Genomic DNA, 72089 nt, shown 5'->3' with positions numbered 1-72089 from the left:
CATTAGTGATTACAACATAACAATAAAGTGTTAAATGCATAATAACAAGCTGACCTATTCACCAAAAAAATGACATATATAAAATGATACATTAACATGCTAACTTTATAAAGGGCATTGTTATATCTAAAAGGACTCAGAATAAATGTGAGATTAAAAAAACTCTAACTTTATTATAAAAAAACAACTTGGAGATATCTTTTTTTTTTGTTTATTTAAAGTGATTAAGAGAACTTCAATTTGAACTTTTTTTTTCCTCGTACGAAGGAATATTCTTCTGTAAATTAAACTGGACTACCTTGATGTATACATCTGCTGAGAAAATATAAAACACTTAATAATAAAAACAAAAATATGATTAAATATTTAATATTTATGACACTTGCATGATATTGTACCTAACATGAGATCTAGCAGAGACACTGCATCCAGGCACTCTTCTCTCCTGAAGGTTAGCTTAAAAGGAGGAAACTATTGTAAATAACAAGGTAAATCAAATTCACCATTCATGCCTAGTGGTTCCAAGGTATTCGATTTGTCTAGTTTTTTTTAACACTGTTACACACCAAGCACCCCAGAAATGGGAAAGTCCCTTTTTGGATATGTCTCTTTAAGAATTGGCCTATATTTCTAAATAGATTGGAATATTCCCGAATCATGTGTACCAAACTGTGTACTGTAGATTAATCTCTGGGTATTATGTTTCTGTCATGCAGTAAACGTCTGCCTATGTTCGTCTCACAGTATTTAACTCCTCTTTCAGGATGTCCGTAGGATATCCTCTATTTAGAAACCTAACCATCATTTTCTGTAATTCTTTGTCCAATAGAGTGCCACCTGAATTGATGCGTTCTCAAGAATTGACTCTTTGGTATAGATTGAAAGGGATATCACTGAAACCATAAGGAGTGATGGACATTCTCTTCTCTTGTGAATCTGTATCAGAATTGACAGAACTGAAGTCCTTGTGCCCTTGTTAGCATACTATTACTGGCCACTGCTCTTCCTAAACACATTATTTAACCCCTTAAGGACACATGACATGTGTGACATGTCATGATTCCCTTTTATTCCAGAAGTTTGGTCATTAAGGGGTTAAAACACTGAATTAGTCCTGCTGAGAACAGAACCTGCACCCCTGAGGTTTGAACAGATATTAAAGTTGATGTATGAACCAACTGAGCTGTCTCATCTTCCCGTAATGAGTGACACATTATACCTTTAAACACGAGACATTTGACTCTGTGAAAAAAAATTGCGTATTTTTCCCTGTTGTATATATCTGAAAAGTATTTTAAGAAATAAAAAGGATGGAAACAAATTTTTCGTCTGACTTTTTTCTAATGGGTTTCTCGGACTACGTAGGTCATCCAGCATTTATTTTCCTGATATTTTTGACTGTGTATATTATTTCTTTGATGGGGAACACTTTTCTAGTAGCGCTTGTGATATTGTCTCCACAGCTACACTCTCCTATGTATATATTTCTAAGCAACCTCTCACTGGTAGACATGAGTCTGACCACCGTGGTGGTACCTCAGATGCTCCTAAACATGTTAATTAGAAACAAAAGTATTTCATTTATAGACTGCATCGCACAAGTGTATTTTTTCATTGCTTTTGCGGGAGTAGAATGTTTCCTTCTTACCACAATGGCTTATGACCGATATGTAGCTATCTGCAAACCCTTGTATTACACAACAATAATGAATAAGAAACTTTGTATCCAAATGGCTTCAGTATGCTGGGTGATTAATTTTGTCAACTCGGTCCTACACACTCTTCTCATTGCGAGGTTATCCTTTTGTGGATCACGAGTAGTCCAGCATTTCTTCTGTGATATAATACCACTTTTTAAACTATCCTGCTCAGACACGTCAGTCAATGAACTGGTAATCTTTACAGAAGGGTCATTAATAGTTGCTTTACCATTTGTGGTAACCTTGATCTCATATATTCATGTAATAAGAACCATTATAAATATACAATCTGCAATGGGAAGGAAGGCGACATTTTCAACATGTTCAGCTCATTTGACGGTGGTTGCAATGTTTTACGGAACAATGATTTTTATTTATTTTAGACCATCGTCCGCTTACTCACCTGCTCATGATAAAATTGCCTCAGTTCTATATACTGTGCTTACCCCTATGCTCAACCCATTTATATACAGCTTAAGAAACAAAGACGTAAAGAGTGCCTTCAGGAAACTCATACATTTTAACATATTGGAGTAAGTTGTGATTTTTTTCTCTCCTGCTCTCTCTTTTAGAGGATACCTGTCAAGCCTAAACCCAACTTACGCTCATTTAAAGACTAAATATTTCTGGGGGCGGAGCCTGACCATCAACTAGACCAGACATGTGGGGAATGAGCTCCTGCATCTGGTACCTATAAATCAGAGCTTTTCCTGGCCCAATCGCGGACCAGAACACTGCCTTTAGCTGGCCCTACTGAAGGAGTTCCCAGGAGTCTGATGACACCCTGTTTGTATCCCTCCGGCAACAGATCACTGACACGGAGACCCTGCAGCCTACTCAACTCCGGAGCTAAGGGGAGACAGCCGCTCTCCTTGCTCTTTAACCAGATGGGTGAGCTCTTAACTACGCAATCTCTCTCTCCCCCCGGACCGGTGGGGGTCATCCCGGTCCCCGCTGCCGCGAGCTGGGCAACCTGTACAATCGGGCGCCCCCTGATCTGAATGACATGGTGACATCCGACTTGCACAAGATGGCGGACATCTCTGCTACAAAAGGCCTGATGCTGCACTGCACCAACGCAACTAGCTCACTCGAACATACGCTGTCCCACATAGAGGCAGCCATTAAGCAGTTCTATGACAAGCTGGTAGAGCGTTGGGGGCTGACGGCACTGGGCTCTTCAATGATTAAGGAAGAGCAGAAATCCCGGAAGCTGAATAGATGGAAACCTCACCTAAACCAGCTACCTGTTCAGGGTGCTGTTGCTTGTTCTCAGGGCCTACATTGGCTGAAAGGCAGACGTCCAGCCCCACAACACTACCCACGTAAGAGGAATACTGCAAGACCCAAGCGACATGGTAAATCCAGAACTCGATGCAGTTTCCCATCTGGGAAGCACTTAGACACCCCATGCCGCCGAGTCCCTGGTGAAGAGGTGCAGGCTTTCCTTTCGGTCGGGGGCAGAAGAGGTACCTCACCTTGGTATAGAAGTGCGGACCTTCCTATCAACTACAGTGCACTCACGCTCCTGTCAGCCCTGCAGGACTGCTTTACAAATCCTCTGCGTTTCCCGATATCGGGAGTTGGCTGACTGCGGACTTACCTCCCATGTGCCCAAATCACCAGGCCCACAAAATACCTGTTGAAGCCATCTTACCCGTACATGCCTAGTAGTTTGCGTTATCATTCAGTTACATATGTTTTCATTTAATCTCTCTAACGCACTTACCTTACATACCTCAGCCTTACAGGGGCGATGGCAGCTACAGATGTATATTAACCTCTTCTTGTCTAGCTTATGTGTTATAGTCAGTCTGCTACTTCTGTAATCTTTGTGCAAGTATTATGACACATATCTTATTACTCATGTCCTTCTTACAAAATCTACATTGTCAATTCAGCTTTTTCAGTTACTACTCTCGATCCCTATCTTCTGACATATCTATGATGAGCCAAGTTACAGTCTTACCAATACTACCCTATTTGTTTATCCCACTACATGCTTGTCTTACTCGAACAATAACTAATCTTAAAAATGTGCCGAGTTTCAGAATACGACACTAATGTCTTTTCAATACAATGTAATTTGATTAAGTTTGTCGTTGCTGTTGTGGCAAGGCAAGATTGAGTTAAATGTTAAATGTGCACAACAAAAATAAAGAATACAAAAATAAAGACTATATATTTCTATCTGAACATTGTAATAGCAGAGATGCTAGCAAATGTATTCCCATCTGTCAATCAATTTCTCCGCATAGAGTGTATGCCGAATAAGAGAGCAGAAAAGCTGTTCCACAGGTCACCTTCTGGTCACCACACTATGTTAACTGCTTTGATGTGGCTTACATAACTCCATTCAGATGTTAGCATGCTGAAAGGGGACGTCAAGCCACAGAGGAAGTATCCCTAAGCAGTGCAAATTAAAGAAGAGACCAGGCAGATTTCGGAAGGAGGTTGGTGTTACAGATGAGTAACACCAACGAAGCTGAGGAAAAGCAGGATTGGACTGGTGGGCATTTCTCAAAAGTTTACATTGAACACATCTTGTATCTTTGTGATATATGAAAGCAGGGGTCAAGTCCTGGAGAAAAAAGTGTGGGAACTCATGATTCCCACTCCCCCCCCCCTTAAAAAAAAAAAAAAAAAATTACACTCCTATGCATATAGTGCAGTGCAGGGTGTGTATAATGAATGTAGTGTGTTTGTAGTGAGTGCAGAGTGTGTATAATAAATGTAGTATGTTTGTAGTGAGTGCAGTCTGTATAATAAATGTAGTGTTTTTTGTAGTGATTGCAGAATGTGTATAATGAATTTAGTGTTTGTAGTGATTGCAGAGTGTGTATAATGAATTTAGCGTTTGTAGTGAGTGCAGAGTGTGTATAATGAATGTAGTGTGTTTGTAGTGAGTGCGGAGTGTGTATAATGAATGTAGTGTGTTTGTAGTGAGTGCAGAGTGTGTATAATGAATGTAGTGTGTTTGTAGTGAGTGCAGAGTGTGTATAATGAATGCAGTGTGAATGTAGTGAGTGCAGTGTGTATAATGAATGCAGTGTATGTAGTGTGTTTGTAGTGAATGTAGTGTGTAGTAAATGTAGTGTATATAATGAATGTAGTTTGTAGTGAGTGCAGAGTGTGTATAATGAATGCAGTGTGAATGTAGTGAGTGCAGTGTGTATAATGAATGCAGTGAATGTAGTGTGTTTGTAGTGAGTGCAGAGTGTGTATAATAAATGCAGTGTGTGTAGTGAATGTACTGTGTTTGTAGTGAGTGCAGAGTATGTATAATGAATGCAGATGTGTATAGTAAATGTAGTGTGTTTGTAATGAGTGCATAGTGTGTATAATGAATGTAGTGTGTTTGTAGTAAGTGCAGATTGTGTATAATGAATGCAGTGTGTGTGCTGGATGAAGTGTGTGTGTGTGTGCTGGAAGATGTGCGTGCTGGAAGATGTGCGTGCTGGATGATGTGCGTGCTGGATGATGTATGTGTGTTGGATGATGTGTGTGCATGTTGGATGATGTGTGTGTGTGTGTTGGATGATGTGTGTGTGCTGGATGATGTGTGTGCGTGTGTGCACGTTGGATGATGTGTGTGTGTGTGTGTGTGTGTGTGTGTGTTGGAAAGACAAATTAACTAATAGAATTTAAAATGAATGAAAGGAAGACCAAATTGCTTGTTGGACGAAATTGTACAAGCCATTCTTTGTTAATTAATTTTCTTCTACTACAAAAAGGGAGCAGCTGGCTTGTTGCTCCCTCCTTTTAATATTTAAAAACAGAAGCCTTGGGGAGATGTGCACCTCACTGCTTCCTAAATCCCCCCAAAGGGGGTCAATATGAACAGGGTACCCTCCACCCCCCACCCATAGCTGCAGGTTGTGTGCTCTTAAATAAATTGAAGAGGTGGACATAGTGTCCCCAAGCCCCCACCCTTTGACGGCAGGGTGGGGCCCTAAATTATAAATTGTCCCTCTTATTTTTTTAAGGAATTATTTTGAAGACCACAGATTTCTTTTAAAAAAACATGTTAATGTTTAAAATTTTGATTTTCTATTTAAAGAAAAAAAAACTGCTGAAAGTATGTGATATTTATTTAAAAGAATAATGCCATTACAATTTTCTGTTTTTGACAATTTATTTCCTAATTACATGTGTTCATTTTACCTGTTACTACAATATACTGATAAATGGCACTTTGAGGAATATTTGTGTGATGTGGATTTATTGGAGTGTTTTTTTTTTTTAAGGACAATATAGGAGAAAATCTCCTGTGGCTCCTATATTTGGTGGAACTTTGATAAACTATACATAAAAATAATAAATACATTGAAAATAATTCACTATTTACTAAGTGCATGCATTAAAGCGGCACTGTCATGGCCGCTCATGGGTGGGAGCCAGGGGGGACAATAGGTCCCCCCCATTTTCATTTGGGCCCCCACCCACCGCTCATGGGTTGGGGCCAGGGGGGAGGTCAAAAGGTCCCGCCTCCCCATTTTTATTTAATGCCGCCACCCGCCGCTCATGGGAGAGGGGGAGGACAATAGGTCCTCACCCCATCATTTTTATTTAGGGCCCTCACCCGCAGCTCATGGGTGAAGGCCGGGGGGGAAGGACAATAGGTGTCATCCCCCCGCCCCATTTTTTATTTAGGGCCCCCACTTCAGTTTAATAGTCCCCACTCGCGTAGCACGGGTGGGGGCTCGGAAGGGAAGGGTTTTTCTTTTTTTTTTTTATACAACTGTGAGCAGCGATATAGCGAGTAGGGGCAGAATTTACAAATACTAAGTCATCTTTTGGTAAATAACTCCCTGATACCGTGGGAATTAGGGAGTTATCTACTAAGCGGCTGCAAGATGCTTGAAGCACAAATTGAATCAGAATTTTAAATTTCCGATCCGAACAAAGTCCTGAATAGCACCCTAACATGAATGAACAAACTAGTCTCATTCTGTAAGAAAGAAATTCTGTCGTTTCTCTGGCGTCCTGTCTAAATTACAGGACGTTCGGGAATACTTACGGGAAGAATTGCGAGATCACGGAGGAAAGGTAAGAATTGTGGGAAAATTTCTCTGACTACAGGAAATGGAGCACACTTTGCTCCTCCGCCGGTCATAGATGGTTTGGCCAAGGAAACCTCCATAAGACAAAATAGTCCCTACTTTGTCTTATGTTTTAAAGAAAACTAGAGCAGACAGGAAGAAATAAAGAACAGATCCTGACAGAGGGAGAGAAGTGGAATCGATTGGGGAAAGGTAAGTTCGGCATGACAGTGTCGCTTTAATAACAATACAGGTACATTAACAATTAAAAAACTTGTAACATGTGGATCTCAAAATACTGTCGCACACTTACATTACACATAGATGCACTGCATTTCTTTGTGTGTGAAGACGGACTACGACCATCTCTATGCCTATAGCTATGTTTGTATATACTTAGAAGCCTACCTACATTCTAGCATGCATAGATGGATGGACACTCGGAGCACGAATACAACTTTAATGCATTTGATTTAGACCTTAGGAATATGCTATATTTTTCTTTCTTTTTTTTTGTGCTCAAATCTTGTAGCTATGCTGCATGCTGCAGCATAAACCTGCCTACTTAGTCACTCCTTCTTACTCCAGAGAAATACTTTGTAGCGGACCACGGTTATCCCGACTGGTTACCTCCACTAATTTTTTTCTTCAGCCACTCTGGAACCATTAAAGCATACAGACATCCATTCCCCCAGTAACCAGACGAAACATAGTTCTGGGAGTCAACTGAGGTTTATTGGAACACACATGGCTTTTATGCACAGACCCCTACATGGTGTCTCCCACACAATAATACAGGGATTTTCCTCCCAGGATCCTCTACAGAAAAATATACAATATTCTAAAACACTCCAGAAATACATTTTCAAAAGGGGCTAATCTGATTGCATGGGAGGTCAAAAGCTGGGATCCCAACTGAGTCACTCTGGAAGGTGTGAGAAGTCACACACAAGTGGCCTGGAAGTCAGGCTTCAGTATAAACTAACTCTCTCACTTGCCATATGTCCTGATTTCCTCTTAGATAAGGTGTCCTTTGATAGGAATAATCTTCAGCTCTCAAGTAAACCCCCTGTGCTCCAGTATCATATTAAAGACACTAACACTTACCCACAGATTAATAACGAAGCCTCATTTCTATTACATTCAGAATTGGACAAGCACAATCTTCTAATCGAGCTCAAACATGATTTGCCAACAAGGGGAAAAAACATACGAATGAGTAGTAGTTCTGCCACATACTTCCTTATGAAATTTATGTACAGAGCCATTGGCAGCACTGAGCTAAACTATAAAGCAACCTGCACTAGAGTAGAAGAGGATACCCAGGGACACATATCACTACCTGTTTGTAGTTTCTCTGTCAGCAGTAAAGTTGTGAATTAAAAGCAGCAAGAAGACAGGTTACCGGTACAGCATTCTGCTTTTTTGTGTGTGTGTGGCAAAAACTAGACATCTCATCATGTAAAACAAAATACAGAATATCAGTGAGGCCAAACTATCAAATACATTAAAATTGTATTGCGTCTCTTTAAGAAACTGCTTTAGATATGTGGTGTAAGGCCATACATGCTGCGTAATATGTTGAAGCCAAGTACATTTTCTTTCCACCAACCTTTCTATCAGTTAATTGACGATCATGTCTAACTTCAATGCTTTTTATACCTTTACCTTACTCACAGATCAGCCTACCAAGCTTGTATTTAAATCCAGTCTCGATTGTGATTACACTGTTACTCCAAGGCATAATCCAGTCTGTGTACCTGTCCATCCTTGTATTGCTGACTCCCTATAAATATTGGTGTTGACCAGCTTTACGTTACTGTTGACTTTTACAATTTCCTGGTTTGTTCTGCTTGTCTTAAAAAAGCACTTTATGATCCATACCCACAACAGTGTTAATATACTAAATACATTAAATACACACACCAAGCACCATAGCTAATACATTGTGTTTGGTGTGCAGGAGTTCCAAGGGTGCCCTGGTGCCCCTCCACCATTTTGAGTAGCAAGACAATTTTAAAACCGTTCTTCAAAGGGTAAATCACCTCACCTCCACAACATCAGACAGAGCACTTCTGGCTTTCTGTCTGAGCTTAGCCTAGTGGTGACACTCTCAAACAATACGCTGGACCTACACTGCAGATCTTAGTCAAGGAGAGCGAATAGAAGATCCTGCGTAGGAGCTTAAGGCTGTCTGACAAGTAGTGGAGGCAAGGAGCAGCACCCAGCAGACTCCATGGTAAAATGTTGAGCCAATCTGCAACAGACTGACTGCTTACAATGTGGGGGGGGGGGGAGGAGAAATCATGGCACCAAAACTACTGCTACATGTTGCGATGGTTATGGTGCTTGAAGTACTCATTTAATAAAGTGATAAGTCTACTTTAAATAAACTTTGTCCAGTTCTAAAAGCATATGGAGTGGATTAGTTCAAACCTACAGTTTTATTAAAGCCTTAGAGATTTAATAGTGTAAATTGCGACAACTTAAAAAAAAAAAAAAAATGTAACACAAAAACACATCAAGTTTTTTTTCTTTTCTTAATTGAAAACATATAAACTTTAATAAGTTAAATTACAATATTCGGAGAAATTAGCTTGACCACATGAGGGTGCACAGTAAAGGTGAGCCTTTAATAACATATATGTACTTAAAGTATATATATATTTCAAGGTAGTATAGAAATATTTAGTATTTTCTTTTGCCTCTGTATTCATGCGTACAAGTCCATGTACGCAATTAAACCTGGTAAATATATGTATTTGTGATTCTTTTTCTTCTGTGGATGACACATCTGATTTTTTTTTTTGAGGGGGGAGAGGAAGTGAAAAATTTACAAGAACTGAGCAGTTTTTATTCAAAAACAAACTTCTCAAGCTTCTCAACAATAAAAATCTAATCTTTGGATTAAACGTATCTATGAACAATAAGTGGTATATTAGTAGCATCAATTTCTGGTAAGATGCAGACAGCACAGACTTTAGAATGGCCTGAGCACAAAGTTTGGTTTTATTAATTTACTTTACATATTAAACTAAGATTAGTTTCTTCTAAGGAGAGAGAAAAAAAAAAAAAACCCCAAAACCTCAAAGAGCCAGAAATGATTTTAATCATATTCCTAAAGTAAAAACACATTTTCCCCTGTCCCTCAAATTAATTCATACAAGTGTGATGTATGATTCGGATTAGTATATATATATAAAAAAAAAATAATTAAATATCCACATTCCATCTCACTGTGACTGCTAGATTATCAATTTCAAATATAGTTAACTATAATAGTAGATCTGGACTCAAAGTTATAGAAAATGATTTTGCTCAATGTCTTCCACAGGAAGATGCTATATGAATCTTAGATATATGAACACAAGACATTAATTCAATGTTACATTTGTCAGTGTTTAGAATATACTAATGTTGCTAATTTAACTACATTTATCTATATCTTTGCTTGAGATTTCTTCTTTAACGTTAAAAAATAGATGCTTTTATGGATAGTAGACAGCCCGGAAACATATCTTACTGAGGTTTCCAAAAAAACAAAACAGTGGGAACTTTTTTTTTCCCCGGCAGTATCTCACACACAGAATGAACACTGCTATCAAAGCACAACAATAAACAGGCACAGGGTATACCAAACGGGGTGGACTACGCCCTCCTTTTAATTTATATTCTAAAGATAATGTATCTACAAGGACCACTCTTTCTGGTCCATTCATTTTTTTCTATGAGTTAAATAAGGATATGTGTATGTCATCACATGCACACGTTCAATAACGTTATAGATTTGAGTAAGACAAGTACAGTGTGAAAAAGCAGTTAAAAAAGCCAATTTACTTAAAGGGAAACTATAGTGCTTGGAAAACAAAGGTGTTTTCCAATCACGATAGCTACCTATACTGTTCCAGTGGTGCAGAAGGGGTTAAAAACCCCTTCTGTCACCTGATTCCAGTGCCGATGTTCCTCCTTTTCCATCAGCCAGCGGGACAGACACATACACACACGACACCTGATGTGCCTGCGCAGAACTCGCATAAGGACTTCACCCAGAACCCCATAGGAAAGCATTACACAATATTTTCCAACAGAGTTTTGGGTGACGCCAGATGTCCTCATGCACAGCGTGAGGACGTCCAGCGTCAGTTATGTCTTGTAGAGACTACCAGAGACTAGATGTTGAAAGTAAATTAGAATACATGAACAGCTGCACATTTGTCAAACAGGAATACCATGGTTTAAATCACTGAATTTGTCTCAGCAAGGAATGAAAGCTATGGTATATAACTAAAAAAAAATATCAAGACATTTCATCAATAGATACATTTTATACTTAAAGGGGAGCTGTAACTTGTCTGGAGTCTGCTCAATTGAATAAAACACTGAAAATCACCTGTTAAGAGTGTTAACTTTTTTTCTTTTTATGAAATGCTTTTTTTTTTTTTCATTTACACTAAAGATTTAGCAAATGACACCATAATCCCGTTCCCACAAGGTAAATATAAAATAAATCGAAACGTTTCTTTTCCACTCTCTCTCTATGCTGACTAAAGAGAGAGCTTGTAAGTACGATAAACAGGCAGCTATGATGGAGGCACCCTATTGCAGGACAAAGTGTTGCGGATTCCTTCGTCTAATTTTATTTTCCCAAATACATATAGGTATGAGTAAACCTAACTTTAAAAAATAAAACAAGAAAAATAAAACTGACAAGTGACAGTCCCCCTTTAAGATAAACAGATTTGACCTTTAAAAATATAATAGAAAGTCACGGCATTATGCACGGAGGCAGAATATGTATGGCAGCAAGAAAGAGTTAAAATGGGGGTCACGTTATCTCTATGTAGTTTTCTAGATGAATTACATTTAGGAAGTTGCTAAGTAGGATAGAATTTTTTTCTATGGGGTGGCTAGTCTGTGGGCACATTCCAGTGACCAGCCTGTTGCAAGGTGACTATCCAGAGATTGGTTGGCGGTATCAAAAGTGCTAAATAGTGGGAATGTATTATTATAAAGGGACCTGACACAAGAGCAATCCTGTTACCACCGCTGGACTTTTAATAAGATATGAACAGCAATGGCGGACTCGGCTTTTCTTTCTTGTGGTTTCATTAGTGTTGGGGGTATTGAAGGGACAAATGCTTAATAGTATAGGATATACGTTAAAGGCAGTCAGGTTAGCTATGACTGTCTGGCATTGGTTTTTATTAAAGTTAACTAAAAATGTTAATAATCTGTTATTAATATTTGGATGGTGGTATGCCCCTTTTATTCAAGGTGATAAGCACCGCGGCCTGGCCCATAAAATAAAATATAAAATAAGTTTTCTTGTGTGGGTTGTGTTTAGTGCTTAAGTATCTGAGAAGTGGAAAATGTATATTTTCATACTTGAATTTTAGAGACCTTTGAGTTTGTTTGTAGGATTTACATTTTGGTTTTAAACAGACCACATACTCTTGTGATGCTGTAAACGCTGCTAGGGACTTTTTTTTTTAGGTGTAGACACGTTTCCAGAAATCCTTTTTCTTTGAGGAGCTTTGAATTTTAAATTTGAGTCGGGCATCCACTAACCAAGCATATATGGTACACTCAACAGGAAACGGACAGCCTGAGTTGAAGGCATGCTGCTAGGATTAATCAGATCACATATGCTTTCAAACCATTCTGCATTGTTCTCATCACAATCTATGGTTAAGAGGGACCTTAGGAAACACTTTTAACATTACTAGATGATTATTCTTAGCTCAGGCAAACTTGTTTACTTAGCTTATAATGGAAAAGGTGTCAACATAATAGCACTACTCAGCAGAGAACATACAGGTCATTTACCAAAATAGACATCCTTAAATACTGCACCGTTGTCAGCTGTAGAACAAGAATAAAAATAGATAGAAATATTTTGGTTCTAAAGTACTATACAGAAATTTGCAAATGATTGATGTATAAGACTTATTGAGAGTGGAGGAAGTTAACAAGACACAAAAACCTTAACTTGAAGAACTCAGAATTCAAAAATAGCACATTATGCAAATGTTCACCAATGTTACACAAAAAGCTGCACTACATTTTTAAGGCCGTTTTCAAAAGGCATGTAAGACCGTAAAAATAATGACAATTTCCCTTTAAGAAGAAGATTGCAGGGGAGAAGTGGAAGAAAAAAAGCCCCCCCCCCCCCCCCAAAAAAAAAAAAAAAACAGACCACACTAGGAAGAAAATATAGTGTCAAAAATAAAACTGATATTGCAAGTGGTATAAAAGCTGTCCTAATTTACAACCAGCAAAAAAATCCAAAGTTGGGAAAATTCATATCGGTGTCCTGTATACAATTCAACTTTGAGTTCTTTGTGTTACACCAGTAACAGAGTCTCCACAAATAAGAGTAACTGTGCCATCCAGTAAATCTTCCATGCTTACTGCCACCAGTTCAGTAGCATTTTGGCTATTTTGAGAATCTGGTAATGCCACAATCACCTGGGAGCCTGCTAGATGAGACTCGTCCAAAGTAATCACTTGTTCTGTTGATGATACTTGATCTTCTCCTTGAATGACCTAATGACATAATGAAGAAGGAATATTCAGGAGTTAGTAACCATCATGCTTAAATTTTGAATAGACAGGACCATAAACGATCTTTAAGACTATGACTGAATCTTATTAAAGTGCACATTTCATTAAAAAAACCAATGTAATCTGAGAGATAAACAGATTTCCTATATGTATTGTACTAACAGAATTGCTAGTAAATTGTCAGGGTATTTATATCGGCAGACATTTTGTGCTATGATAGAAATACAAAGTGTATATTCTGACGTCATTGCTAAACAGACCAGACTCCATTTTGTATCTTCAAGCTAACAAAGAGACACAAAATTTCTATCCTTTATCTAGAACTGACTGCTTTGCCCGAGCTGAATGGAATGTGTAAGATAAACAACCAAATAGATAAAAGACATGGTTAATCAACAAAGTGGCGCACACGGTACTCGTGTTCTCTTTACAAGGCAAACATTCTATCCACTTTGTGTACATACATGTAACGGTTAACATGTATTTGTTACCTCTTGAAGATCTTGTTACAGGACCTATAAAGTCAATTTGGATATCAGACCAGGGTAATGACACCCCCCTCTTCTGAAGTGGTGCACGATGGGTTGGACCATGGGGTTGATATTGCGGACAAATCAAGCATCCCTGACAGTATGTCTTAACATCTCTTAACATGTGTGGCCAATATGCATAATCACGCAATATCTCATATGTGATCTTATCACCACGATGCCCAGATGTAGGTGCATCATGTGCGTGTTGGAGCATTAACCCTCGGTATACAGTTGGGACTACCCATTGTTGAATACCATGTTTAGAAGTTCTGGCCAGTAACCCATCCATGATACTAAATTGGACTTTATATCTCATCAAGATTCGTAAATCTTCATTATTTTTGCAATCCTCATCTGTGATGGGATTGACAGTAGGGTCTTCTATATGTTTATAGAATGTACCTATGACAGGATCATTCTTCTGACTGGTAATCAGGTCCTCACTAGGAGCTTCTTGACTCCATTGCACAGCATTTAAGTCGGCATTATCTCTTGCCTGTCATCTAGTTATGGCTTCAACATGAATTGAACCCATAAGATCATCAATGTTTAGGGTATCACCATTGATGGCTGCTTGTTTTGCCAGTGAATCGGCTAAGTCATTACCATCCTTGTCAATACCTTCTATTTTAGAATGGCCTTTGGTTTTCTTCCAATATATGGTTAAACCATGTTCCTTAACCAGTTCATCTATTTTACAAAACAATTTCCCATGTTTAACAGGTTTGTTATTGCTTTTCAGCATTTGGTTACGTTTCCAGCTAGGCAGATATTCGACGAAACTGTTGCGAACATAGTTGGAATCAGTTATGATAACAAATTCTGTGATACTATATTCTATTGCCATTTGAATGGTCTTATATACTGCACAGAGTTCGGCTATCTGACTGCTTTTGGGACCAATATTGTATCCTATAGATACATTGGGATAATCACCTATCCAGGCGATTCCGATACCTGCAACTAACTTCCGTTCAGCACCAGCGACGTGGTGATATGAACAACCATCAATGTATACCCACGGTAGTGGTCGACAGTATTCCTCGTCATAAACTTTATAAGGGGATAGCAATTGCTCTTCTAGGAAGTCATCTCCGGTGTCATTATCATCCAGAGATGGAGCAGTACAGTCATGTAATTCTGCTAAACCTTGGGCAACTGGGCTTCTCTTATTATGTTTGTAACGGACTTCTAACGGCCATCCTTGTAAGGATAGAGTCCATGCAGTAATCCGACTGTTAGAGAGATTACCGTCTCTAATTCTTTCACTCTGCAGATACTGTAGAGGTTGGTGAGCTGTTTCTACAATTATTTTCTCACCTTGGATATAGCTACGAAAATTTTGTAGTGCCCAAACAGTCGACAATAACGCCTTCTCACACGTGTTGAATTTAACTTCAACAGGTGACAAAGTCCTGCTAGCATATGCAATAACTTTGTTTAAACTGTCCTGCTTCTGATACAGAACAGCACTGATGCTTAAATCGGTATATCCTGTCTCCAGATAGAAGGGTTTAACCCCCTCTGGGTATGCTAAACAGGGTGTCTGAGTGAGCTTCCTCCTCAGTTCACTTACCGCTAGGTCCTGAGGCTCCCCCAGTTCCAGGTAGTTTCCTTTTTAAGCAGGTGTAAGAGTGGTTTCGTTATTTCTGCATAGTTATCTATAAACTTACGAGAGTAGTTAGTCATACCAAGGAACGATCTTAATTCCCTGATATTTGAAGGTGTTTTAGCCTTCAGTACGGCTTCAACCTTCTTCCTCTGGGGATTTAATCCTTCAGAGGTTACCTCATGTCCGAGGAAATTGACATGAGTGCGACACCATTGTGCCTTTTGTAAAGACAGTTTAATCCCTGCCTCTCTTAACTGAGCGAGAACATGTCTAATCTCTATGATATGTTTATCAAAGGAAGTGCTTTTCAGCAAGACATCGTCGACATATGATAACGTTCCTCTCTCGAGTGCGTCAGGCATAGCTTTATGCATGAACACAGCGAATTCATGACCAGAGTTTATGTAACCGAAGGGCATACGGGTCCAGGTAAACTGCTGCTTTCCAAATGTGAAGGCCAATTTGTATTGGTCTTCATCATGGACTGGTACAGTCCAATATCCCTGCGCACAGTCAATGGCAGTGAATATTTTGGATCCCTGCATTTGTACCAAACATTGGTCTATGTACGGCACTGGCCAACCAGACATATAGACGCGTTTATTTAGCTGTCGTAAGTCAGCGCATAAACGCCATTGTCCATTAGGTTTCAGAATTCCCAAGATCGGATTATACGAACTGTGCACTGGACGTATAATGCCCCTTTCCTTTAAATTCTGAATGATGTCTTGTAGACCATCGTATGACGCTAATGGGAGTCTATATTGTGTGATAAATACAGGTGGTAAATTTGGATCAGTTTGTATTCTGGCTACGTGGAGGTTAGTTAACCCACAGTCGTAGGAATCTTTGGCAAAAATATCTTGGAATTGCAAAAGGATTTCCTTTAGCTGCTGCCGCTCAGCATCGTTGGAGCAACCATCAGCTAAAGATATTTGCTCTTCTAGCCTTTCCTGAAATCCTGGAAAGATTTCGGGCTGGCCTATCTCATAAGCTTCTTCAAGCCTAGAAGTTAGGTCAGTTCGGTGTTGACTTACCTTTTCTCTTTGGTCGTGATACTCTTGTGATTCCTGCTCATTGAGCGGATGATCGAAGGTGATTGATGCTTCTTCGATTTTACACGAGCCGTCCTCGACATTGAAGGGATACACAGATAGGATAGTGAATAATCCTTCTGGGGAGGAATGGAATATTTGATCGACAATTTCATCCTCAGTTAAGTATTCTTCAGGGATGAGGCCTATAATTTGGTTTTGGAAACCAAATGTATAGTACTCAGCATCCAATGCTAGACCTAATAATGTTCCTTTTGGTAAAGTAACACTATTGGGTGTAACATTGTTGACCATTATACAGGTGGGATTCTTACCAATACTTACCATTGGTGTATGTGTTACCACCATCCCTAATTGTTGTATCCTGTTGGATAAACAGATTAGGGCGTCAGAGTTTTCTAATCTCTGACCCTCCTTGACCTGTAGGGGTAAAAGAAAATTACTCGTCCCTTGTGGAATGGTTATGTCATCAGGCACTTGGATACTTACCGCATATGGGAGTATTTGTCCTGATTTTAGGGCGTTTTCCTCGTGTAGGTATCCACAAGGATTACCTTTTAACCTTGTCCACAAGTTGGAATTAATCAGGTCAAGGTGTATGGCAAAGCGATGTATGACATCATTGCCAATGTAAACCTGATAGCGAGGTTCGTCTATCACTAGGAATAAATGTTTAACTGTCTTATTTGCGATGGAAATAGATAGTAAACATTTTGCTATCACATGATGACTCTCTGATTCGCCATCCAGGTTCTGGATCCACCTGTCATGTGGGGAAGCGTACCTGATCATTTTAGGATTAGCGATCTGCTTTAACAGACTTCTGCTAATATAGCTGTTCTCACTCTGTAAGACCAGCTTTGCATTCCTATTTCTTCCTAAGTCATTTATCTGAATAGGAAAGAATAAGTTGTTATTAACCCTTTCAATTCTGGCAAGGAATTGAGCATGACCTGCCAGATCTACAGATTCAACATAGTCCCTGTGGAGAGAAATGGTTAAAACATCACCTTCCAGAGAGACATTCTGGATCCTCTCTGGAGCAATTCTTACGGAATGCTCATATACAGGTGCGATTGCGTCATTCACCTGCAGGATAGTCACGTCAGGTGACTGACTATTCCTAAAATGCACCTCTATCGAGTCAGGTCTTTCTTCTATTACATGGCAGTTACGATCAGATTGTACATGTGATTTCTCATAGGTTATAGGAACCTTAGCTTGTGACCATACAATTCCATTCACACAGTCAATAATTGTGTTAAGTCTTCTGAGTATGTCTATACCCAGAATCAGTCGGTTATAGGGGAGATCTACCACTATCACCGGGTGTCTAAAGGTTTTGTTACCTATTTTAAACTTTAACCAAGTATTGCCAATAACATGAAGTGCATTTCCTCCAACACTCAACAAAGCATTGGGGAAATTTCTTAGCTTCGGCTTATCCGTTGCTAAGTCCATTACCTGCTGGAAGTAGGTATTGGATAAGATCGTGGCTTGTGAACCAGTATCTATTAACCCTTTGAAAGGTTGGGGTAGCGAATCCTGTATTTCTACAGACATGTAGTACCTTCCTTCATGTTCTTCTAATTCACATAAGAATTTAGAATGTGTCAACATATTACTTGTTTTCCATACATTACCGGTCACAGCAGTAGTTTCTACCTGTACTGAGGAATGCTCAGTCTTACCCACAGGCCCATCCCTTGTAGGAATATCTTGAACTGTCAAGCGGGAACTAGTGGTCGGCATCTCATCAGTTAACCCTTTCAGGGCTGGATCCTGGAAACTAGTGGTTGCTGGGGCTATTTTAGCCTTTGGCTGAAATGAAAAAACAGAGGAACACGTTGCGCCCCCTTCACCCGGAAGTGAAGTGACGGGACAGGCAATAGGTTTCCCAACACAACTATCATCTATTTGACTGTTAGTACCTGGAAAGGAAACAGGGTTAGGCATTACATCTACTGATAACCTATCCTGTTTAGTCACTGTAGCTATATTTGCTGCGGCACTTGTTGCTGTTGCTGCAGTTGCACAGGTGTCTCTGCAATTTGAGCTGTCCCTAAAAAAGGATTGATAGCAAAGGCTTTGTTAATCTTTGTTATTTGCTCCATTAATTTGCCCATCTGGTCTGTCAATTGACCAACCTGATGACGCAAAATTATTTCCCCCATTGCCGTTTTGTCTTTGCCCATTAGAATTTGGCTGGGATGGCTGAGACTGTTGGGAGTTATTGGAAGCAGATTTGTTGTTTCTGTTTCCATATCTCCTATTTCCCTGAGGATTCCTTCTCCATTGGGAATTGCCTCGGTTCTTATTGACCCAGGGGCGTTTATTCCCATTGGTATTGGATTTTTCAGAGTTATTGTCAGAGGAGTTTGCAGAATTGCTTCTGAGGTTTTGGTGTTTTCACCACCTCAGAATAGGTCCTCTTTTTCTGTTGGGTTTCTAAACCTAACTGAATTTTAGTCTCTGACACCATTTTATCACCAGGTTTCTTAACCTTTGGCTGATTTTCGTCATGTGCATGGTGTATAGTATACAATTTCATGCACTGACTGACTAGCCATTCTAACGGTAGCTTGCAATCATAATCTCTTGCTAGATTCATTTGTATGTTTACAGGCATGGCATGAAAATACAGATCTTTGAAGTCCGTGCTTTCATACCTGGGTTTTCTTTGGGCCACGGAGTATGCATTCTTAAGAATTACTAAAAATTCTCTGGGGCTTTGATCTGGACGGCACTTTAAGTTATAAAGCGCCTTCTTTGCAGAAGCAACGGTTTTATACTTACCATATTCCATGATTATTTCATATTTCATTTTGGACCAGGACATTAACTGCATAGCTTGAAGACTCTCTAGATAAACACGGCACATTGAATCAAAGGTCCATGTAATGAACCATTTCTTTTGAATGTCATCATACATGCCCAATGAATTCATTGCTCTATCATAATTTTCCAGATGTTCAGATATGTTTCCTGAACCTCTAGAAAATTGTGGGACAGTCTCTTTAAGGAACTTAACAACCTTTGGCGATTCATAAACAGGCGTCGTTGATTTGCGACTTCTGTTTCTTTTTAAACGTCTATGCGATCTGTCTGCTGAAGAGGAATTAGACCCGTACAACAGTGCAGATGGCATATCAGTCACATGGCCTTCAGAGTGGACAGTGCAGCACTTTCACTCCCATCACTCTTCTTGTTCACTGTCACAATTCTGATCAGCATCAGAATCCTGCCAGTGTACAGAACCATGTCTGTTTTCATTCCTATCACCTTGAACTGGACTCTCCCTCTCGAGTTTGGCCAAGACAGCTTTTTCAAACTGTTCTGCCCAAGATTGCCAAGGTTGTTTGGCAATGCCAGGAGATGGAGAATTCTGTTTCACAGGTGATATTCCTGAATTACTCACATCTTTACTTAGAGACTGTTTTATGAAAACCTGGTTTGGTGTGGGAACATCATAACAAGGAGGGGATTTACAGATAGTCTTTTCTTTCATTTTTGTGCAACTTTTTGGCACAGAATGATGGCTATCAACCTCACTGCCTGATTCCTGGCTTTCCTTTTCATATTTATCCAATTGCATTTTGAGCTGATTTATTTCCTGTGCATATTTATCCATCAAAGCTGTCATTTCTTTTTCATGATCAGCCTGACGAGTTTTATGCTCAGCAAGTAAATCTTGGAGTTTCCCATCTTGAATGCCAAATTGTTCACTGTACGTGTCCAGTTTGGTATTCAATACCTTGTTTTCATCTAACGCCTTAAGAAGTGCTGTCATAAAGAAAGGCCAAGAGTGTATTATGTACCCCATCTTTTTCTCTATGTTCTTTTGTTCAGCAATTACTTTAAGGTTTCTTAGTATGTGTTCATCAGTTATCATCGTGCATTTAGCATCCCATTCAATGCTTTTTAACCAAACATCATAGCTTAAATCATTTTTCATATGTTTATGAATATTGATTAGAGCATTTTTTCTTAGGTCTTCAATTATTTCACAATTATCTGTTACAGATGTATCGCTGCCGCTGGCCATATTTTATACAATGATTTAATCTCAATACAAAACTCTTTTCTATATTAAGATTAATTGCATGAATTACACAAATATTATTATTGTATATGGAATATAATTTCAACTTAAACGATCTCAGCAGTGCCTCCAATTTGTGGGGATATTTATGGGATAATAATATAAACAGATGAGAAATTGCCCACTATTTCAATTCTCAGATCCCTAATCGTTATCGTTATAAGTGAAAGGTAAACCATATACCGGTAATTAAAATCACAAATTGTTATAAAAATAGATATTTATTTCTTAACAATTTAAATAATAATGATGAGTAACATGCATGATAATAATCAATGGAATTCGAGTATAACAATATGCAATACAATATGGCAATAATCAATGAATATTCAGTATAAAACAATATGCAATACAATAGGTCATTTACTTCCTGGTTAATACAGCATTGAATCTACAAGCTGTCAAGACTGATTTACGACTTTCTTTACAGAGAAGGAAACAAAGTTTCATGGAGAGATGGAGCATTCCTTAGAGCTGCAGTAAAACTTTCAGCTGGCAGAAGTAACCCTTTCAATGCTGGCTAGACCTCTTCTAGGGATTTAAGATCTACTCCTATGTAATTTTAAATAAAATTTTAATATTTAAAAAGTCAGTAACCACTTCCTTGATTTTATCCAATGAGAGAAATCTACTATGTTATATTAGCTGATATTTTATTAATTTGTTATTTATAGCAAATCAACACAGCTGGATAATATCGCGATATTCTAATATGTGATTAATCACATAAATACATTATTATTGTTTTTATCTGCAGAATAAAAAGCTTAATTATGTATTTCTTATTTAGCTAAGATTTCTAAATTGAAATCTGATCGTGAATTATTCAGTCATATATCATGCTATTACTTTTAATTAATTTTAATTAAATGCTAGTATATTTACCAGTTTAAGTAGATATTTTCTCATCAGATGTTCTCAGGTAGCTAAGTGTCATGGGTCTCTTTCTCTGCATGGAGTGTAAGAGTTTCTTGGTTACTCTGATCGCCCGATTCTGCCTGGATCTCTCTGAATCCCCAGAGTGTCGTAATGTGTCTCTCTTCAATCTTTGAATCTCCCGAGAGTGTTGTAATGTCTCTCTCTTCAATCTTTGAATTTCTCTGACTCTCCCTTGTCTTAACTTTTTAAAGGGGAAATTCCTCTAAGTGATAGCCAATCACAAATGTGGGGTGTGGTTCCCTTCTAGGTAACCAATTTAATATTTGGACTCTAGATGGCAGCATTGTTCCACTACACATACCTATCCAGGAAAGAGTTAACTTTTCCTGGTGGCTATTTTTGACGTCATTTACGTTATCTTTATGGTGGCTATAACTTTATATTTTCTGTCAGATCACAGGGTCTTTCTCAGTTTTGTCCAGACTATGCGTCTGCAAATTCTGCTATAATTCCTAAAATTGATAGTTTGTGAACTAAGTTTCACCTTAAACTATAATGGGACGTTGTACAATACCGAAAGTAAAATTTAATTATTTAATCTCCTCTGTCACCTAAGTCTGGGGATAGAATTTATTATAGTTGCATTCGCAATTAGACAGTCTGTCCACTCCCATTCTCAATGTCTTATCTATTTGGTTTGTTTATATACACATTCCATTCAGCTTGGGCAAAGCAGTCAGTTCTAGAGAAAGGATAGAAATTTTGTGTCTCTTTGTTAGCTTGAAGATACAAAATGGAGTCTGGTCTGTTTAGCAATGACTTCAGAATATACACTTTGTATTTCTATCATAGCACAAAATGTCTGCTGATATAAATACCCTGACAAAATGTAAAGCTCTCTCTAAAATCAGCACAATTAAATATGAAGAAATAGCTGAATAGTGAATAGACCATGTTTTAGCACACTTATAAGCAGGAGAACCCTCCTTTGGGAGAACATGCTTGGAATTTTGTGAGAAAGTTGCAAAGAGTGTCATTTGGTGTGTTTTTTTTTGTGCAGGTCTGTCCATCATTAATGTCTTATGTTAAAAGGTGCTGGATTGAGAACTTAAAAAGTGAATCCTCCATAGTATCCGATTGGTTGCAAACGGGACAGATTTTGGCTGCGAGGACAAGACCAACCCAGTCCTTTTTTCCCCTCCCAAATTATCCAAAAAAAAAAAAAAAAAAACTGGGGGCATAGCACTCACACTTCTTGTATCATAACAAGAACAAGCTGTAGAGGTTACGTGCATTGAGTGTCCATTTAATAGAGAAATAGGGACAAGAAAAAAAATACAATTAAAAAAAGTGACAAGCAATACCTGCACTACTTGACCATCTGTAGACTCTGTTTCTGTTAGATGTTCAGTTTCATAGTGTCTCTCCAGCTGAGTCTGATTAGTGAAAAGCTCCCCACAAAGTTCACAGCCAAATGTGCTTTCTGTCTCACTGAAATGTTGAGTAGCAACATGATGCTGGAGTGCACCAGGGAACTGGAAAGAGTCGGTACAATAAAGACACTGGAATGGTTGGGATCCTAGAAGACAAAAGAACAACTCAAATTACGCGTGGTAGACAAAGGAGGAGGAAAAAAGAAAAATTAATTGAAAACATTAGCATAACATAACAATTAATATGCAACAGCAAAGTGAGTGTGATGGTAGTGGATACAGCACAGAAAGGTGAGGGAAGTTTTCAATAATGTGATTATACAAGATAGCACACCATTTCTTTACCTGAATGTTTACATTTGATATGCACTTGTAATGCAGCAGGTGATGGGTATGTTTGCTTGCACTTGTCACATTCATAAAGCTTGCCATCTAAAAAACAAAAAAAACAAATAATCAAAACTCACAACACACCATAAGGACAAAGGTTTTTTTTTGTGATGCAACATGTTTGTGAACAAAGCCTTTTGGTGCTCTTGCCATGCACTCATTCTACCATAATTGACCACGTTCTGTTTAAGTGCACCATACATATTATATATACATTTTTATTTAAAAAACTTTTTTTACATTTTTTTTAAATTCTTTATTTTATTAGTGCATAGCGTGACAACAGGCAGCTGCAAGCATTTTCATGGCATTACATAGTGTGGCAGTTTAAACAGCACATTATTTTTGTTTTGTACAACATGAAAATAACAGGCTATGTGAAAACAGTAGTTTGCGCTAGACACGCTTGGCTAAATGCGCATTTGACAAAGACAGTTACGCTTAAGGTGATGGTAGGGTCTGCAGCATTGCCCTTTTTTCTTTTCATTCTCTTCCCCACAGGAGGGAGGCGTTTGAACTTAAGTCAGTATTACTATAGTTTTGGTTCTCGCTTAGTTGATTATCAGGATGGACATGTCAGAGAGTAGAAAGCAGAGGAGTGACAAAGAGTAGTACATGTACATTTGTCCTAGCATTGGATATTTGACGTTGTGAGTTGTGTTGCTGTGTAGTTATGTTATGCTAGTTACTGTAAATGCTATGCTTGAGATGCTATCCTAGCACTGTGCCCTGGACAGCAGAGTGGTGAAGGTGTTGAGAGTGAGCTCCCAGTGTGTTGTTTGTCCTTGTGTGCCTTAGTGTGCTCTGAGACTATCTAGGAGTCGCTTTTGGGACCTTAAATCTAAGGTTCTCTCTGTCAGGCTAGGCATTCATATAGAGCGTTTAGGTATTAAGCTACTCTGGCAAGCTAGGCGGACATTTCATGTTAAAAACATTTATATAGTAAGCTACTCTAACGAGCCAGGCATACATATCATGTTAAAAACATTTATATAGTAAGCTACTCTGGCGAGCTAAGCATACATGTTCTGCTGAGATTCAACTATATGCCAAGTTACTCTGGCAAGCTATGCATCCTCTATGTTCATGTCCTGCTAGTCGCCTCTACAGTCTGGGGATGGTATAAAGTCCAGGTCTTGATGCTGCAGCATGTGACAAGCATGTGTGGCAACACCACCGAGAAAGAAAAAGAATAACCACTGGAGTCTCGTTGTGCAAGCCCCACATTCCTCCGGGCTCAATGCGTTCGGGCAGCCGACAAATGTCCGCTTACCAGCCCCTCCAGATTATGACCTTCGGCTCATTTTTGCTGCTGGGTCACGTGTGGGAGGTGATAGCAGGGTTTCGTCGAGGTGGAGAGTCCAGTAGGTATCTTTCTGCTGTAACTCAGTCGGTTTCATCTGGGGCCAGCAAGGGAGATCCCTGTCGGGGTAGTCTGTTCTGGTGTGGTGTGGTAGTGTGAGCAGCCTCCCCACCGTGCTCCATGTCGGAGGGCCCTTGGGGAACGGTCCCGCTTGCTGAGTGCCAAGGCCTGGTCTGCCATTCACTTAGCAGGTTTATGATGTGGTAGGACGGTCCAGGGATGCACGCTTCTGGCAGCCCCGAGCAGTGATGTTCCCTCTCTTTGCCCATTGTGTGTCGAAGAGCCCAGTATGAAATGTGGGGTGGCCATTTTGGCTGTGAGGCTCTGAGATCCGAGAGCAAGGTAGGTGCCGCAGGATCGGTTCTCGAGTCTCGGATCCCTCCAGTGGGGGCCTATGAGGAGTGATGCCGGGCTGCTGTGTGGCTGCTAGATTTGGAGTCAGGGCGGCGGCCGTCCTCCCCGCAAATCTCCCAAGTAGGCCACAGTCTCCAAAGTCTCATGTAGCCCCCGGGGGCCTCGAAACTTGTGTCTTAGTTCTCAGGCTTAAGGGCCGGTCAACATGGCGGTCGGCCCCGCCCCCTTAAAATCTTTATTTATATTCAAGAATGTGGCCCATAGCTTCAGGTGGTGGCTTCGTCTGTCTGTCTGTGGATGGTCGTCTGTCTCTTCGAGATCGGCTGGGTGATCGACCGCCTCACCCGCGCCCTTGCCTCTTCCCAGGCCGCAAATCGGGTCGGTTAGCGCTGCAGTAGGCCCCAGTGATGTAGCCCGCGTTTCCCGTGTCTCAGCAGTTCTTAAAACGTCTCGTTATGATCTCCTTTGCTTCCCTGACATGGGTGATGCAATTACAGGGGATTAAATAGCTTGGAAGTCGGGTTAATTTCATGTAAAGGGAGTATTCAGACGGGAGCTCATGCTGCACGCGTCTGTTCAGTTCCCCAGCCCGGCCCCGCTGCCCCCTTTTTTTTTTAACATTGGAGGCTGGGGACAATAAAGAAATACCACAGCTGAGCAAGATTGCTCCGCTGAAGTATTTAGAGACTTATGAACTTACAGCTCAACTGTCACTAAAGGTCTATGATATCCTTAGGCATTAAAGCCCTGCATGACAGCATAGACCGTATGTCTAAGTGGTTAAGTAATATTTTTGTTTAACCAAAAACATTAACAAAAGCAGCTTCATTGCCCAATCAAATTACAGAGTGTGTTATTGGGTCAGTTTAATTTGAAAAATCTTTTAGTGCTGAACAATTTATACTTGAAGTAAAGATCGAACCATGCCACAGGCAACTGACCTTCAAAACTCTAATTTATTTGATTACACCATTTTGTCAAATAGAATTTTAGTGGAAACTGGAATTTAAACACATCAATATTGCATGTATCATACAGCAAAAATAACACTTACCAGCATGCTCTAGTAATGCATGTTTTTGGAGGATGGATGGGTTTGAGAAAAATTGATCACAGGTACTACACTGGACAGAGAATTTGGAAGATCGATGGTTCTGCGCAGCAAACAAATCTGGGTGATGTGTGCGGTTGTGATACCACAAGCCTGAAAGTTGCTGTGGAAAACAGATTGATAAAAATATGTTTAACTTGGCATAAATATTAAAGTAAACTAAGGTTGCAAGCACAGAATTATTAAACAGCATGCTGATCTAGAAAATCTACTAGAGGCAGTCTTAAAGGGACACTATAGTCACCAGAACAACTACAGCTTATGGAATTTGTTCTGTAGAATCATTATCTTCAGGCTTTTTGTTGTAAACACTGTCTTTTCAGTGAAAATGCAGTGTTTACAGCCTAGTGATAACTTCCCTGGCCACTCCTCAGATGGAGTTGGTGTTGGAGGGAAACTCAAAGGATGCAGCTATAAGAAAACACATACTTTATGCTAATCTCTTTATCTAATTTATGCTTTCATATTTCAAGTAAATCCATACCCCCTAACAGCAGTGTCCAGTGAAACAGGAAGCCAATGGGTGGGGTAAAAGAGTAGGTCACTGATGCGAATCACATGACCAGAAATGCCAAAAAGGACGAACATGCCGAAAAGGGGGTATGTCTGTCCAAAGAATTGGAAGGCCAGCCTGGCATCAGTGTCCCTATGTATCACAGTGTCTGAGTCCCCATGTCTCTGTGTGTCCCGTGTCACTAGGATACTAGGGGACACAGAGAGACACTGGGAGACATGGTGGCACTTGTGGATACAGACATGGGGTCACAGAGACATTTGGGGACACTAAAGGGACATAGCCCCTCCCACAACTTCAGGCCACGCCTTCCAATTTGTGTTCGGGGCCATTTCAGTATGGTATGAAATAGCTAGTGAGTATACTTATTACAATAATAAAAAAGTCGGCAGAGGTGTGCTGAAACCGACGTGTGTGGTAGGACTGTAAATAAGTGGGCAAAAAGGGAATACCCATATAGTGTAATTCAAGATGTTTATTACGAAAACACAAGACATGGAGTTTGCGTATTACGATGACATATCACAAATGCATTCCTTAATTTCTGTGTCAGCTGCGGCATGCGTCGTTGGTGGGGTAGTACTGAATAAGTACCTCGTGACCCCTCTGGCTGGTCTTAGTTGATGGTAAGTTAATACGCAGTGATCCTGTATTTGAACAGGTTAAAACACCGTAGGCAAAGCTTGGAATCGTGTTGCGCTGTGATGGTAAGTTTTTGGTCGTGGGAAACCATAAAAGCCAAGTATATGGTGGCTTTGAGAATGTTGTTTGCAACTGAGAACATGTGGTGTTGAATGCCCGGGAGATATAACTTAATAGTGTTGTGTGACATTTATTTTGATGTGGCAAAAGTGGCGATAGCCCAAAACGTGTATTCTTGAACCAGTTTGTAAGGTGACTACATGTGAAGATGACCCTAGTTATAGACATATATATATGTATAGGGAAGAGACACCTAAATATATTGTGCCTGGTGAGTTCCCGCTGAAGAATCTGAAATATGTATGAAGTATGTGGGACATTCCCAAATGAGGGGTTGCAACATAAGACATATTTGACCCCTAAGGTTAACTGATATTACGTCGCCAAAGGGCCATAGATGGCTTTGTGTGAGGACTATGCATAAGAGGTTGAGAGAGGCCTAATGTTGTTCCAGTGGTACTGGGAGGTAACGTACGTCTTAGTGGAATTTAATGGGGTGGGGTTGGAGGTTTATTGTAATTTGTAGGTCAATTGAAAGTTACTGGTCATGACAGCGTAACCATAATTGAAATATGGTCATACTGATACTGACCAGTAACCGTCAGCGTAACATATGATCGTTGTAGGGTCTACACGGGGAACCTGATAGAGGTGCCGGAATGCCATGACTTAATATACTATATACCCGTTTGGTCAACTGACCTGAGGGTAGACGTACAGGACCCAATTTGCCCGGAATATAGGCTGAGACATGTGAAAATGCAGTAGTGACTGTACTGACACAAGACCAGGAAGGTTATAACCATACTAATGAACAATCTTTCCAGTCTTGTGTCTCTGGCTTCCAATGACCACTGAGATGTCGCCCTAGGTGTATGAGCGGTGTACTGTGCCATCCTGGGAGGCGATGATACGCAATACAAGATTAACGTCCTTACCCTCCAGGATGTCCTTTGAGGTCTGTCGGGACCATATGGTTGGGGTAATGACTTGAGGGCCTAAGAAGATAAGCATGTTAGAATTACCGGGTTGGGAATGGGGAGGGCCCGGAATATCAGTGCGAGTGGTTTCTGGTGTCACGACTGGACAGCCACGAGCTTCCGGTCACTGTAGTCTATCGGTCATCTGCCTCAGGGATGTTACTATAGAGGCGATCCTGGTATACCGGGTGGCATTGCTCGTGCCACTTGTGCTTGCCCCCGTGTCTGATTTGTTAGTATTGGCTTGCATTAGCCTGTATAGTTCTACTTTGCGGGCAGTAGGTGTAAAGGGTATGTTGCCTTGCGTAATTCGTCCGTGATCCGTGGGATGGTCCACGATCTAATTGAAGATGGACTGCCGGAATCCCTCTTTTTTGTAGGGGTGGCAGTCCTAGTTGTAGTACTTGGAATAGGAACGTCATCTCCTTCTTCTGGAACTTGGGACGTACTGAAATATATATATGTAGGAATCCCGAGTTCCTACTGAGGGTGTATACAGTTGTTTAACTAGTGCCGAAGTGGCGAAACAATTCGTTAGACTGGTGACAGGTGAGTCCCTACTAGTTGCCAAGTGGCTGGGTCGGCTCTATGGTTGGTGCGAGTGGGTGATCTGCTGGATGTGGGCTTACAAGGATGAGTCTATGAACTGTGGAGGGGGTGTGACGAGTGATTCCCTTGCTATGCAACAGGCGAGGCGTCTGGCTATGATTTGGCCTGTGGGCGCTATTACCTCTTTCGTGGAGGATGGGTGTTGGCCTCGCAGGACCTCTAATCTCTAAGCCATTAGGTGCCAGGTAGAAATACCTAGTTGGCCATACCCACTCGTCTCTATGGAATTAATCTTTATACTAAATCAGTGTCTAAAGAACCGGGAGCAAATACCTGAATGAACTATGTATGTTTGGTGTTCTGTAGTAGTTTGAGATTCTGCTAAGGGGGAGGCCTAACCCAGATGTTAACTTACAATGGAAGGCAGTGGGTACATATGAGTTCGTACTGACATACTGCTGCTGAAGTACTGTTGTACTGGTACGTCCCTATCCTGTAGGATCCAATGAGACAAGTCAGTCTAAGCTTGGCGTGTTGTGACTGTAACCTATGTGAAAATAGGTTATGGTAGTATAGTAAATGTCTGCTAGGTACCGTTGTATTCAGTGTACCTTTATGAATTTGTGGACTGAGTGCCGTATGTGTCTGAGTAATGACACATATGATTTGTAACGTATCGTGCCCTTACCAACAGAAGGAGACACAATACGCTTGACTTTGTCTAGGTCTCTGAATCCTGCAAGCAGACCGTTGTATGTCTCCCATGTAAGACTTCAGAACTAGTGCTTGATACCCTATGCACATACCAGTCATTAAGGAAAAATACGTGCTATAAATTACATTTCAATCTGCAGGGGTATGAGTTTACTGTAGGCTAAGTGCTATGTATGACATACCTGTAAAATACCTATATAGCTTATATGAAACCAGCCACTTATGATTATTCTTATTTTATAAACTAGCCTCATATTTGTAATTTTATTTATGAACCAGTCACGTTATTATACTTATTTATAACCAGCCACATATTAATTATTCTTGTTATAACCAGCCACATAATTAAATTCCACTTTGAATGCCTGAGAGTGATGTGAGTTTGATTGACGTTTGAGTGTACAGCCTGCTTTACGGTTGCAGTGCTGTACTTGATCATGCTTACCGGCCGCCAGCAGACCTGCGCCTGTGGAGGGAGCTGCCGATCCTGAGCGTGAGTACATTTAAGAGCCATCACCCTTGCACCCCGGTTGTTGGGGGGGTGGGGGGGGGGGCTAAGAGCCGCTGTGTCGCCACGCCATGCCTCCATGTCAAAAAGGAGGGGGAGGAGAGTGACACCCACGGGGAACTTGTGTTTGGATTTTCTTTACACAGACGGTGTACTGAATGTACCCGTCTGTGTTCCCGGTATGGATGCTCGTGGTGCGTGGAGCAGAACCCACCTCCCCGCCGGGAATACCTGAGAGCCTCGTGCCACGTGTGATCTGTTTGGGGGGAGAGGTTGTTTCCTGGTGTGGGTACAGACTGTAAACAGAAAAATAAAACCCAATGACATTTGAGTGTGGGTCATTTGATAATCTCCTAGCTCCTGTGTAGAAGGGGGGTAGTGGGGGGGCGGGGGTAAAACTGTTGCCGGGCCCAGAAACCCTGACCGGATCCGGATGCAATGTAACCCGGCCCCTGGTTGCTGGGTGAGCCGGCGATGCCTGTGAGTATCTTTTCCGAGCCCCCCTGCTCGCCAGGAGTGTGGGAGTGTGTTAGGAGCCGGATCCACCTATGCTGTGAACCGGCTCCTATCTACCTGCCTACTCACCTTCGATCGGGAACCACCGCGGAAGGGGGGTCGTTTAGAACTCGAGCAAGCTGTCAGGAGAACTGCTGCACACCTTCTGAGAACCGGAAGTCCAGAACCAAAAGTACGTCTGGACCAGTAGGTAAGTTAGGTAGGAGGGGGAGTCCATTTTAAAGGGACATAGCCCCTCCCACAATGTCAGGCCCCGCCTTCCAATATATAACATGATATTTATGTGTTTAAGTATTTGGGTGGTGAAGTGTCCCTTTAAGTTGTTACAGTATATATGCTGAAAACTATTTGTTATACTTCATCAGTGACATATAAACAATAGAAGAATTTCAGAAAAGAAGGTATCATACCTGGTAGGCCTTATCACATATCTCACAATTGTAGGGTTTTCCTCCAACGTGGGTTACAATATGGCGCTCAAGTAAGGATGGAGCACTGAAAATCTTCTCGCATGTAGGACAGGGATGGTATTCCTTGGAATGTACAACCTGAATGTGCTGTCGATTCTCCTCCAAAGTAGGAAAACTCATTCGACATTTTTGACAGTCATATGGATCTTCAATATCTGGCAAAAATTGTTGATATTAAACATTTAATCACCAAAGCACAATTTTTTTTTAAACATATAAAATAAGTGGTGAAAATACATATACAGGAAATTTCATACAGTTTTGCAATACTCACTAACTTTCTTTTTTTTATTTAATTCAAACACTAAACCTCTTCAATAAATCTGATTTGAAAGAAACACCAATAAATCAATTACTCATACTGTTTTACAAAAACTCTTTGTAATATCTTTAAAAAAAATATATATATATATATATAAAAATAAAAAATAAATACTACTGTGTATGAATAATTAGCTTTTTTTATAGTGACTGTTCCTGAAGAAGCAAGACACACTAAAATGAACCCCAACACCACATATGAGTTGCTATTGCTGCATTCATATTTTCTGGGAAAATAACTAGTTATAGTGGAGAGTCCACCACTTACTATGGAATGTACGCAGGTGGATGGAAAGACCATTGGCTTGACTGAAGCCTTTCCCACATTCTCTACAGACATATGGCTTGTCTCCAGTATGGGTTCTCACGTGCCGCGTCAGTTCAATGGATTGTGCAAAGACAGCATCGCAGTACTGGCACACATACATCTTTCCTAAAACAAGATAGTTCATTTAAAAATGTACTGAACTGTAAAAAAAAATACAAAATATGAATTACACAAATTTTAATAAGTCATAACTAACAAATTGTAGTACTAGATATTTAATTTTATACTCTTTAACTCCACTAATGTTAGGTATACAAACATAATATTAGGCTACTGATGTAAATGCAGTATCCTCCTCCTAGAAGTAAAATAATATTTTTACATACATTTAGTTCACTGGGGCGCCCGTCTTGCCATGGCCACCCCTCCTAATCAGACTATGAGACAAGGAGGAAGGGGAAAATATGTATACATACACAAATTTTTTTACATTAATCGTTTGTTTTTCTTTTTTTGTGTTTTAAAAATACACCTGTCGCTCCATCTGTATAAGGGTGAGTGAAAATTTTAGATTTATTTTCAGCGTTCCACTCTGGTTTGCGATGTGTTAACCACAAATAAATTATTGGTTAATGTATGTTTTTAAATGTGGTGTATTAGGAGAGAACAGCTGGTAATTATTTGGGGTTCATTACATAAGAAATTCGCCTGTTTCACATATCCATTGGCTTTTATAGTTCTATTTATGTACACGGTATTTTCAACCCTATCCCTCCCAACCTTTCATTTTTCATGCATTTGCGGCATCCTGGAAAATAGTAGTAGAAAGATACCTTCAGAATGCTTCTTCTTGGTATGGTATGATAGTGCAGCTGCCTGGGTGAAAGTCATGTGACAGTGCTTACATACAAAAGGTCTCTCCCCTGTGTGAAGACGTAAATGGTTCTTAAGTGTGGAGTTGGCAGCAAATTTTGCACCACATTCTTCACAGGAGAATGGCTTCTCATCAAAATGCTCTGTTCTTTTGTGATACTGTAATCCTGAGAACACAAAAATAAACAGTTTGTACATTCATCACTTGTGCATTCTTATATACTAACTGGCCAATCATGCTGTGAATACCAATATCAGATCCTGAACGTACCAACCTTCCTATTCATAAATTAATAGATCACCAATTATTCATGCATTTCTCTCCCTCATCATCATCATCTTTAAAACCTTCTATATTAAAAAATACTTTCTCTAACTATTGGTTATTGGCCTTGGTGCTATACTTCACTTTTTCAAAAGATTCACTTTTGAAAAAGCCATGGCGAAACGCATTATATGAGGAAGAACTACGGACTTTTTTTACTCTGACTGGTATTTTATATATTTGAAACTCCACTTTTAAATATTTGTTATAATAAAGTATATACATTTTTATATATATCCAGTCTACCTTAGTCCTACTTCCTACTCCATCTTGCTGCTGCTATATTTGGGTCCATTACATCCCTAGGTGGGGATTGTTCCACCTGAAGCTGTTTACACTAGAGCAGGTCCGTTGCTCTAGTATATGTAAGTAGGATCATTTCTATTTGTGTTTTATATATATTTACAATCTATGCCATTGGTTTCTTTTTATTTTTTGTCCTATATACTACGAATATCCATATCTATAAAATCCACCTAGAAGACTGCATACCAAGAAATCCACAGACAGGGATTATTCCGTCCAGGCCCTTGAAATTGAGCTTATAAAGCTCTCCAAAGTGTGAGTGAGAATTACATATTCCTTCATCATTCACTTTATCGTCAAAATATATTGCACTATTATTGTATTTTGTTTTTTCTTTTAAGCTATACCACCGAGAAGTATCTCCCATTACGTATGTAACATATATATTTTTTATACTGTTAGCGCTGTTCACCTTTTTTCTATATATTTGTCTTGTTTTTCACAAGGTTAAGGGAACACCTTGTTGGTGAACTGCAGCTTTTTCACAGACAGAGAGCACTTATTTTTGTCTTTTACATTTATAACTAATAAGTCCCTCACCTACCAGGCAGAGACACCCGGCACACTGGACACTGTAGTGAAAACCTTCACCAACCCTTACATACCTACTAACATAAGTCTGCATCACCGACCTCGACACTCAGACTAGTAACCCTCACACCAGACGCACAAACTCAGCTTGTATACAGCTAACCTTAAACCCTACAAAAAGTGCTCGTTTAAGAATGCCAAACAACTGATTGATTGTACATGTATCCCATATCTTCGGTGACCATTGTTGTTGTACTGCAAATATAACCTTGATATTTTATGCACGCAAAAATAAAGAATTTAAAATAAATATATTTCTCCAGGATGGAAACATTGAAAAAAGGAAAAAAAAAATTAAAAAAAAATTACTTGACTTGCAACAGAGGAGCCACACCAGGGCACCATATCCACTATCTGTATGGTGCTTTGAGTGTTCCTTTAACTTATACAGTTAATACAAAAAATGATGAAACAACATTTCATGAAACCATAAAATAACTAAATAGGTTATGCAGTTCTTGTGTAGTTCTGTCTAACAACCAGTCCAATAAAAAGCCCATTTTAGGATTGCATTAGCAGGATACCGAATTGGCATTTTTTAAATGTACCTGACGGATGTGCAAACTCCTTTCCGCAAATATCACATGTAACAAGCAATTTCCTTTTCCCTTTGGTTGATCGAGGAAACGTTGCAAAACCATGAATTTCCTCTCGATGCTGATCTAGCTCTTTTCTAGAAGTTAGGACCTCGTTACAATCCTTGCATTGTAAAGGATTCCTTTTTGCCATTCGACAGCGCTTCATGTGCACCTCTAGACGACAACGGAACAGGAATATCTTGTCACATGACTGGCAGACATATCTCTTTTTAGTAGAACCAGCAGATTCCTTTTCCTGTGTTGATTCAGACTCCTCTTTCTTGGCCTCTGCCTCTTCATTTTCATTTTCATCATCTTTAGTATCTTCGTCTTCATCGTTTCTTTCACCAAACTCTTCAACAACTACTAGTTGGAAATCGTTGGCAACACTCCACTTGCTGATACCTTGCATATTTGATCTCTCATCCATAAGCAAGCCTAACAAAAACACAAACAAAATGTTACAATATACACACATAAAAAAAATAATCACATTTAACCCCTTCAGGACGGAGTCAATAGTACACGTTCAAAATAAAATGTAAACAAAACCTGGAATTTGCGCTAAATGTCTATTCACCCGTAATTCACCTCTTTCATATTAAGTGCACCCCCCCCTTATTATATATAATTTTGTTCAGGAGAAACAGGGCTTTAATTTCACATGAACTATTCATATATGAAACATAACTTATTATGAATAAAATAAAATAAAATAAAAAAAAAACTGTGAGAAATGAAGATTTAAAAATAAAAAAATAAAAATTGTAGTTCTGCCTGACATTTTATCTGTAAATGTCATGATACGGTTTGCTTTTACCCCCATAAAATGCACATATTTGTTTTCAGCAATGTCTCACGAGTAAAACAGTACCCCCCATTAGCAGATTTTACGGTGTTTTGGATAGTTACAGGGTCAAATATAGCGCATTCCATTTTTCAGTTTTTTCACACAGAAATTTGCAAGATTAGTAATGTTACCTTTGAGACTGTGTGGTAGCCCAGAAATGAGAATTTTTTTTTTTAGTAGCCACTTAGTCACAAACAACCTGCACCCACTATCAGCTGTAAGTAGCTTATAGCAGCATTTTGTTAAAAAAAATCAATAAAAAAAAAAATCACTGTAGCTGTAAAGCAGCCCCCAGATCTGTCACGCCAGGCTGCCAATATTAACTTGTAAAGTTATCAATGAGAATGCTGCGTGAGCACTACACATGAACAAATTGGACTGAGATCACCTATGCGGTCCACAGCTGTGCTAATTGTTACACACAGTCAGATACATCTAAATAAAGTGATGCATGTGTGTATAAATACATTACATAGCTCCAGATGATTATTGGGACTTGGCACCTGGTATTACTTATTTTTGTAGGAGTGCAAGAGGTTCTATATTGTTATATATATATTATTCCACACACATGGATACTGGAATGCTTGGCTCTCTACAAGGTCAGCAAGACAATAAGCCTTCATAAAAAACTTGTTTGGCAAGTTGAAAACTACTCTAGAAGCCAATTCCAGGACAATAACTCAAGTGAACATCAAATGTGGCATATTCCAGGGAGATGTGCTATCACCAATGCTGTTCTGCATAGGCTTCAATCCCCTTAGCCAGATCATCAAAAATAGAGTGGATACGGATACAGGTTCAAGAGCGGAACTACCATCAGCCACCTACTCTACATGGATGACATCAAGCTGTATGCCAAGAATGAGCGGGACATTGACTCACTGATCCACCTAACTAGGATATACAGCAAGGACATTGGAATTTCGTTCGGACTAGAGAAGTGCGGGCAGATTATAGCAAAAAGAGGGAAGATGATCAGGACAGAAGGAGTTGAAGTTCAAATAGAAGATGTAGAGAACAGCTATATGTTCCTGGAGGTACCACATGGCAACCATGACGAAGAGGCAAGAAGGATAGCAACATCAAAGTACCTCCAAAGAGTAAAACAGGTCCTGAAGTCCCAGTTCAATGGTAAGAACAAGATCCAAGCCATCAACACACACGTAGGGCATTAGGTATCCAGCTGGAATAATAACTTGGCCAAAAGAAGAACTGGTCAACATGGATGTCAAGACCAGAAAATTACTCACTATGAATGGAGGATTCCACCCGAAATCCAGCCAGAGACTGTACACCTGCCAGAAGGAAGGAGGTTGGGGCCTGATGAGTGTCAAGGTAACAGTCCTGGATGAAACATAGAGCATCCACAAGTACATCACGAAGATGGCTCCAAAAGATGAACTGCTAAGGGAATGTCTGAGACTTCAACAGATAGAGGATGCAGAAAAAGAGAAGGTTCCTTGGCAAGACAAACTTCTCCATGGGGTGTACCACTAGCAGATAGCGGATGTGGCTCATATGACAAAATCCTACCAGTGGTTGGAAAAAGCAGGACTGAAAGACGGCACTTAGGCACTAATCCTAGCAGCACAGGAACAAGCACTCAGAACCAGATCAATTGAAGCTTGAGTCTACCACACCAGGCAAGACCCAAGGTGCAGGCTGTGCAAAGAGGCCTCTGAGACAGTCCAGCACCTAGTAGCCAGATGCAAGATGTTAGCAGGAACAGCATACACGGAGAGACATATGAAAGAAAGAATATGGATTGAACCTGCCTAAGTGCATTTAGGAGATACCACAAAGGGTAGTCGGGAATGAGAGGCCTAAAATCCTGTGGGACTTCAAGATCCAGACAGACAAACAAGTGCTGGCCAACCAACCTGACATTGTGGTGGTAGACAGGGAATGGAAGGCTGCAGTCGTGGTGGATGTGGCAATACCCAGTGACTAACATCAGGATGAAGGAACATGAGAAGGTGGAGAAATACAAAGCACTGAAAGAAGAACCAGAAAGGATGTGTAAAGTGAAGGCAGTAGTGGTCCCAGTTGTGATAGGAGCACTCGGGGCTGTGACTCCCAAGTTGGGGAAGTGGCTTCAACAGATTCCAGGTGGGACATCTGAGATCGCTGTCCAGAAGAGTGCAATTCTAGGAACAGCTAAGATACTGCGCAGAACCCTCACGCTCCCAGGCCTCTGGTAGAGGACCCAAGAATGAGGAATAAACATACCACCCAGGAGGGGTGAGAAAATCTATTTTTTTTTTTTTTTTTTAAAGCCTATGACAAGCATATGAGAGAAAGACATATATACAATGCAAACTACATGGTAATTTTTTCTTTTGGCAATACTTTCCCTGTACACTGAATACATAACATAGCTAAAAATCAACTGAGTCCACCGAGTAGGATCTAACCAAACTTGTGTCCGTTCTCTGATTCTCGAACTATTGTTGGCCCTTTGGGAAGCCCAATAAATGTTTTTCCTACGACACACTAAATATAGAGACTACATTAGAAGAATTAATCGTGTGAATGGTAGATGGTGGCCACATAACTGGTCTAAAGGATGCCAATGAGGTACTTTTTATTCTTATACAGGAAAAGCTATTGTTTTTTGCAATCTCATGGCAGAGCAATATTTTATGACATACTCACCCAGCTGCTCTAGCTCTTTTATAACAGGTTGTAAGTCTGGAGCAGAGTCCTGGACAGTGAAGAGCAAATTACAGAATTTCATGACTGGTATGTTTTGCTGTAGTGCAGAAGTCAGGAGCTTGAAACTCGCATCGTTGTCTTCACTTTCTGCTGGTGTATTGAAAAGCTGGAGGAATAAGAGATCATATTAAGTGACCTATACACAGTTAAACATAAACCCTCAAACCCCCCCCTCATCCGCCCCCAAAAAAACACACAAAAAATGTCATACAGTGAGTCACAGAGCAATCTCAATGTAGGGATTGCACTTAAGTTTCACACATGTTAACATTAGCAGCAAAGATTCATTTCAGTGCAACATTGTCACAATTATTAAAGCTTATTAATCAAACATTGAAAGGATGAGAAAACGTGCGGCAGTTACGTTCAGTTGTGCGAACCTTAAAGGAAAACTCCAGTGCCAGGAAAACAATCTGTTTTCCTGTCACTGGAGGTACCCTCTCCCGCCTACCCCCCAATCCCCGGTTACTGAAGGGGTGAAAACCCCTTCAGTCACTTACCCGAGACAGCGACGATGTCCCTCGTCGCTGTCTCCTCCTCCGCTCCTCCTACTGTCTCCATCGGCCGGTGGGCGAGACTGATGCTTTCCTATAAGGAAATGAGCGACGCTGGAGGTCCTCACACAGCGTGAGGACGTCCAGCGACGCTCTAGCACAGATAATCTGTGCTATGTGTCAGGAAGTTCCCTCTAGTGGCTGTCTAGTAGACAGCCACTGGAGGTGGAGTTAACCCTGCAAGGTAATTATTGCAGTTTATAAAAAAACTGCAATAATTACACTTGCAGGGTTGAGAGTAGTGGGAGTTGGTACCCAGACCACTGCAATGAGCAGAAGTGGTCTGGGTGCCTGGAGTGTCCCTTTAACCCCTTAAGGACACATGACATGTGTGGCATGTCATGATTCCCTTTTATTCCAGAAGTTTTGTCCTTATGCGGTTAACGACCCATATTCCACATAGACTGGTTTAAAAAGTAAAGTGAGAAGCATTAATCCAAGAAGTAACAAACATAAAGGAGCCATCTCACAGTAACCCACAAGATCTGAATGTATTGAAAAGCTGAGTCAAAATTATAACAGCAGATTTATAATCAAAATTAACTGGAAACAAAAAAACTCCATGGCAACAGTATCCAAGTAAAGCTTTTCATAGGCAAATGTATGTGGGTAGGCCTAAAACGTAGTGCACTAAACAAACTGTGGTGCTAATGCTTCTTTTAGGTCCTAACACTCCCTGTGACATTTTACTGGCTATGCTCATACACCCATAAATATCAAGCTTTTATATTATTTCTAAGTGCAGAAATTCTTTTTTGGAAGCAATCTATACTGCTAATTTTATAACATAACAGGAGGCTTCATATTTGCTTAAGTCTCTCTTTACTAGAACTTCACAGCAGCATATTAACACAGAGAGAAAAACAATCAATCAGAAAAAAGTAAAGAAACATATAAGGCCCCTCCCAACCAACTATTTCCTCTTTCTTTGCTGCTCCGCATCAAGCACAGGTCAGAGTACCACTGCCTTCTGTTACTTTGGGTGGCTGTGGATATTTATACATATTTTTTACACATATTTGTTCATAATTTATTCATAGCTGATATATTTTTTTTTAGTCATATTTGTGCAGGGTTCTTCCTGCTTGGGGTTTTTGGTGGTCTGTCCTGCCGGCTAGGGTCCTAGGCTAGCCTGTTCCCCATTTCCTTTGCCCTGCCCGGCAGTTTATGCCACCTTCCCTCCCTTCCTCCACCTCGGCGGTAGCTGAGTGGCGGTCCTCCGGCGGTCCCCCTCCCGATTGGCCCGGAACGCGGAGTAAGACTCTGGCGGTCCCACATGTTTCCCCGTCCGCCGGGCGGGAGCCGTTTGCCTGCTCTCTCCCACCCTGTCCCCGCTCGCGCGCATCGGATTGCCACGGCTTGGCAGGGTGGCGTGGACAGTAGTGGGAGAGCAGGCTGACCACGTGGGAGCGACTGCTCCCAATCGTCTGACAGTCAGTTCATGCTTGTACTGTCAGTAACTGTTTTTCCCTGTGTTATAGTGTGGTGTATGTTAATAGAGACAAAGCATGTATGATTTTTTTCACTATTATCCCAGTCAGTTCAGGTCTTACTGTCAGTGACCGTTTTCCCTGTATTACAGTAGGATGTATGTGAATAGGGACAAGCATTGTATGATTTTTCACTATTATTCCAGTCAGTTCCTGCTGGGTCTGTGACCGTTTCCATATGTCGCATTGACATGTGCTGAGAGCTGTATGATGTGTGTGAATAAGGAAAGGCAGTGTTTAGATTTTTCACTGGATATCCCGGTCAGTTATGCACTTACTGCCGGTGACCGTTTCCTCGCTCACCCTCCCGCGACCCTGTGGTGCGCACCGGCGGATTGTGGCATAGTGCCAGCCACTCTTAAAGGTACAGTGCTCGTTTAGTGCCATTTAAAGGGATATGCACTGTACCCGGAGGGGAGATTTGGCTGCAGTTTTTTTTGCCCCCTCCACGGTTACCTGTTTATGCCCAGGTCCCCGCTCTGTCTGGCTCACTTTCTCTGGCTGCCAGGAGACTGGTGGTGGCGGTTGTAGTCCAAATGCTGCACTCCCCTCTACCGTGCAGCCTCCCCTGCTTACATATATCAGGGTGATAGCACAGTGGGTTGATGCATCATCACTAGAATATGTTGAATCCTTGTGGGATCACAGGTTCACACCCTGGCAGAGTTGACTCGGTCCCTCAACCTGCTGAAGTACATAAATGAGTATCATTAAGTGGGGGTAGTAACACCCCCAGGACATATTTTGGACACCAGAGTAATCTGAATGTATCTTTCCTGGTGCAACATGCCGTTATTATTGCATTATCTGTGGATGTTTATCTCCGCTTTCTGCATGTCGGACATCCTAGCCTCGGGCACGCTCCCTGCTATATCTGATTGGCCTACCTTGAAAGTGCCTCTATTTGGCCGACGCTGCTTGTGCCCATATACCTAGCCTGCTTGGCTGTGACTGGATTGGCCGGCCTTGACTGGCCTGCTCTGACTGTGCCATTCTCTATGTACGCCTGACGGCTCTACACGCCCACCTGGACACTGCATACGCTAACGGCTTGCCTCTGCCATTATTAGGGGTGCTGATCCGTTTACATACTGGTGACGCTTGTCCTTATACCTGTTGGTGTTACGCTTGCCCACGGCTCCTTGAGCACGGAACCATCTACCCAAGAGCAGAATCTGCAAGCCGTGATTAATGCGGCAGTGGACTGCTATTAGGGGGGGAACTGTTCATTATGGAACTGCACAAACATGTGAACCTGTTCACTTCCTAGGACAAGGTGCAGACCTCAGTGTAACAGGTCTTTCACGAAAGAAGTTCCTACGGCTGCCTCTATCCAAGATAGCGACCATTCGGTAGGTGATAAGGACGATCCTATGTCTGGAGGTAACGTAGGAAATATAAAGTTTCTGCCTCCAGCACAACTTCCCCCACTGGCGGTGTATTTAACAGGAGAGTCGAACCTGATGGTGAGTTGGTTCTCCAGACATTGGAGGGACACCAGCAATGGGCAACATCTTCGGCCCACCTTCCTCGATCTCGTGGGCCAGAGGGGCTCGTTCACGGTGGATCTTTTCGCCTCCTGGACGGACTTTCAGGCTCCGACCTACTTCAGCTAACTTCCGGACGCGGCGTGCTCAACAGTGGACGTTTTTTCTCCAGGCGTGACCTTCAGGGGGAGTTTATGCGTTTCATTCATTGGCTTTGATTCCCACGGTATTACTGCAAGTGCGCCGTCGGCGTGTTCTTGGTGTTGCTGGCTCCGCTATGGCGGGGCCAAGCCTGGGTTTTCATGCAGGCACCACTGATGCTCCCCTCAGATTCGAACCTCATTCCTTTGTGAAGGACTGTCGCCTACAATTGGTGGCCTGGACTCTTTCAGGGCAGTCGGCTAGGATCTCCTCTGGGATCCCTGGGACTAGGAGATGCTATTTTCGACATGGGGCTCCTGGTGTCGGTGGTGTCTGGAACGGGATACCGATCCCTTCACGGGTCCTGTAACCAGTGTGCTGTACTTTCTGTTTGTTCTGGGACGAGCGTATCGTTCGGTTAAGGTGGCGAGATCAACATTCGCGGCCCACGTACTGATTAGAGGCTACCCTTTGGTCAGGATCTGCTAGTCTGCAGGCTTCTTCGTGGTATGAGACTGTAGTGTCCACCCTGCCTAGTATTCCTCCCTCTGGGACGTGCGCGCGTTTTTGGCGTTTTTCTTTGGGATAGACCTGATTCTCGTGGCCTCTCTCTTGCTATGCCTTATTTCGTTCAGTAGTGGTTTTGAGGTCTGGGCCTTCGAGTGCGACGTTTTTTCTTTTCCTTCGGATGGGGTCACCTTCAGGATGTCTAGGCGTACCAGTCGGATTCGACGGTAAATTTGGTTAGCCTTATTTCCGTGATGCGCCTAAGCGCTGGGTAGCGAGGACTATTCTCCTTCCGGCCAGTTGTTGATTTCTTAGGTCAGACCTCACATATTGGTTTCGACTTCTACTATGGCGCGATGGATTAAATGGTTATTGACATTGGCGGGGATGAATTTGAGCTTCGGAGCGCTTTCGGTTAGAGGTGCGGTGGCTTCAGGTGCCTTTAGGGCAGGCGTTTCCCTGCTAGACATCATGCGTTCGGCTGATTGGTCACGAGAAGATACTTGTTGTCAAGTTATTGTAGACCGCCGGTTATGTTTCTTTTGCTTTGCTGTCGGAGCATTAAAACAGCAAATATGAAGCCTCCTGTCATGTTATAAAATTGTAGATTATACTAGCTTTAGTGTAACTATAATCTTAATTTATTAATGACAGGAGGCGAATATTTCCCTCCCAGTTTCACCCTTCCCTTATCGTTGTTTGTTTTTGTTGTCCTATTTTTTAGTGTCAGTCTATTCTCCAGGACGGTGGTAGAAAGACTAGTATTGTCTATTTAGGGGAAGTTAGAGTGTGTTTTTCTGGTAAGTAATTGATTATGGGTATTCATGTTTTTCCCAGTACATTTCATTCACTAATCAGAGTTTCGATTCTGTTCATCTAGTTTCAGTTTAATGTTTCCACTATAGGTCCGGTTTCCAGATGTTCTGCAGGATAGAATTTAAGGCTTCCTCTACGGATCCACTTTCGTTAAGAGTTCGGATGACAGTCATTGTCGGATTTCGCTAGATTTTTCTTCTATTATTATTTTATTATATCTTGTTTATGTACTTGGTTTTGTCGCAGCTTGAAAGAGGAAATAGTTGGTTGGGATGGGCCTTATATTGTTTCTTTACTTTTTTCTGATTGGTTGTTTTTTCTCTGTGTTAATGTGTTGCTGTGGAGTTCTAGTAAAGAGAGACTTAAGCAAATATTCGTCATTAATAAAATTAAAATTATAGTTACACTAAAGCTAGTAGAATACATATGTGACCGCATTACTTCACATTCAGTGTACTGCAGATCAATACAAATTTAGAAGAAGTAGAAAGAGTAAATAAATAAGAAAAAGTTCACCTCTTTCACTAAATCTGACAAAGCTTTATCTTCAGGAAGTGCAGACTCAAGAGTGTTGTTCTGGCCAAGTGCTTTTACGATTAAGTCGCTGTGGCGCACCAATATATCAGCAGCTTCATTTTCTCTGTTGGATACTGGCAAGCAAAAAAAAAAATAATCACACAAAAATGGTAAATGCAAACTCACTATTTAAGTTAAATGGACAGATTCAGTATATTTCATGGGAGTTTTTAATTTACCCGTCAGGAAGAAAGCATCGGCACCAGGCTCCTTTCGAATCTCTTCAATTAGTGACTTAAGAGACACATTAGTGGTTTGCATTGCAAATAACAGCTGCCAGCACGCCATCACCGTTAAGGTTTGATCATCTAACACAGAATTAATCAGTGTGTTGAAAATCCTGGAATTTGAATTCTTTTTTGCAATTTGTTCCAAGACCTTAGGTTAAAAACACATTCAACAGCAGGTTTAAAAATGGTGTACATGACAAGACATTCCCTAAAGCCATGTAATCATCCATACAGAATAATCTTTAAGTGAGTTTCATATTTACCTGTATTTCATAAGCTGTTAAATTGGTAGCTGAAGAAATATCACTAATCACCATCTCTGACGAAGTAACCACTTCACAAAAATTTTCCTGGTACTGTCTGAGCAACTCTAGTCCAAAGTCAGCTGTGCTCAACATTACTGTAAAGAAATAATTGTGCAAGCACATACAACGCTCATTGCAATTTAAAGTACAATAAATGCAGCCTAAAAAAAAAAAAAAAATAAGCCGAGTAGCAAAATGGGGTGTAATCAGATAATTGGTGCAATGAATTTTTCACTAGTTACATGCTTTCACCCTTCATATAATCTGCTCTCATGACTGCAAGTAAAATAGTATATCCATGCACAAATGCAAGATCGCAGACCTTGCTAGTTTTTTTTTTTCAAACTGAACACAATGAAGCATTGAAATAAGACATTGAATGTATTTCTCCATCAATCACATGGTTTAGCAAATATACTGATCAGCCATAACATTAAAAGCACCTGCCTAATATTGTGTAGGTCCCTCTTCGTGCTGCCAGAACACCTCAAATGCATTGAAGGATCACTATAGGGTCAGGAACACAAACATGTATTCCTGATCCTATAGTGTTAACACCACCATCTAGCCCCCCTGGGCCCCTCATGCCTCCATAAATATAGTAAAAATCTTACTGTATTCGAGCCTGAAACTCTGCATGCTGTTAGACTCAGAAAAACAAGCAGTCTGCTGACACGTGGTAGCCTGATCCAATCACAGTGCTTCCCCATAGGATTGGCTGAGACTGACAAAGAGGCAGATCAGGGGCAGAGCCAGCATGATTCAAACACAGCCCTGGCCAATCAGCATCTCCTCATAGAGATGAATTGAGTCAATGAATCTCTATGAGGAAAGTTCAGTGTCTGCATGCAGAGGGAGGCGATACTGAATGTTTGAATGAATTATAGGCATCCATGACCCAGGAATGATCTCTAACAGCCATCTGAGGAATAAATAACTATACATTAAAAATATATATAAATCAATAAAGATTGAAATAAATCTAATGAAAAGAATCTGTACTATTTTATTTTAAAAACTTAGTACTCAATTTTTGAAGTTCACCTCCTCTATTCTGCCTTCTGAATCCACATTCCAATCTTCTATCTTCAGGCTGTCAGCACAAGTCAGCCCACTCTGTGTTGTTCAAGATCTAATCTCCCAGACTCCCACAAGCTGCTGCTTACAGCCTCAGGGGAGACAGGATGCTCGTGCACAGTGCTGCCCTGTGCTCTGCTGACAGCAGATCTGAGTGGACGGAAGCATATTATGCCTCCATCAACTCGGAAGTCCCTCTGGTGGCAGTCTGAGTGACTGCAACTGGAGGTGTTTCTAGCTTTCAGTGTAAACACTATATTTTCTCAGAAAATACAGTGTTTACATGAGAAAGGCTGCAGGGAGCTCTAGTTCTCACCTGAACAACCTCATTAAGCTGAAGTTGTTCAGGTGACTATAGTATCCCTTTAAGGCATGAACTCCACAAACCTCAATGTGTCCTGTGATATCTGGCAGCAGACAAGTTGCAAGGTGGGACCTCCATGGATCAGATTTGTTGTTCCAGCACAACTCACAGATGCTCGGATTGAGATCTGGAGAATTGGGTGGCCAAGGTAACATCTGGAACTCTCTGTCATGTTCCTCAAACCATTCCTGAACATTATTTTGCTTCCAACACATGAAATTCAAGAATTGTTTACTTGTTGCCCAATATATCCCATTCCTTGACAGGTGACACTAACAAAATAATCAATGTTATTCACATCATCTGTCAGTGGTTCTAATATTCTGGCTGATCAATGTAAATGCCAGTATGTAAAAGTTTACATCATCAGCACACATATTTTGTGCATTATAAAATTAAACTGATAATTCAGTGCATATAAGGTGTTTCACACTCATTTTCTAATATAGCCCACTTTAAAGCTATATTTATGTAAATGTAAGGAAAATATCTTATTTCTCAGCTGGTACTTCTGCCAGCACCTCTTCTTCCCATAGAGTAACTTGTATGAGGCATAACACTCACCTTCACTGCGCAATAATCCTGTACTTACTCTGTTAACTACAATGAGTTAAATCACTGCCAAAGGCATATAAAACCTGTTGGCTAGACTGCAAATAAAGAGATATTGTATCATCACAGTTCTACTCCACTCCATATTCTGCATTTATTTAATAATAATAAATATTTACTACACGTCTAATGTTCCATTTTAATTGTAAGGAATCCAGCTACTAAATCGATTTGTTTCTGGTCAGCCAGGGTAAGGTTTATCGGGATCAGAGTTGTGAGAGCTACTGACAGACTAATGAAATGCTAAAGAATTTATTCAGTTTTATAAATGTAGCACTGAACACGACTGATCGTGCAAATGATAAATGCACATTAACCCCTTCAGGACGGAGTCAATAGTACACGTTCTGATCAAAACAAAACAAAACCTGGAATTTGCGCTAAATGTCTGTTCAACCGTAATTCACCTCTTTCATATTGAATGCACCCACACTTATTATAAATCATTTTGTTCAGGAGAAACAGGGCTTTAATTTCTCATGAACTTTTCATAAATGAAACATAACTTATTATGAATAAAATAAAATAATAAAAAAAAAAAAAAGTGAGAAATTAAGATTTGAAAAAAAAATTGTAGTTCTGCCTGACATTTTAATGGTAAATGTCATGATACTGTTCGCTTTTACTGCAATAAGATGCACATATTTGAATTCAGCAATGTCTCACAAGTAAAACAGTACCCCCCATTAGCAGGTTTTATGGTGTTTTGGAAAGTTACAGGGTCAAATATAGCACATTCCATTTTTCATTGTTTTCACATTAAAATTTGCCAGATTACTAATGTTACATTTAAGACTGAATGGTAGCCCATAAATGAAAATTACCCCCATGATTGCATACCATTTGCAAAAGTACACAACCCAAGGTATTGCAAGTGGGGTATGTCCAGTCTTTTTTAGTGGCCACTTAGTCACAAACACTGGCCAAAGCTGGCGTTCATATTTATTTGTGTGTGAAAAAAGCAAAAAACTAATATTTGGCCAGTGTTTGTGACTAAGTGGCTACTAAAAATGACTGGACATACCCCATTTACAATACCTTGGGTTGTCTACTTTTGCAAATGGTATGCAATCATGCGGGTAATTCTCATTCCTTAAAACCGTAAAACATATTACAACAATAATATTGTCCGTAAAAGTGCCATTTGTGTGTGAAAAATGCAAAAAACTTCACTTTTACTGAAAATATCATCATTGTCATACAATTTATCATTTTGAAACACAAATTTCTGTGTTCAGTGAAGTCTCCAGAGTAAAACAGTACCCCCATGTACAGGTTTTATGGTGTCTTGGAAAGTTACAGGGTTAAATATAGTGCTTGCGAATTACATTCTCTGCACTTTCTGCCTGGGTTGTCAGGCATGTCAATCAAATTTGAACTAATTAAATCACATAATTATGTTAAGATTACTTAAATATACATGTAGAATTGTAATATATATACATATATATGTATTTAAATTATGTGTGTATACTTATGTAATCATTTTTTTTTTCTTTGCGGTTATTTGTATTTTATATATAGATAAGATATATATAGAATGTCATACTAAGTGTATTTTGTTACCTATATATATTAATAACAAAATACAGTTAGAATGAAATTACTTATGTATATATAATTTTTTTTAAAATATATTTTATTCATTTTATTATTGTATTTATTCTTGTAATTATACATATATATTTCAGACAGTTCCCCTGCTGGCAGATCCACAGCCAGCTATGGGGGGGGCATGTGATCGCTCTTTGAGAGTGATCACATGGCCCCCGGAGGCGTGATTTGCAGTGGGAGGGCTGCCTGGGCTGTCAGGCAGTCCTACCGAAGAGGATCGCGGCGGAGGTAAATAAATCTGACCTCCTGGGGCTGCAAGCCGTTACAGCGTTCTATGCCGCCGCAACGGCTTTAACCCCTTAAGGACCAAACTTCTGGAATAAAATGGAATCATGACAAGTCACACAGGTCATGTGTTCTTAAGGGGTTAAAGCCCATTTAAATGGGGATGGCATAGAACGCCGTAACGGCGTTAAGGGGTTAAAAGAAAGGTGTGTAGGAATATGTTACAGGAGATGAGAATTTTTATAAATTCTGGTTGAGCAGAGTTTTACGACATCTGGTTAAAAAGGTCTACAAAACTGTAGTAATCACTGTGTCCAGTGACAGAGGGATAGGGGGCCTCCTTGGATCATAATCTATTAAAAGGGGCACGAGATGTTTTGGTCATCAAAGGACCACTATAAGCACCACAACCACCTCTATTTACAGTAGTGTCTATGGTGCAAGAAGAAGTGCTTTGGCATCCCCCCACTGTAAAAGGGAACAAACTGTTGAACAATGGTTTGACTTCTTATTTGGCGTCTGCTGGGTGCCACTGCCTGCCTCCACTACAATATCAATCTGAAGTGTTTTTTGTATTTGGAGTGTTCTTTTAAAGCACTGTCCGATCTAGATTTAAGTCAAGCCTGAAATATCTAAACACACTATTGTCTATTACAAACGAACATCCTTGTAATGGATCAAGAATCTTCCCAGCAAACAAGGACAATGCGAAGAGACATTTTTCAGTACCTTTAGAGGTTGATTGTTTGCTATTCGGTTCCAGTAGTTCCAGTAGAGAGTGCAGATCTGGAAAGGCCTCCCTCACAGCTTGTAAAAGCTTCACCAAGCTATCCGGGCTCAATGTTTTGGTTTCTAAAACTTTCCTCAAAAGTCTGTCCATGGTCTCTTTGTGGGATCCACCCTCACAACAATCAATAATCACCTGACAAGAGATGAGCAATATTATAGGGGGAAAAAAAATTAAATACAACCCCCCCTCCCCCGTCAAACAAACAAAAACAAAAAACAACAAACAAATCGCACATTCTGTCAGACATTAAAGCTGCACTGTCATGCCGAATCCCGTTTTTTTTTTTAACCCCCCTCCCGCCTCCACTACATTCAATCGACCCCCTAGTCACCCCCAAATGCCCCTAAGCCCCCCACATTACATATTTTTTATTCTTTATCTTCGGCCCCGATCTTTATTCAGGGCGCCGCCATCTTTGTGTCGGTAGGTGCGCGGTGGGTGGGGGTCCAAATAAAACAATAGGGGGGGGCCTATTGTCCTCCCCCCCGGCCCCCACCCACCGCTAAGGGGTGGGGGCCAGGGGGGGAGGACAGTAGGTCCCCCCCCCTATTGTTTATTAGGGCCCCCACCCACCGCGCAGGGGTGGGGGCCAGGGGGGAGGACAATAGGCCCCCCCCCCTATTGTTTTATTTGGACCCCCACCCACCGCGCAGGGGTGGGGGCCGGGGGGGGAAGACAATAGGCCCCCCCTTATTGTTTTATTAGGGCCCCCACCCACCGCTCAGGGGTGGGGGCCGGGGGGGGAGGACAGTAGGCCCCACCCCCTTATGTTTTATTAGGGCCCCCACCCACCGCGCATGGGTGGGGGCCAGGGGGGGGGACAGTAGGTGTTTATTAGGTTGTTTTTTTTTTACAGTGAGCAGCCACAGGCTGTTTTTTTACAGTGAGCAGCCATCAGCTCCCTGATACCGTGCCACAGGCTGCTCACTGCTTACTAGACATGCCCCTACTCGCGGTATAGCGAGTAGGGACATATTATTTACTAATACTAAGTAATCTTTAATTAGTATTAGTAAAGTTGGCTGAAAGACCAATTTAGGTCTTTCAGCCTTTTAGTAGATAGCTCCCTGATACCGTGGGAATAAGGGAGTTATCTACTAAGCGACTGCAAGATGCAGCCGCGGCAATGAATAGGATCGGAGTTTCATTCATTAGAATGAAATTCCAATACGATCAAAGTACCGAATTGCATCCTAACACCAATGGAGAAACAGTGCTCATTCTGTTAGGATGCAATTTGGCAGTTTTGCTGCCATTCTGTCTAAGTGACAGGACGTTCGGCAATACTGACAGGAAGCATTGAGGGAACAGAGAGGAAAGCTAGGGATCATGGGAAAATTGCTCTGAACAGCGGAAATGAAGCACACTTTGCTCCTCCGCTGGTCTGAGCTGGTCAAGCGGAGAAATCCTCCATAAGACAAAGAGTCCCTACTTTGTCTTATGATTTTAAAGAAAACTAAAGAAGACAGAAAGAAAAGAAGAACAGATCCTGAGAGAGGGGGAGAAGAGGAAGAGATTGAGGAAAGGTAAGTTCGGCATGACAGTGCCGCTTTAAGGAATACTTTAAAAAGTATCTAATCTAACATAAGTTACCGACCCCATGTTACCCTATCCAGTTTTAAGAATAATGTGATAATAAAATGCAAAACTTGACATAAGAACAACAGTGTGTAAATGTTATCCCACCAGCTGAACTCAAATGCCTGCCATGGATTTGTATGAAGGCGTGCTAAGGAGGATATCCTAACAAAAAGTTGTATTTTACTTTTCAATAAGAGTTTAACATCTTCACACACATCACTTTACATTCTAGATATCCAAAGATCTCTTTAAAACACCAGGAGCAGCTTTCTTCTGAGATTTATGCATCGGTGTCTAGGTTACGCGGTTTATTTTTATTTTTTTTAACTCTCACTAGTTTTTATTTTTGTAGTTTACGTGGTAAGCGTTCATGTCCAAGGAGTAATTAGATAACAACGAGAGTCCCTTTAATTTTTTTGAATGGTTTAACACTGAATGAAGGTCTCCTAGAGCCCACAGCCCAGTTCCTCTCTGTTGCTCTGGCTGATGCTTCTATATGTGTAGAGGGACATTTTGTATAAATGCATTAGTCTACTTGTACCATTTTCCACCATTCTCCATGACTCTTGACCTTGCCTTGAATCTTCTTTGAGCATCTGCTATAAGAAGCATTGTCAATGCAATTTGCTGTGTATGCTCCCTGCCCCCCAATGCTTCCTAAGCACTGGCTGGAGCAGAACTTCAAAAAGGGCGCTGGATTAAATGGAGGAAAAATATTTCAGAAGACTTGACCAGGAGGTGGCTTGAATAAATGTAAAAAGAAGCCCACCTAAGTATATAGTTCTAACTTTGAAGTGTTCCATTCAGAGTGGAAACAAAGTCAATTATGAAAAAAACAAAACAAACAAAAACCACAAGTGACAAACCTGTTTTTCAATATTGGTAAGGAATCCTTCCTCAGCTGTATCCAGGCACTCAATAATAGGACTAAGCTCCGTAATACACTGAACAAGCTCCTCTCTATGTTCCACTAACAGATCAAACAAGGTCTTTTCTTTATCGGCAGAATCTATAAAAGGCATAATAAAACAGAACATGATTTTACTACCCTTTGGAGGAAAGCTGCACTTTTTCCCATTTTGTAGTCTACATTAACAAATTTTACCTGAATGTTCCACCTCTGAGTCATTCCCTGTCAGGTCTTTCTCTCTCAATAACTCATTAACACTTGGATTTGTATGACGGCACAACTTCAGCAATGCAAGCACTGTCTCCACCACGATGCTCTGGCCATCCTTAACTTTTTCGAGAAGTTTTGCAAAAGTAGAACTCCCTTCTTCAGCTTGGCAACACTCCATGACTACCTGTAGCACAAGAAAAAAGTAATACTTGCTGAAATAAAAATGCTTGTTAATAGGCTATTTTCAAGGGTTATGCCAGCTTAAAAAAAAAAAAAAAAAACATTTTGAGAAAACACCGGTTTTGGTTAGAGTAATTCTTTCTATAGTAGTCCTCCCTCCAATAATAAATAAATATATATATTCTCCAAAAAGAAAGTCAGCACTCAAGGACTTCAATGTAAAAAAACAGGCATTTAATCCAAGTGGTCAACGTTTCCGTTCACAACTGTGAACTTTCCTCCGGACAGTTCACAGTTGTGAACCGAAACGTTGACCACTTGGATTAAATGCCTATTTTTTTTACGTTGAAATCCTTGAGTGCTGGCTTTCTTTTTGGAGATTGTATTTGTGGAGATTGTATTCCAGCCCCGATCCTCCTCTGCTGACATTACTCCCTAGCTGGAGAGGAACAGATGTCAAGAAGGATAAGTTGAAGGTAGAACATGTGTGGCATAGAGGGCAGTCTCTCGCAAAACATGCTGTAAGTGATGGTGTCAGATGACAAATATGCACAGAATTCACATTAGCCGTTTTGGATTAATGCAACCAGAGGTGGAATTATACTTCCACCAACAGAGGGCTTAAACTCTATATGGGCAGAATTTCAAAGCAAAATGCTGCAAATACAGACCGCAGACACCATGACCACTTCAAATCAGTGAAGTGGCCATTGGGCTTGAAATAAGCCTTTAAAAGAGAGTTTCCCCACACCAATACAAAAAAAAAAACCACAGTATTAATGGGGTACTCCATTTCTTGATCTCTACCTATGTCTACCGTCTTTACTAAACATATGAATATTAATAAAGGTTTTGATAGAGGAAATAAAAAACCCAAAACATAACACTTGAAGCAAGGGATGCATAGCTAGCTTATAAAATAGCATAGAACTTGTGTGCATATATTGATTTGCAGACACATTTTAAAATTCAAATTATGTACATTTACATATATTTTTACTTATTCATTTAGCCTTTATAAACTATATCTGGGAAATAAAAAGCTTTAGGCAGTATACAGTATTCTTTATCTTGTCATTTTTCACACGGGGACTGAAATGTTAGTATTAAAGCAAAAATAGTTTTTTACATACAGTAAATACAAAGGGTCAAATACATTACATATAATAATTTCTATGGACCCTAAGGCCATTACTAGCAGCACAGCTTACTAAAATTCGAATTAACTGTATAAAATGCCTGCATAGAACATAATGTTCATATACAGTAAATACAACTAAATCATATATCTAAAATAAAAGTTATTTAAAACTTTTGTAGAAATCTTTATCAATCTCTGGAATGCTTATGCAATACTCATTGTGGAATGGTAGGGTCCAATTGCTCCTACTCTCTCCCTGACTGTAGGAATAATATGGCCTATTGAAACTTTTTCTATGTTTTCAAAGCATGGAGTGAGCTTTCATTTTCAGCAAATTTGCAGGCATTATATCAGTGACTGGTGGATTCTGGCAGGGAAATGTGTTCCTCTACTGATAGTTAATCATAACTAGAATATAAAGGAGGGTGAGTGAAGCATTATAAAGTAGATTTCATTCTGAAAAAAAAATTAAAAATCCCAAAAAAACATTTATACCCTATTGACATAATGAAGTGGTTAAAGAAACATCGCCACCCCCAATCAATGTCCGGGCATTGGAGGCAATTCAATTCTGGGATTAAACCACTGTAACCCCTAAAGTTATTAACCCTTTCCTCCTGGCTGCAGTATGAGGAAGGTTTTGCCAGGTGGTCAGTGATAAGCTGAGATGCACAATATATTACTACCGCCCTTTGAGAGATATAGTATGTACTAACCCTCTTAGCCTATCACTGGATGTAGAACTAAGTCGGGTACTAAAGGACCAACTTCAAAGTTAAAACTACTGGAAAACCGTTTAACTCCTAAAAGTAAGACTGCGCCTGGATGCTTCTGCCCCCATAACGTCAATAAGCTAAAGGTGTTATTGGGGTGCAAGTGTTCCTTTAAGAATCCACTCTCCAAGCACACACAAAAATTAAACAAATCGCTATTTAGTAGTTATACCACCAATGAAAACATATATGCATAGAATTACAGAAGTCTTGTATGCAGTCTCTACAAACCATCCTGTTCACCAGTCGAGACGTGCTCTGGGCAACTGGCTGCCTCTTGAGTTTTGCTCCACTGTGCTAAACAAAAAGTCTCAGGACTGGTTGCGTGATTGACAGCCAAGGGGTGTAACTAGGTTGATTTACAAAAGTGGCAAATTCTATTTTTAACCCCTTAAGGACACATGACGTGTGTGACACGTCATGATTCCCTTTTATTCCAGAAGTTTGGTCCTTAAGGGGTTAAAACAAAAAAATACAATTAATTAGTGGAAAAAAGGGGTGGTGAGGGGGAGGCACACTCTTCGCACAAATATTTTAGGTGTGTGGAGTGTTCCTTTAAACCAAATTGATTTTTGGTATTAGGTCATGTAAAAATAAGCCTATGCATCTTTTAAAGTCCAGCAATTGGGTGTGGAAAACACCAAAGCCGAAAAGCAAAACTATACAATGGGTAAAAGAAGGACATACACTCTCTGTAACTGTGCGCAATATAATAATTTTGCACTTGTACATCATAAAAACAAGCGTGAGTGGTTAGTGTGAAATAAATAAATATATGATAGATATATCTATATATATATATATATATATTTTAAATATGTTTACAAGCTGCATAATTACCCAGAGTACCAAGAAACATCTTGTTGTAATCCTTTACATCACTCACCTGCTTTTCATTTTCTTTGAGATGGCGACACTTTTTCAAATTTTCTAATACACTCTGCGGGTCTGACAGAGCTTCACTGAAGATACTTTCATAACGCATAAGAAAATCCAACTCACCAGAAGCTTTTTCGTTTTCTAAAAACCGAAAAAAAAATAAAACAAACAAACATTAACTTCTTGGGTATCAGGGCTATTTATACCTACACGAAAAAGTAACTTTGCCATCTATAACTATGCATTTGTTCAGCTTTGGTTTTCTTTTTTCCTTTACTGAACTCAAATATATTTTATATTGTTTTTTAAAAGAAATATTGTTTTCATAACAATAGAAAACAATAGAAACACACACACACCACAAGCCCACTAACACTAAAGAATGGACGAGAGTATGCCCAGTGCTCTGGTTACTATACATGTCTGGGCCACTGAGTTGCTAAGCACTCCGAGCACAGTAATGTGAAGCACATCACTCTGTACAGGATCAAGTGATTCTCAAGTGAATAAAGCTACAGTCCTCTTGTCTCTGTGATCTATAAGTCCCCAAGTCATGGCACAAATAACACAAGCAGGTTTTACCAACAAGGGGTTTTCAGAGCCTAATCTTAAGGGTATTTTTTTCTATACCAAAACCTGGCACTGCCGTTCAGCGTCTCCACACTTTGCATGTAGACGCTGAACCTTTGTCTCATAGAGATGCATTGATTCAATGAAGAGGTGCTAATTGTCCCCCGCCCCCATCTTAATCCCTTACCTTTTTTCCAGCGCCGGGCTCCCTTGGCGCTGGGGACTCTCCTCCCTCTTCTGACGTCCCTGGCTGAATGTGCATGCGCGGCAAGAGCCGCGCGCGCATTCAGCCAGTCCATAGGAAGGCATTCTCAATGCTTTCCTAGGGACGTTGACGTCCTCTCACTATGAAAATCACAGTGAGAAGCGCGGAAGCGCCTCTAGCGGCTGTCAATGAGACAGCCACTAAAGGCTGGATTAACCCATAGGTTAACATAGCAGTTTCTCTGAAACTGCTATGTTTATGCAAAAAGGGTTAAGCCTAGCTGGACTTGGCACCCAGACCACTTCATTAAGCTGAAGTGGTCTGGGTGCCTATAGTGGTCCTTCAATATTGGTTTTAACACTACAGGGTCAGGAATACATGTTGGTGTTCCTGACCATATAGTGTTTCTTTAAAATAAATAATTATACTTACCATCAGAAGTCTTTTTTCTAACTCTACTTTTCTTCAGCTCCCCCCCAAAAAAGCTAAATTCAAATCCAGAATTCCAAACAACGAAAAAACAGAAAACCCACACATCTTGATTTGCAAAATAAATAAAAAAACAAAACAAAAATGCGACTATAAAAATGATACATATTTGCCCCATGAGTGCTTGTGCAGACTGAGGTCTTCTAGCGAAGTAAACCCTTATAAGGGCGTTCCCATGCTAAGTAAACTGCTGGAAAAATTTCCCATGCTATGCGATATCAGTAAGAGCGTTCCGATTGGATGGAAGCCATCGAGTTTTGGAGACATTCTAGAATTATTTTGCAGGGGTTTTGGGACTTTTTTGGGTGCATTTCTCAAGCAGTGGAAAGGTGAGCTGAGCTTTGTCGTTTGCATGTCTTTTACTGTGTGTTCTGCATTGTGGGTTGGTTTCCATGCCAGCTCATTTTGACTTTTTTTTCTGACCTCCGGAACGGATTAATTGGTTTTCAATGCATTCCTAAAGAAAACCACGTTACTGTTTACAAATTTTTCGCAATACAAAACTTCCTGGAGAACGCATTAAATTCGTAAACCAAGGTACCACTGTATTGAATTTAATTTAAAGTCACCCACCTGATGCACACATAATTTTCTAACCACTGGGCAACAAAGGCTGCTCGGTCGCTAATTTTAAACATTTAGGTAGATGGGGGCAGAGAGAGATTAAACCTCCCTTATAGCAATATGGGGGTCTTAGAGTGGTTATACTTAATTTAGAATTTTTGTTTTTTTATGTGGCAGCTGGCTAGCAAGCATTGGCCAGCCAACACATAATTAAACCTTGCAGTGCAAGCAAATAGTACTTTAGATTATCATTCATTTGCAAAAAAGTGAACGATAATATTACTTTGTATAGGAATCGGATGCGTTTTTAATCCGGACACCGAAAGCATACAAGCGATTGCTGCAGATTCACTTGGAATGTCTGCATTCTGACCGAATAGGACATTAGTAAATATGATAATTGCCATCAGCATTTGGTCATTTGCCTCTCCTTTGGTGGTCGGCATTAACTCGAGCTGTCAGGGGTTAACAGTGATGCTCTCAACCTATCACTGGTCACCAGTGCAGGTATAGGTTAAATCATATATGCATATACATTAGACAGGACACAGCTTTAAACGGTTTACAAAATTATTTGACACTGAAAGCTAAGAGGCCAGGAGATTGCAAGCACCATGATGTCTTCAATAATAGGACATGCTCATGATACCCAGAGTGTTTCTTTATGGGTATAAACTTGGCGTAGTATAATAGATGTGGATTCCCAGTGATATACGTCACTGGTTATTTTAGCATTGCATGGTTAGTGATACACCTGTAGTTTCACTAGTAACAATTCAATAGTTTGGCTCCACTACTTGCAACAGAGAGCTAGAAGCTCTCTGAGCTAAACCGGGATTGGCTCATTGGCTGATAATCATCAGCTTACGGCTCTCTGACGGATATAGTGGATCCAGGGAGTGGCCCCTGGTCAGACGTCAGACCACTAAAACTAGCTGCAGTGCTATAGGATATGGTGCTTGGAGTGTTCCTTTAAAACGTCGAGGAGGAAACCACATTGCACCATATTAAAGCAGCCCTGTCATTTTTTTCTATCAATTCTCTCCTTATGCTCCTATATCTTAAAGAGTACAGCCATTCTGTTCTTCTCTTCGATGATGTTTGTGCTTTTGTGAGATTGATTTTTCTGACGGATTATGGGTAAATTTGATTAACAACTGAAACAGAACCTTGCTTTAAGCTAAATAGCTCATGGGGGGGGGGGGGGGGAAGAGTAGATGCAGGCATAGGAAGCTATATAGAAGTAGATTAGATTACATTTCTTTTTTGTGACATACAGTAAAAGGCAGAAATTTTAAATAACTATTTTTCTTCAGAATATATTACTGAGGATCCTATGGCAAGAGATATACAAATGATTGCTGCACAAAAAACTTGCAGATAACTTGTGATTGGATGACTTAAGACAAGGTGCTAAAGTTAAAGACAATTAAAGTAAATAAAGCACTGGGACCCAACGGTATTCACCCACGAGTACTTAAGGAGCTAAGTGGGGAAATAAGTGAACCTCTGTATTTCATTTTTCAAGATTCTTTTGTTTCAGGTATTGTGCCGGAGGAATGGAGGTAGGCAGATGTTGTTCCTATATTCAAAAAAGGGTTAAAAATCCCTGCCTGGAAATTATAGACCCGTGAGCTTAACTTCCATGACTGGGAAAATATTTTAAGGGCTATAAAGGGATAATATTCAGGAATTCATTGGGAAGAACTTTGTTATTAGCAATAATCAGCATGGTTTTATGAAACAAAGGTCATGTCAAACTAACATAATTGCATTCTACGAAGTAGTAAGTAGAAGTATAGATCATGGTGTTGCAGTGCATGTGATCTACTTGGATTTTGCCAAGGCACATGATACGGTTCCTCACAATAGGTTAGTCTTCAAACTAAAAGAAATTGGTCTAGATGAATATTCTTGTTCTTGGGTAGAACATTGGCTTAAAGATAGAGCACAATGAGTTGTCATTAATGATAAATTTCCAGCTAGACATAAGTGTCAAGTGGTGTCCCTCAGGGTTCTGTTTTGGGACCGCTTCTATTTAAACATATTTATAAATGATCTTGAAATAGGCATTGAAAGTCATGCTTCAGTGTTTGCAGATGATACAAAACTTTGTAAAGTAATAAAATGTGAGCAGGATATAGCTTTGCTGCAGAGGGATTTGGATAGATTGGAGGGACTGGGCACTAAAATGGCAGATGAAATTTAATGTAGAGAAATGCAAAGTTATGCACTTCGGGGTCAAGAATGCACAAGCAATTTACACCCTAAATGGTAGTGAATAAGGGATAACCACACACGAGAAGGTTTGGGAATTGTTATAGACAACAAATTGCCACCCCATGCTAGTCATCAGACGCTGGCTATAATGTAAGGTTGATGCACTGCTACCCGACACTCCAGCACGGCCTACAGCCGCTGATCAGATTACTTTTAATTTAAGCGCAGACCGGTTATAGACATGCTCACACTGCATGCCCTGAACACACTACACTCAATAGGTTTGCCTAATTAAAGGTGGGGAAAAATTGTGATTGAAAACCCCTTCCACCTGAAGTCTGTGGATAATTAATACAATGTTAAACAAAAATCTGCACACCAGTCAAGCCATAAGACTTGCTTTTCCCACAGAATCCCAAATCTGCAGCTTCTCATTAGCATGTGAGGCTTAAATTAATTTATTTCTGCATACACTCCTTTTTACGGTGTACACTATTGTGGTTCTGTTTGTTTATCTCCACATATACACAGAGGGAAGAATTTGCATTTACACCTGTTTCCTTGAGTGGGGATCATACCACTTCAAGCGCTATTAGAGGAGCCAGGTTTTACGGCTCCATTACACGTGAGTGCACATTTTATATTTTTTTTACCTACCCTTGCTTCATAGCTCTACATACTTCACCATTTTTTTTTTATGAGGATACCCCCTACAACACCTTCAACTTAACCCCTTAAGGACACATGACATGTGTGACATGTCATGATTGCCTTTTATTCCAGAAGTTTGGTCCATAAGGGGTTAAAGAATTGCCTCTGCACTTAATCCATAGGCGGGGATTATTCCACCGAGGCGCATACACTGGAGCTGTATTGAAGCTCCAGGAAAGTGTGAGTGCACATCTTTTATTTTACTTATCACCACTACAGTTTTAAATACTACACTATTATTCCTTCTTTGGTTCTCTTCACATATACCTTGTCAAGGATTACTGAAGCGCTGCACCTACCCCCACCTACCAGCATGATTTCAAAAGGTGAAAGTGGCAAAGGCTGAGGCAGTAGAAAGCGACTTGGCAAAAATAATGAAAAAAGTGACAAGAGAAAGAGAACACACTCTTTACATTCACACACTCCACCAAAATTCATCCTGTGTGTTCATCCACATCACTGAATAACACGCTGCCACTTTTGAGATGTGCTGCATTCACAAAAGCAAAGATACCCTAAGAAAATGAATTGCATGTAAAACAAAAATCTGTTCACACACATTTTGAAGTGGCAAGTAGCTTGAAATTTCAATATATATCGATATGTCTATAAACAAACATACACACTGTGTAGATTAACTTACAGCACAAAAAAAAGGTACTTTTATTTTCAATTTGAATAAAATTATTTGCTCATCTTTTATTACAAAAATATAAAAATATAGAAATACAAATGCAAGCTACATAACAGTCCAAATATAAATCAGGAGTAACAGAACCCTGTGCATACCTACTGTATAAGGACTTGTATGGTATTATACCTCCCAACTATGGCGTCCTGTGTCCAATCAAGCAGACTGACCCACTGAAGGCAGACCATGCAGGGAGTACTGTTTCAGTACTCTCTGCAGTGCCCTGAAAAAGGTGCAAGTGCATCTGAGGCAAACTTGTTATGCTTGTTGGGGACAGTTCCCCAGTGTCCCCAAGAGTGGGACAACAGGGAGCAAAAGGCGGGACAGGACTAAATGCGGGACAGGACTGTCCCGCAAAATCAGGACGGTTGGGATGTCTGTGGCATTTGCATGTGGTACAAGTACCTGATGGACAAAGAGGAAGTAGTATAGCTTCCCCTTTAATAGATTCCCAGGGAGGGGGTCTTACAGGTGTACCATAACCGATGCATAAAACATATGTTATGGTGCTCAGGATTTTCCTTTAAATGCAATAACAATTTAGGAACATGAATATCTAAGTGCTTTTGCCAAATGGGCAAAAGAAGTTTCTGAAAAAAAGAAAATTTCTAACTCCTTAAGAAGTTTCTGAATTGGTGCTCACAGCTGATCTGAGGGCTGTGTGGGAGGAGGCATGCACACTCAGGTAGAGAGCACCTGCCACTTCCTTTACCTCAGGAGAGATAACGAAAGGAGGCAGTAAACCTCCCTGGCTGTTTGATGGCCAACATGCTTTATTTATAAAAGTGCCGAATTCTCGTAGAAATCATCACTTTTATAAACTGGGGTTAAAATATGATACTCCTCACTCATAAAGCACTTTAGCTAAGTGAAGTGCTTTTGGTGTGTGGATGGTCCCTTAGATCACGGCTAGTAGCAAGGGACTTGAACGTTAAGGGCCAATTTTAAGGCAACCATGAGATCTCCATAACAATTATGGGAGTAATGGTCCCTATATATAAAACAAGAATTTTAACAGAAAACGCAAACACATCAGGGAATAAGGAAATGGTCAAAGACTGATCATTTAAAGTAACTGTTAGTACACGTAAAATAGTTTAAAATTGAAAAATACTACAAATATAAAAAGCTTCACCTGTTTACTATTTCTCAGCAAAGACCGCAATGCCAAGAATTGAGAGACCAGGGAAAGCAAAGTTCGTTACATTAGTCTCACACTTGTATAGGAACAAAGTGTCAGATATTACTCTATTCCGATGCGGATGCAATTGGGCTAGCATGTGAGCATCACTGCTCATTGCTCAAGACCATGTTTCCAAGCAAAGCCAATCATGTAACAAGTGGGTTGGAGGTAAAAGGGACCCAGAGCATACTGCCATGGTAATTTCTGCTGTGCTGTTATTGAGGTATTAGCATGACTGCTTCCAATATAACATATTATAATTCAATATTTTATAATAACGGATATTTTTATTGCATTCGGTGCAGTTCGTCATTAAAGTGAACCCGTCATGACTCTTTAATTACACTGAAAGCATCAACAACCATCAGAGGCTTAAAAAAAAAAAAAAAAAAAAAAAAAAAAGACGTAGGAGTAAAAGGATGCATCCATACAAGTAGGGACATGGGCATAGGTGCTTTCTGCATACATAAAAAAATAAATAAAAAAAGCTACAAAATAATTGCCAGAAGTCTGTGTAGTCATTAATAGTTGACAGCTGTGTGGTACAGCTTGAAACAGCTACCAACGCAGAGTCCAGGCTTTGTTGGGCAATCAGGACAGTGGAATGTGGTGTCTATCCGTTGCCCCTTCCTGTAGCAAACTCGGCAGCGCTTTTGGGGATTTTTTTTCTTTGCAGTTGGGGGAATTTTGAATATGAAGTGTGTTGCCCCAATTCGGATTTCTTCAGAAACCGCTGTAAGACCACAGGTATCTACAAACAAAATCCCCGAAATTAGTTGAAGTGGAAAATGTAGTAAATGTGCACTTTTCTTTTTGGGGTTGGTCTTTCTGGAAGTCTGCCAAGGACAGAGACTGGCACAGAGTTCTTATCGTGTACAATAAAGAACAAGCATTGAATTAATTTCCCAAGTTTTACATCACAATAGCACAAGTCTCTTTTTATCCAGCAATCCTCCAAATATTTGGTAAACTGCTGGTGAATTTGTCCGATAGGTCATGGTTTCTAGAAAAGACACTTGCTGTCAGAAGTTTGAACAAATGGTTTATTTCAACCATATATATTTTATACTGTCATTATCCACAGGCACCCAAGGTTGGAAAACTCAGTTGGTGAACGTCTATATTTTTGCTATTTGTTCTGCTGGTACAGAAAAGGATTGCAGTTCTTTTTTACAATTTGTTAAATCTGCTTTTAAAGCACAAGGAACACATGGGGAGGTCAATAGTAAACTGTACTAATATTGTATGTTGTCACACTCACTATTTCACAGTGAAATATACCTGTATTAACAGCTTTATAGTTTACTAATCATTGATTTTTTTCTCCATAATTTGTATGCAACACCTGTGAGATCCTCCATGGACAAAGTGATTTTCCTCTCAGCCTCTTTAATGACAGAGTGAAAAGTTTCTCTACCATGGTCGCCTCTGGAAAAATCCCCAGCGACAGCGCAGAATTATCAGTAAGAGCGATGCATTTTTGCAAAATTATGATTGAGAAAATGGTTTCCTCCCTATGCCTTGCTCATTGTACAGCATCTCAAAACTGATGGATTTTGACAAATCTAGATCTCTGATAACAAAACTGGCTCATGGAGACATGCACAGTGGAACAGAGTTATCTTAAAGACTGTTACATTCCCCAAACCTTCAACAACCTTAATATTTACATTATGGGGTGCATAGCCAAACCATCAGTTTCAGACATCATTACATAAACCTTGCTTTGAATAAAGCGTTAATTCAATAGGTCTTCAAGGAGCCCTCTGTTTGGCAACAGAGAAGTCAAGACAAATCAGAACGGGGTGTAGCCATCCTAGAAACAACATCTGCACGATGTTCCTAGTAGAAATTTCAGGACACTGAGCAAAGTATAGATGTCCAAATAGACAAATTATTCAGACTTTAAATTTGTGGTAAGTCAAATATGATTTGAATGTATTTTAAGTCTTATGAACCCACTGTACAGTGCTGAAGACAATGTTAGCACTTTATTATAATTATAAATAACTAAATCAGTTTTGAGCATACAAAAGGTTTTAATTCTCATAATAGAGGCACATAATTGAGAACTTTAAAGAACTAATTATTCAGAGCTTGATATGAGCACCTATAAATAACACTTCTAAAACAAGTACCCAATAAAAACATACAAAACAACAAACACAGACACATCAAATAAGAAAACGGAAAACGCTGAAACTTACCTTGCTCAGAGTATCTTCTTTTCTTTGCTGAAGGTTCTGCCAGGTCTTCTAACTCTTGCTGTTCTGTTTGGTTAGAAGAACTTGGGGTGGATGCTGTTATACAATCACCTAATTTTGCAAAAGAATCAATCTCTTTTTCTATACAAGGTTGTTCCTCCATGGAATGAGGACTGTCATCTTTTAAAGTAGGTGGTGCACATGGTAATGTTGCAGCTTCTACAGAACTTGATAAAATATCAGAGCTTTCTGATGTGGACACTGCATCTACATTCACAGGACTGTCCACTTTTACTATACTGGAAGATACAAGCTCATTTTCAGAAACCTTTGAGACAACATTCTGAATGCTATCCCTTGCTTGAACAAGTGCTGTAGAAAGCTCAGGAACCGTTTTGTCCATAGAGCTCAAATCCATAAGTGTCTTGGGCTCCTTAGCAAGGAGATTTGTTTTTGTGCAATTGCTAGCTTCTGTTTCTTCTGTAGCAGAAATCATAACTGACCCAGCAGATATGGTGGAGGTTATTTTTTCAATGGTAGCAGTTTCATCTGTCGTTTCATTTTGCGGAGCCTCGCAATCCTGTTCTGGGAGGATTTCAGTCTTAGTTACAGGTTTAGGTTGAATTGAAACATCCTTCATTTTCTGACTCTGGGTGGAGTGGCTCATGATTTCGCTTAAAAGGTTTTTGCAGCTTACGGCCAAATCAAACATTTGCAGGCTATCGGCAACAGATATAATTTTTGTAAGGTTATGCTTCCCAGGAGGAAGTTTTCCTGAGTACAGAATCTCCAAAAGAAGGGAAAATTCTTCCGAAGTGACAACAGAGGCATCAATTGAAATAGTGTCAGTACTTTCCAGTAAAGATTTAAAAAGTAAACTTGCAGCAGCCAGGACAAGCTTGTGAGCCCGAAAATGTAATGCACCAATAAAAATGGTGCAATCACAAAACTGCTGTTCTTTACACAAAGTATGCAACTGCAGTAAGAGCTGGCGGCTGTAATTTGGGAGCTCCATTTCTTAAAGATGTACCAATATATCTTGCAAGGTGTTTGAATGTTTCATATGAGTAACTGCAACAACACAATACATTTGTTATATTAAAACCCAAATAAAATTTTAAATATATTATATAAAATACACAAACACACAAAATATTTGAATTAATTTGTAGAGTGGATTGCTTTTGATACATGGAGAAGCCTACAACATCAACAAATGTAGGTGGGGCACTTAGAGAGTGAGGTGAGCACTTGAAAGGCAAGTAGCAAATTAAACAAGTTGTTCAACACCTTAAAGGAACACTATAGACACCCAAGACCACTTCATCTCATCGAAGTGATCTGTGTGCAGTGTCCCTGTGCCCGTTAGCACTACGATGTAAAACATTGCAGTTTTATAGGAACTACAATGTTTGCATTGCAGGACTAAGACAGCCTCTAGTGGCTGTCTACCAGATTTACTGGACTTTAGATCGCCTGACGCTGGACGTCCTCACACTCTGCTTGAAAACATCCAGCATCAGTAACAATCCCCAGATGAAGGCATTGATTTAATGTTTCCTAAGGGGAGGGCCAAATATGCTCGCCACTCAGGCTCATTAGTCACCCCATCAATTGCCCAGAGCACCTGCCTTGCAAAGACTTCTCATTGAGCTGCATTGGGAAGTCTTTGATAGGGCAGACACAAAGTCTGGGCTGAGTAAGAAGGTGAGGACTTGCATATGCTGCAGACAAGAAATCTGCAGCGTTTTACAAGCCGTTTTAAGATATACCCCTAATACAAAATGCATTCATGTTTTTTATTGGCGATATATTTACTAAATAGTATTTTCTGAAATTGGGCAATGTAGTGACCCTTTAATAGTATTTATAATAATAATAATAATAATAATAATAAAATAAAAAAAAATTCCTGGTGACTCCAGTTCAGTATAAAAAACACAGGTGGTTAGTGACACGTTTATTGAATATTTTAAAAGCATTAGTGTACAAACAAATGCTATAATATAATAGCAGTATGAAAAACACTTTGATGGAACGATAATTATAGATGAGAACAGCAGTACAAGGTGAAAATAGTAAAATCTTCCTTGTAATGCATTTAGGGGGTTATTAACAATAAAACTAAACTTTAAAATTTAGAAAAATATATCCAATCTGTAGTCAAGTTGGAGATTGTGTGACATAGCTTGTCATAGTATAACCTTGGCTACAATAATATTTGGGATAAATACTTTATCAAAGCTTAAACTGCTTATGTGTTATACTACTTATAAGCAAAATTATAGCAAAAAATAAATAAATAAAACCACAAGATAAACAAAAACTCCATGACGTCTATATGATCAGAATGAGTTTATATGGCTCGGCCTCAGAGGCTTTCAAACATTATATTAATGTTATTCTTAGTTTAACAAAACCCCAAAAATACTTTTAAGGAAAAATAGGTTTTCATGTCATTATGCATCTAAAAGTTTCAGACTCGATATATGAAGCTTGTATTAGACAAAAGAACAAGTGGTGTTCTATTCTTCTACAACACATCTCCTTTTATCTATCCCTCCCATCACTGAAATACGTAATTCTAGGACAGAGGTAGGCAACCTTTGGCACTCCAGATGTTGTGGACTACATTGCCCAAGATGCTTTGCCAGCATGATGGCTGTTAAAGTATTACGGGAGATGTAGATTCTAGACCATTTGAGAAGGTTTTGTGTGTTAAGCCTTTACAATGAAAAATTACAATCACACATTTAATGTGACCATGACAGCCACCTCGATCCTGCAGAATATCTCCTGCATTTAATGTGACCATGACAGCCACGTCCATCCTGCAGAATATCTCCTGCATTTAATGCGACCATGACAGCCACCTACATCCGGCAGAATATTTCCTGCATTTAATGTGACCATGACAGCCACGTCCATCCTGCAGAATATCTCCTGCATTTAATGTGACCATGACAGCCACCTCGATCCTGCAGAATATCTCCTGCATTTAATGTGACCATGACAGCCCCCCACATCCTGCAGAATATCTCCTGCATTTAATGTGACCATGACAGCCACGTCCATCCTGCAGAATAACTCCTGCATTTAATGTGACCATGACAGCCACCTCCCCATCCTGCAGAATAACTCCTGCATTTAATGTGACCATGACAGCCACCTCCCCATCCTGCAGAATAACTCCTGCATTTAATGTGACCATGACAGCCACCTCCCCATCCTGCAGAATAACTCCCGCATTTAATGTGACCATGACAGCCACCTCCATCCTGCAGAATAACTCCTGCATTTAATGTGACCATGACAGCCACCTCCCCATCCTGCAGAATAACTCCTGCATTTAATGTGACCATGACAGCCACCTCCCCATCCTGCAGAATAACTCCTGCATTTAATGTCACCATGACAGCCACCTCCATCCTGCAGAACATCTCCTGCATTTAATGTGACCATGACAGCCACCTCCATCCTGCAGAATAACTCCTGCATTTAATGTGACCATGACAGCCACCTCCCCATCCTGCAGAATAACTCCTGCATTTAATGTGACCATGACAGCCACCTCCCCATCCTGCAGAATAACTCCTGCATTTAATGTGACCATGACAGCCACCTCCCCATCCTGCAGAATAACTCCCGCATTTAATGTCACCATGACAGCCACCTCCATCCTGCAGAACATCTCCTGCATTTAATGTGACCATGACAGCCACGTCCATCCAGCATATGTGACAGAGTAAGAAGCCCCATGTTTTGCTATAGAGGGCGGGTCGCAGTGACCCCGGGCAGGGGAGCCGGTATCAGTCCTACAGCTGCCCCCATTGCCGGTACACAGCCAATTAACCCCCTCTCCGCCGGCACTGACAGCCCAGCCGGTGAGGAAGCAGGGCTAGGTGATGGCGGCTCGCCGGTTACCTGCGGTCGGACAGTCCTCTCTGGCCGCTCCCGTTATGGCTTATTATTCCGGATACATAGTAAACCTAGGCCCAAAGCCTTCACTCCTTCCCTTTCCCTTCGACCTCACATGACGTCATCACGGCGGACGCACGCACGGCGTCATTCACACTGCGCGCCTGTGTGACTATAGAGGGCGCTTGTGTTCTTTCCAGAAGTATCTATAAAGCTAGATAAAAAAAAAACACTATAACATAGACATCTGAGAATACTGTATATATAACTGTGACTTTACACAACTTGTCTGGCTTTTTGTAAAACAAATATTTACCTTTGTCTTAATATGTAGGTTATATATACATGTTTATTTTAATGCTTCTTAGTGAAATATGCAGAACTGTAATACCACCCAAGTGTCCCTGTTCAGGAAGGTCAGTCCCTATTTTGAGCCTAAGTCCCTCTTTTCCATCACAATTTCCATTTTTCCAGGTGTGTCTGAGTGTATAAGAATCTTTTTGTGAGAGTTAAAAATACAATTTGCTCCCTTCCACCTTACCTTTCTGAAATCCCTTGCACCCTAATCAACTGACTCAACAGCACTTGGCTCATAGCTGCTCCACTGACCAGGACAGACTCTCTCCCCTCCCCACCTGTACAACAGCCCTGGGCTGAGAAGACAAGGTCTTGCACTCAATAACATAGAATGATAACTAGCCAAGACATGCTTTGGTATACTAAAGCAATCGATTGAACATTGTATGCACTTATTCTAGGCTTGACACATTCTAAGAACTGATTACGAACTTACAATTGTCAATGATGTGTGTACCACTTGTTTAATTGTTGTATAGAAGCCTATATCAGTGTGCCATGGTTGTAGGCGAAATTGCAAAATACTGAGAACAAAAAAATAAAACAAAAATAAAGATTGTCAATAAAATAAAAATACAATTCGCAAACTATTTATTATTTATTTTGTCTTGTGTGCAGAGTCTTCCTTATCTTTTTTCATTGTATAAGAGTGTACAATAAAGTTCCACACCAATAAAAGTAATTCAAAATAAAATTATTTTCAAGCTGGACAAAAGTGGTATGTGGTGTTCCTCAGGGTTCTGTTCTGGGACTGCTTCTATTTAATATTTATAAGTGATCTTGAATTCATTTAGAACAAGAACAATCTATCTTATTTAGACAGACTGATTTCTAAACACATTTAGTGTAGTTTAAAGACAATAATGTGAGTATTATTGCTCTGGAGCTCTGATATCCACTTATTTATACACCCCAACAATCTGGAGCTTTTACAAAAGAGGGGCATTAGAATAGAAAAGAAGGACAGAGGGAAATATGCTCAAAATAGGGACAGTCCATCCTAAATTGGCACACTTGGAAGGTACAAGTGTGTGTGTATATGAATGTGAGTATATATGTTTGAATATATATGTGATATATATGTGAGCATATCAACATGAATATGAGCATGTGTCTATATATAACATGTGAGTGTGTGTCTTTGTAATATCCCTACCAAAAGGGTGGTAGGGGCATTGCAGAGAGACAAAAAATATCTACACTTGCTGTCATGAAATTAGTAAATTATACACTTGCTGCTTGAACGAAGATGCCAAAAAATCATAGACATATGAAATATTTCACATCATGAAATCATTTGATACTGTGGTCATGCAAGATGCTACTGAGTTTTTGGTGCGTGTGGTATCAGTAGAAATGTCTCATTCATAGTTTTTATATCTTGGCAAAGTGTATACAAATCCTTTACATACACCAGGATGCCCCAAAGTTTTTCCCCTTTTCCCATGTTATAACCTTGTATAACCAGTGTAAAATTAAAAAAAAACTTTTAATAAAATATATTTGAAAAGAATGCTCAAAAGTAGCACAGAATCTGTTTCGACCTACTGGACAAATCTGTCTCACAGATCACAGCAGCAGAGATCTCTTTAGGTCAATTTCATTGTTATGTTAACGCACTGAAGTTTGTACTGGTGCCATCTGAGCCTTCTTTGTGTATCTCAATTTTTTTCTTCTTTAATACTATTTAAATAATGTGTTTTGTTTTTGCTGCTTGTGTATGTAGAGGCGACCCAGTGAAACTGTTGTTTGGATGGAATTCCAAAGTTCTCTTCTACTGAGTGTGGCCATGGCAATTATAAAGACGAAAAGGAGCGCTTGAGTGAGAAATATCCTGCACGTTTCTTAAAGGGACACTATAGTGTCAGGAAAACCGCTTGGTGCCCCCACCCTCAGGGTCCCCCTCCCGCAGCGCTGAAGGGGTTAAAACCCCTTCAGCTACTCACCCTTTTCCCCTGCCGGCTCCCTTACCTCTCCTCCCCCGCCGATGTCAGCATCCTTGGCTGACGTCACCGGCGCCGAATGCGCATGCGCGGCACTGCCTCGCGCGCAAAGTGTCCATAGGAAAGCATTTTTCAATGGACACTCTGCGTCATTGAGGCATAATATGCCTCAATCATTGCAGATGCGCCTCTAGTGGCTGTCCAGAAGACAGCCACTAGAGGCTGACTTAACCCCAGATGTAAACATAGCAGTTTCTCAGAAACTGCTATGTTTACATGAGGCAGGGTTAACCCTAGAGGGACCTGACACCCAGATCACTTCATTGAGCTGAAGTGGTCTGGGTGACTATGGTGTCCCTTTAATATTTGTGTTTTTACAGCATCCATTGCACACAAACACAAACATTGCATTTAGTACACACACAGGCGCACACTATACTATGTAACTATGTAACTATGTAACTATACACACATGTCATCCACTCTGCCCGCACACAGACTGCATGCTTGTCGGCAGACTCAGGGTGGGCCCAGACCTTGAGTTATGTAAGGGGTCCCAAAATTGCTGATGGCAGCCCTGCCTACAATGGACAAGGGTCCCCTCTTGCTGGCTGTGACATGCATCCAGCTTCTTCAGAGCTGCAGAAACAGAATGCAGATTCTGCAGGTCATTCATTGGCTGAGAGCATCAGCTGACTGCTCTCAAACAATGAATGCAGCTCTGTGCATAGAAATAATTGACATTAACCATCTAGGAACTCTTGGGCTTGGTAATGCTGCCCCAATGACACTACCGGAGGTGGAATTACACCTCAAACAGCCTAGTGCTTAAACTCCATTTGTGCAGCATTTCATAGTGAAATGCTGCACATACAGACTCCAGGCACTATAAACACTTCAAATCACTGAAGTAGTCATGGTGTTTGAAGTAACCTTTTAAGGTAAGTTGATATAAGTGCCCATTTAACTTCTCACATCTCAATATACACCAGTTTAAATGTCTTCATACACAGTTTTACACAGTACACCCCCATTACACTTCCTTCTTCTACTTACAGCCACATAACCCTTGCTAGTTAAACTTTAATTAACATCCATCCTCTCCTTCCATTTAACCCTTTCTCCTTCAATTACATTCCCACACCCAATTGTCCTTCATTTGCTTTGTTAATTCCCCCTCACCCACTTTCCCTGGTAATCCTGCAAATGTATATAGAAATGCTTACCTATTTTTATTTGATTGTATTTTATAAAATAGTCAGATAAAGGGACACACCAGGCACCATTGCAACCTTTATGTATTTTATAGACTTGTGTACAGGTGGTCCTCACTTTACGACCTACCTGTTTTACAACGGCACGCACTTACGACCAGCTCTTTAGTGTTGGGATTCCCCACGTTAGAGAGCTGGTCTATGTTTGGGGAATTTTCCCTGCTCTGGTGCGCATGTCTACGTTTGGGTAAATTTCCCCAAACATAGACAAGCGCACCAAAGCAGGGAATCCCTCTAATCTATGTTCGGGGAACGTTCCCTGAACATAAATTTGAGGGATTCCCTTGCTCTGCTACGCTTGTCTATGTTTGGGGAAATTTCCCCGAACATAGACCTCACTTACCGACCGGGTCATTAGAAAGGAACCCAGTCGGTAAATGAGGAGTGTCTGTATTCAGTTTCAGCCAAATTGCAATTTGTCCTAATTTAGGTGCTTCAGACCAAGTCTCCGAAGCTTGACTGGGGTCTCTGATGTCCTCTTCCACCAGACCAGGCTGCAGCGCTCAAGGGGCTAGCCCCTATACACATTACATTTAACTTATGGTGACACTCTTATTCCACTACATATAACCAAATCATATGGGGAAGCATACAGGCACTCATAATAACACAATAAAATATATATATATATGAAGAGGTGGGGAAGAGAATGACTAACAAGATACATGTCCCCTGACTGCAGAAACCATAATATGCAAATCTACCTGAATATGCAAATTACAAAGTCTTCTATTCAGGTAGTGCACATAACAGTTGCAGCCAACATGTGGCGCTACACTTACCTGTTGCAAGATCTTCACAATGAACAGATGGTGCAGTACAGACTTGGAAGATTGTTAACAACCAACAAGTGGCGCAGCACAGACTCCAAAGGTAATTCCACCTATTTGGTGAGAGCATCAGCAAGACAGGAAAGCACACAAAATATTTAACAAATAGCAACAAAACACACCCTGAACCTATAATGGGCACAGGGTGACTTAAACATAAGTCATCTAGGGATCTACATGAAGTGTCAGTCTTATGCTAGCAGTGATGGTGACTATTGTCAGTGCCCTTTTTAGTTCAAGTAGTTTTTCTGAATATTTTGTGTGGACAATATTTAAGCTTAACCATCAACTGAACGATGTGTTGGAGGTCCCAAACTAAATTTCATTTTTTGAGAAATGGCTCGGCTGCCCAAAATGTTTCTGCTGTGCACAAGTCTAGTATTTTTTATCTTTTGACAAAAAAAAAATAAGTGTATTTTTTCCATATTCTTAACACAATTTTGGACAGTTTTTGAAATAAATAAATGAGCAAATAAACAAACACATAGGCAAATATTTCAGGGGCCTTAGGAACCCCTATTCTGAGAAGAACTAAGGCTTTGCACAG

At 40.3% G+C, this 72089-nt stretch overlaps 2 protein-coding genes across 2 annotated transcripts; one reads left to right on the top strand and one right to left on the bottom strand.

The window, feature by feature from the left end:
* The first annotated feature begins 1310 nt into the window (after nucleotides 1–1310).
* LOC134576940 (olfactory receptor 1J4-like) lies at nucleotides 1311–8253 on the top strand. The gene is made up of 2 exons (XM_063435605.1): nucleotides 1311–2233; nucleotides 8220–8253. The coding sequence occupies exons 1-2, from the start codon at nucleotides 1311–1313 to the stop codon at nucleotides 8251–8253; spliced, it is 957 nt and encodes a 318-aa protein (XP_063291675.1).
* A 4667-nt stretch (nucleotides 8254–12920) lies between these two features.
* ZBTB40 (zinc finger and BTB domain containing 40) lies at nucleotides 12921–67263 on the bottom strand. The gene is made up of 18 exons (XM_063435875.1): nucleotides 67145–67263; nucleotides 63224–64291; nucleotides 54391–54524; nucleotides 51396–51594; nucleotides 51157–51299; nucleotides 48649–48841; nucleotides 43986–44122; nucleotides 43672–43870; nucleotides 43433–43566; nucleotides 37862–38027; nucleotides 34324–34791; nucleotides 32514–32720; nucleotides 31681–31845; nucleotides 31032–31246; nucleotides 26082–26241; nucleotides 23266–23352; nucleotides 22852–23066; nucleotides 12921–13288 (listed from the first exon to the last, which is right to left on the bottom strand). Exons 2-18 carry the CDS (start codon nucleotides 64233–64235, stop codon nucleotides 13067–13069), a joined length of 4056 nt encoding a protein of 1351 aa, XP_063291945.1. The 5' UTR covers nucleotides 64236–64291; nucleotides 67145–67263; the 3' UTR covers nucleotides 12921–13066.
* Nucleotides 67264–72089: the final 4826 nt, after the last annotated feature.

This window comes from Pelobates fuscus, chromosome 11, assembly GCF_036172605.1.
Source record: "Pelobates fuscus isolate aPelFus1 chromosome 11, aPelFus1.pri, whole genome shotgun sequence".
NCBI classification, from domain to species: Eukaryota; Metazoa; Chordata; class Amphibia; order Anura; family Pelobatidae; genus Pelobates; species Pelobates fuscus.
The sequence above is the reverse complement of the archived record's forward strand: the minus strand, read 5'-3'. Positions and strand labels throughout refer to the sequence as shown.

What these genes read in the sequence shown, in the direction of transcription:
- LOC134576940 (XM_063435605.1), top strand. Translation starts at nt 1,311, where the DNA reads ATGGAAACAAATTTTTCGTCTGACTTTTTTCTAATGGGTTTCTCGGAC. An exon ending in ATACATTTTAACATATTGGA is followed by an intron (nt 2,234 to 8,219) that starts GTAAGTTGTGAT and finishes AACAAAATACAG; the next exon opens with AATATCAGTGAGGCCAAACT.
- ZBTB40 (XM_063435875.1), bottom strand. Translation starts at nt 64,235, where the DNA reads ATGGAGCTCCCAAATTACAGCCGCCAGCTCTTACTGCAGTTGCATACT. An exon ending in CTCAGAGGTGGAACATTCAG is followed by an intron (nt 51,300 to 51,395) that starts GTAAAATTTGTT and finishes TGCCTTTTATAG; the next exon opens with ATTCTGCCGATAAAGAAAAG. An exon ending in GGAGTTTGCACATCCGTCAG is followed by an intron (nt 32,721 to 34,323) that starts GTACATTTAAAA and finishes TTGTGTTCTCAG; the next exon opens with GATTACAGTATCACAAAAGA.